The 71,586-nt window shown below is 42.4% G+C and overlaps 1 protein-coding gene and 1 pseudogene across 3 annotated transcripts; both read left to right on the forward strand.

The window, feature by feature from the left end:
• The first annotated feature begins 19,975 nt into the window (after nt 1-19,975).
• Nucleotides 19,976-21,204, forward strand: LOC101048492 (heterogeneous nuclear ribonucleoproteins C1/C2 pseudogene; annotated as a pseudogene).
• Nucleotides 21,205-23,877: 2,673 nt separating this feature from the next.
• Nucleotides 23,878-56,775, forward strand: RAB4A (RAB4A, member RAS oncogene family). 3 transcript variants are annotated; one of them, XM_003940763.4, is made up of 8 exons: nt 23,878-24,138; nt 38,904-38,984; nt 41,060-41,174; nt 47,154-47,216; nt 48,781-48,935; nt 50,300-50,395; nt 54,071-54,207; nt 55,068-56,775. In XM_003940763.4, the coding sequence occupies exons 1-7, from the start codon at nt 24,108-24,110 to the stop codon at nt 54,184-54,186; spliced, it is 657 nt and encodes a 218-aa protein (XP_003940812.1). In that variant the 5' UTR covers nt 23,878-24,107; the 3' UTR covers nt 54,187-54,207; nt 55,068-56,775. The 3 variants fall into 3 exon arrangements, with proteins under 3 accessions (XP_003940812.1, XP_010349815.1, XP_074241407.1); XM_010351513.3 differs by lacking the exons at nt 38,904-38,984; nt 41,060-41,174 and having other exon boundaries at nt 48,819-48,935; XM_074385306.1 differs by lacking the exons at nt 23,878-24,138; nt 38,904-38,984 and having other exon boundaries at nt 41,084-41,174; nt 48,819-48,935; nt 55,068-55,675.
• The last annotated feature ends 14,811 nt before the right edge of the window (nt 56,776-71,586 follow it).

A 71,586-nucleotide genomic window follows, 5' to 3' on the forward strand; every position in this document is an offset into this window, starting at 1 on the left:
ATAATCAATGAAAATAAGTTGTATTTAAGAAAAAAGTTTCTCTTGTTCCCAGTTTGTAATACATTTTACTTAATTGACGTCTACTGCCACGTTACGCAGAGGTGCAGAGATTCTGTTTCTTTTTTGTTTGTTTAAATGAAACGAGTAACTGTTCAGCAAGTGGCTAAGAATAAGCTCTCCAGGTGATGGGAAGAAGTAGGAAGCAGGGAAAGAGAGAAGAGAGGTGCTCAGGGTCAGAAGAGGCACGGACAGTACTGGGAGTGGGGTTCAGAATGCCAGGTTAGCTGCCAAGGTACAGAGAGAGAAACACAGAAACAGAGAAAAGGAGGGCGAGACAGAGAAAGCGCAGAGGGAGGGAGAGAAAAGAGCAGGTGTGAGCTTTGACCAGCAGGCCAGGATGGCTCTGTTTTCCTCTCCTCTACCTGCCCCAGCCTGTAGGATCATCTGGAGACATTGCAGGACTAGCTTAGCTCTGCCTGAATCACACCCCAACAAGTCAACTTCTACCAGCAGAGTCTCTCCGTTGGGCTAAAGAGTTGCTTTATAGATCTTGTGGTTTTTCAGTTAACAACCTCAGGATCCCCACTTCAGCTCCCACCTTCTCACCCTGGGTCAGGCCTCCCTAGTCCTGCTTCTGGCTCTGTCACCCTATTTCCTTCACTTCTTTCCTCCAGCTTTCTCCCAGATTCTTCCCCGTGTGCATCTGCACCCCGCGTGTATCTGTACCTCGGCTTCCCAGTGCTCCATGTTCACTGGGCTCATCGCTCGGGCTTCAGCAACTCTGGTTATACAGGTTGATAATTCCCTACCAGAGAGCCACTCGCCCCTGAGGAAGAAAGGATAATTGGATCCAAGGGAGAATCCAGAGGTTTCTGGAAAATGCAGGAGGCCCAGCAGGCTGGGATGGAGGCTAGAAGGCAACTGTGAACACTGAACACATCACCTGTGCAGAACTGTTCATTCTGACATGTGGCTTCATGCCAGAAATCTGGGCATTGTGATGTCATGCTGTAAAGGAAGTTGTGTGCCTCAAACAACTACTCCAGAGATGTTTTAAATGACAATGACAGAGTAGAGGAATTTTCTAATTTCTACCAAATTAGAGGGGAGTTCTTCCTTCCTTCTTTCCTCCCTTCCTGACACAAGGTCTTGCTCCATCTCCCAGGCTAGAATGCAGTGGCATAATCATGATTTACTGCAGCCTCAACCTCCTGGGCTCAAGTGATCCTCCCACTTCAGCCTCCCAAACTGCTGGGATTATAGGTGTGAACCACCATGCCCAGCCTTAGTTTCTTAATAGTGTCAGCAACTGAGAGATAGAGGAAAGGAAGCCTGTTTGGTGTATCTGCTGCCTCCCCAAAATCTTCAGCCTTTGTGGGACAGTGAATCCCACTGTGCAAAACCAGAGGATATCTTTTGTGAGCCCCAGAAGTAACTGTCTGGAATAGACATGCAGGGGCTTCTACTGTCGTCTCTTATGTAACTGAGCTTCCTAAAAACTGTGGTGTTTATCTCTTCCATTGCTCAGCACTGCTGGGACTGGGGCTGCCAAAAAAGAGCACCCAGGTTTACTGCCCTTCAGAGACTGTCTGCTCGAGGAGATAAGCATATACATGACAGAATTGATAAGATATTAAGCAGAATGTGATCAGAATTATAGGAGTATATACAAAAGATGTGAACACTGATAGAGGTGACTACAACCACCTGCTTGGTAGAGGAGATGACTTTTAGCCTGGGCTTTGAAGGATGAGTAGGAGTTGGCCAGGAATGGGGAAGGGGAATAAAACCATGGGGAAGTATACAGGTATGGCATATTTAGAGCAAGGGAACCAGAATATACTGGAGCTTGCTAGTAGAGGAGATTGGAAAGGAAAGGGCCAGATTATGAAAGGATTTATGTATTATGCAAATAAGTTTACATTTGACCCTTGTTTTTTGGACAATCTGGCATTTAGCTTTATCATAAAGATCTCTCAGTGCTTCACTTAGAAACTTCATCTGATCTCTTAAGAATAAAAAAATGACTTTCGGGGCTTTCTTTCTTTCTTCTTTCTTTTTTTCTTTCTTCCTTTCTTTCTTCCTTTCTTTCTCTGTTTTTAATATCTCGCGTATACTTTAACCACCATAAATTCAAGTTTTCTCTTACTCTGACCTAAGTTGCTTAACAATGGAATAATTCATTTCTTTCTTTCACAACATTGCCCTTTTGAAAGTTTTAGGTTTTCTAAAACTCTGAATACTTTTGGCTATCATTATCCAGGGAACACTGAAGACACTCCAAAGCACAAGGACAAAAGAGACGCTGTCAGATCTCATTAAGTGCTCCAGCACCGGGGGAACAGGGAGCAAGAGAAAAATACAGTCGGAAACTGAGCTGAATGCTACACTGGTACCAAGTGAGGCCTGCTTCACTGGGGACTGCGGCAGGGGGGCCTTCATCTGGCTCTAAGGTCTGCAAAATACCTCCCACAATGCTAAGTGGAGACCTACTCAATAAAAATTATGCAATGCAGCTGGGCGTGGAGGCTCACGCCTCTAAACCTACCACTTCGGGAGGCCGAGGCAGGTGGATTGCCTGAGCTCCGGAGTTTGAGACCAGCCTTGGCAACATGGTGAAACCTCATCTCTACTAAAATACAAAAAATTAGCTGTGCATGGTGGCAGGCACCTGTAATCGCAGCTACTGGGGAGGCTGAGACAGGAGAATCACTTGAATCCAGGAGGCAGAGGTTGTAGTGAGCCAAGATGGCGCTGTTGCATTCCAGCCTGGGTGACAGTAGGAGACTCAGTCTCAAAAAAAAAAAAAAAAAAAAAAAAAAAAAAAAAAAAATGCAATGCTTAATAAACGCGGTCTTCTCCTGATCCTCGTTCCTCTCCTCCTCCTACCACCAAGACATCTCTCCTCATTCCAGGTAGCTCTAAATACCATCCGTGTAATAAAGCCTCCTACATTGATTTCTCCAACCTTGGCCTCTATTGACTCATGCATTTGCCTGCCTACTCAACATCCCTGTGTGATCATTAACAAGCAGCTCACACTCTACAAATCTTGATTTCTGCGTCCTTTATGTGGCAGACTACATTGACCAGAGATGGGCACAATACCTCCCATCCCACGTGTCCTTCTACAATGTGACATCAACACCCTCCCATCCAGGGCCAGGGTCCATGTCCCCTCCCTTTGAACTCGGACCAATCTTTGTGACTCCTTTAAGCAGTGAAGGACAGCAGAAATGAGACCATGGGACTTCTGAGGCAACGGTATGAATACATCACGTGCTTCATCCCTTGTTTCCTTGGGAGTCCACTTTTGGAGCCCAGCTGCCACACCGTGAAGGAGTAAACCCCAACATGAGGAGGTGCAGGAGTTCTGGCTGACATCGAAGCTGGGGGCCCAGCTGACAGCCTGCATCCACAGCCAGACCTGTGAGTGACAAGCTTCAGATGGCTCCAGCCAGCCTCTGGGCTGCCCTAACTAATGCCACCTGCAGCTGTCCCCACTGAGCCCCGCCCAGACTGCAATTGGTGAGCAAATCAAATGATTGCTGATGTTTCATGCCACTAGGTGCAGGATGGTTGGTTACTCAGCAGTAGATAACTGAAAACATCCACCGAAATCTGCTCTGGTAATAGGACCATTATCTACCCCATTGCTCAGGAAAAGCCCCACTCTTCATCGCTCAGCAAATCCAGTGAATTCTGCCTTCAGTTATATCCAGAATCCAGCCATTTCCTGTAGCCTCCCTCCCCATCCCCCACAAGCCTCTATCTTCTCTCGGGATGGGCAGCAGCCCCTAACAGCTCCCTTTGTGCCCTGTGGCCTGGTCTCCATGAGTCTTTAGCATCCTAGTGCCTCTTGTGAGTCATTTTCTTGTGCCTTGTCCCTTAATCACATCAGATCTCACTCAGAATTTAAAAAAAGAGAAAATGCTTTCAGTGGCCGACAAGCCCTGTGCTCTGCTCTTCACAGCCTGGCTCACCCCACGTGCTGTGATTTCCCTGCCCCGCCTGCTGTCCCTGCAGGCCCCCCCAAGTATGCTCCCATCTCAGGGTCTTGGTTTTCTAGAGTGCTCTTCCCCCGGATACCACAGCCTTTGCCCCCCATTCTCCCCTTTGGTCTCAGTACAAATGAGTCCTTATGGAAGAATCGTACATGCACCCTACTGAAAGCTGTACTCGGCTTCCCCTGCCCTGCCAGCAGGCCCGACCCCCTTACCATTCATCTTTTCACTGTACTTATCACCCCTGATGTGCTATATATTTATTTCTTTGCCACATCTGTCACCTCCCACATGCAAGTATTGCTCCACGAGGTCAGGAAATCTGAGTTTTTACTGCTGCATCCCCAGGAACCAATACAGCACCTGGAATTAATGAGCATGCAATGAGTACTTGCTGAGCATACGTGAATGAATTACTTTGAAACTGACGCCAAAGGGTACAGTCAACACAGAGCTGAGTGAGTCAGAATAGTCCCACCTTTGTTCCTGCTCCTTTAGGATAGCGTCTCTTTACTTGACTTATTTAAAAGTAAATCCATCAACAAGTTAATAACAAGGAAAATACTGAGGGATTTTCCTCACTGCTGGACACTTAGAAAATACTCTGCATCTTTCTCCTGCCTCTAGGCTTCCTGACATTCCTTGATGGTGTTAGATCTAAACAAGCACCCGAGACTTCATGAACTAAATGCTGGTGAATATAATCTTGAAGAAGCTGCCTTCGAGGTAGAATTGTATACCTCAAAGTTACAGAGACTTTCTGCTACTCTAGAAACCACTTCCTGTGTTAAGTGCAAAATACGCATGATTTTATCTGTGTTCAGAAAGAAAAGCCAGAAAATTAAATTACAGTGACAGTTTATCTTATGCACTAATGCACAGGGCGTCTTTCTTTTAACAACTAGAAGACTTTAAAAATCAAATATAAAATTTATATACCGTATAGAAAAATTTTAAAACGTACATTGAAAAGTAAATAAAAATAATTTAAAATCCCAGATGCTGGGTACAATGGCTCACGCCTGTAATCCCAACACTTTGGGAGGCCGAGGCAGGAGCTTGGGGCCAGGAGTTCAAGACCAACCTGGCCAACATGGTGAAACCCCATCTCTACAAAAAATACAAAAATTAGCCAGGTGTGGTGGTGTGCACCTGCAATCCCTGCTACTGGGGAGGCTGAGGCCGGAGAAAGCCTTGAACCCAGGAAGTGGCCTCGGGAACAGAGTGAGACTCCATCAAAAAAAAAAAAAAAAAAGATTTCAAAGATAGGTAGAACTTTACAAGTCTTCAACACTGTATGTAGGGAGAAGATCTCAACACACACCTCAGGACATCCAGCTCCTCGTCCCTATTCAGTACAACATTAAATGACAAGACCTTGGATAGAAACACTTTCACTCTCAGAGTCTCAATTTCCCTACCTGTTAAAATGAAACAGATAACTACAAAAGCTAGGCACGGATAAACTCTGTGGCTTCTCCCCTGGGGTGCCAACATGTTAAAGGCTAGAAAACAGCAGAATATTTTCAGGTGTGGCATTACACTGCCACCCCTAGGTTCATTAGAGATGTCCTATAAAGACTGAAGCCTCAGCCCTAGATCCTAGCTACATTTATTCAAAAGCTGGATAGTTTACTTGCTAGGGGGCATTCTTACAGAAAATGCCATTCATTCATTCATTCATTCACTCACTCAACAAATATTCAGTGAACACCCATCCTGTGAAGAGCTAGATTTAAAAAAAGGCTTAGAAAGGCATGACTGATATTTGCCTTCAAGAAATGGTCTAGGGGTAGTAAGTATATAGGCAAGTACATGAGAAATTATGACAGGGCCTGGTGGTTGGCATGGAATATGTAAAGGACCACTGGAAAGTCACAGTGGGGCTGCCCTGTGACCCCATGAAAAGCTCATGGAAGAAATGACACCCTGAGTCTTGAAGAAGGAGTAGGACATCAGAGCACAATGATGAGAGAAGGTTGAAGAAGGAGGACAAGATGGGAAGAAGGGACCTTTAAAGTAGAAAAACTTCCTGTACAAAACCCGCAGCACAGCTGGAAATGATGAGTGGTTCTGAAGTAGCAGAGCAGGAGTGTGCCTGGCAGTAGCCAAGAAGGGGCGGAGTGGGATGGCCAGGCCTGGAGGCTCACCAGCTTCAGAGTTAAAAGAACCCAGGCTCCCCTAAACTCAACCATCCACTTGGGGGCGGGATGAGGCAGGTGCTGAATCAGCCAGATTTCAGTTCTAAGCTTCTCTTTATCTCTAAAATGGAATCATAAAACCCACCCCTTGCAGGGTTCTTCTAAAAATTAGAAAGAGTGTGAAAAGTGTCTGCCAGGTAGAAGACATTTCATGTGATGATAAGGTTATTGTTATTAGAAGTAAGTTTGGGGTCAGATCACAGCGTGCTAAAGAGGTTTTTTTATCCTATGGGCAGTAGGGGTCATGGCAGGAGCGCTCTGTGGACCCGATTGGTACTTAATCTTGGAGCCCCCTGAAATTCTATCTAGAATATTCTGTGTAAATGCCTATGTGTACTTTATTCAGGGAGAGTCCCTAGTTTTCATCAGGTCACAGGCTCACTGGTTGAGCCATACAGGTTGAGAATCACTGACAAGAGGAAGAACATGTTGGGCATGGTGGGGTGAGGAGGAGGGGGGATGGAAAGAATGAGGAGATGCCATACTGTAAAAATACTCAAGCGGACCTGTGGAGAGGACCACATGGGGAGGAATGGCAGCCTCCTGCCAACAGCCACTTGGGTGAGCCAACCGGGAAGTGGGTCCTCCAGCCCCAGTCTAAACCACAGGTGACTGCAGTCTCACAAGAGACTCCAAGTGAGAAGCACCCAATTAAGTTGCTCTAGATTCCTGATCCACAGAAACTGTGTGAAAGAATAAGTGTTCATCATTTGAAGCCACTAAGTTTGGGAGTTTATTCTAAAACAATAGATGACTGATATATCCCTTTGAGTTACCACAAGTCCGTTCCTGGGCAACACTGCCTTTGGCTCATTTGAGAGTCAAGTTTTCATGAGAAGCTTCTTTGTAACATTTCTACTCACAGATCCTGGCAAACTGACTTGAGAGTCTAATTTTTTTGTTTGCTTTTTGTTTTTTTGAGATGGATTCTTGCTCTGTTGCCTGGGCTAGAGTGCAGTGGCATGATCTCATCTCACTGTAACCTCTGCCTCTCGGGTTCAAGTGATTCTCCTGCTTCAGCCACCTGAGAAGGTAGGATTACAGGTGCCCACCACCAAGCCCTGCTAATTTTTCTTTTTTCTTTCTTTCTTTTTTTTTTTTTTTGTATTTCTAGTAGAGATGGGGTTTCACCATGTTGGCCAGGCTGGTCTCAAACTCCTGACCTCAAGAGATCCACCCATCTCAGCCTCCCAAACTGCTGGGATTATAGGCATGAGCCACGGTGCCCAGCCAGAGCCTAGCTGTTAATCACTCCACTCTACTACCTCCCACCTTCCTTTATGTAATAAGATCACAGTATACAGTGCTGTACAATAAACAAAATGCTTTTCTATACATAGTCACACTTCACCCTCACAGGAACCCTGAGGCCGGAGAACAGTTAATTTTGTACTTCTCCATTTTGCAGTTTATAAAACTGAGGCTCGGAAAAATGGAAATTCTTTGCTCAGGGTCATACAGGTACTAAGTGGTAGCTGAGACTAAAGCAGTTCTTCTGACTCAAATCCTGGGTTTTTTCTATAACCGTCTGCTTGGGCGGCCGTCACAAAGTAGCACAAACTGGGAGGCTTAAACAACAAAATGTCTTGTCTCACAGCTCTGGGAGCTGGAAGTCCAAGATCAAGGCATCAGCAGGGTTAGAACCTTCTGAGGGCATTCTGGGAGAGTCTATTCAATGTCCAGCTCCCGGCTTCTGGGGCATCCACATCCGGCTCCCGGCTTCTGGGGGTTGCTGGCAATCCTTGTGCATGCCTCAGTCTGCAGATGCGTCACTCCAACGTGTGTCTCCACTGTCACATGGCATTCTCTCCTTGTGTGTCTCTCTCTTCCTCTTTTTTAAATTTTGTTTTGTTTTTTTTTTTTTTGAGTCAGGGTCTCCCTTGTTGCCCAGGCTGGAGTGCAATGATGTGAGCATAGCTCACTGCAACCTCAGACTCCTGGGCTCAAGCCATCCTCCCACCTAGCCTTCCAAGTAGCTGAGGGTACAGATGCATGCCACCATGCCTGGCTAATTTTTAAATTTCTAGTAGAGATGGGGTCTCAATATGTTGCCCAGGCTAGTCTCAAACTCCTGGGCTCAAGCCATCCTCCCACCTCAGCCTCCCAAATCGCCGGGATTACAGGTGTGAGCCACTGCACCCGGCCTCTCCTCCTCCTATAAGAACACCAGTCATACTGGATTAAGGGTTTACCCTAATGACCTCACCTTAACTTACTTCATAATTACATCTGCAGGGACCCTTTTTCCAAATCAGTTTGCATTCACAGGTACTGGGGCTCAGGGCTTCAGCGTATCTTCTGGTGGGGGATACATGCAACCCACAGCATTTTCCTAACTCATATTTTCCCTTAGTGGACAATCTCTAGAGCATCGTTGGACTGGGCCTGGACTGAAATTCTTGGAATCACCTGCTGGTGCCGGCGTTGTCACAAAGCACAGCCTGGGAAACGAGTGTTCCAGAAGAGTGTATCAGTCAACCCACCAGGGGGCACTATGTGACCAGAAAATAACCCGCAAACACAGGCAGTTTCATTAAATTCCATCCTGTTAATGAATTTTGTTTCCTAACCTCATTTCTGAAATTAACTCACACCTGTAATCCTAGCACTTTGGGAGGCCGAGGCAGGCGGATTGCCTGAGCTCAGGAGTTTGAGACCAGGCTGAGCAACACGGTGAAACCCCATCTCTATGAAACTACAAAGGAAAAAAAATTAGTTGGGCGTGGCAGTGTGCACCTGTAGTCCCAGCTACTCAAGAGGCTGAGGCAGGAGGATTGTTTGAACCCAGGAGGGGGAGGCTGCAGTGAGCCAAGATCACACCACTGCACTCCAACCTGGGCGACAGAGCAAGACTCCGTCTCTGGGAAAAAAAAAAAAAGAAAAGAAAAGAAAAGGAAAGAAAAGAAAAAAAGAAAGAAAAAAAAAGAAAATTGGCATCTTCACATTTGATGAGAGTCAGAGATTTCCTGATGTTTGAATCACAGATTTCCCAGCAGCTTTAAAACTCACTGTTCCCCCATATGTAGCAGTGGGTGGCTAGTAGCCCTACCAGATCCTTGAATCTCTCTGAAATGCCAGGTGGAGCTAAATTGAGGGGTCAGGAACTCCTCATTGGATCTGAGATTCAAGCGAGATCACACATCTAAAAATAAGTTGAAGAGCAAGATAGCCAACCTCTGCAGGGCTGGGGTCAATCTGTCTCTGGGAGGTAATGTTCAACTCTAAGCAAAGCTGCACGAAAAGAGAGAAGAGAAATCTGCATTCAGCTGCTGCTTCCTGGCTGGCCCCACCACTCCCCGCTTCCTTCCTGTTCAGACACACAGCCCACAAACTTGCCCCCAAACCCTACTGCCTACCAGGTCCCAAAGAGGCCCCAAGTTCCAAAGCCACTTCCCCCTCAAGCACCATTTCCAATTTCCTTAAAGTCAGCAGTAGGGAAAGGCCTCTCTCTAACTGAAACAAAACGTGAAATTCTTTTGGGCGAATCAAGAAGGGACCTGGAAGGAAAACCCACAGGGAGCCCCAGTATCAGCAGTCCCTTAGTCCTGCCCCTGTGTGGCAAATCTGTTCCTTGGGATGATGGCATTTCACCAGACTGCACTCATCTGGGCTGATTAAAAGGCTTGGCATATTCCCTCCATGGTCATCCTTGCTGTGTGCTTATAGGTGGTGCCAACACTCATTTATTCATTTCACAGATGTTTTGTTGGGCACTTAAAATGTGCCTGACACTGGGGCAGATGCTACAGGATAAAAAAAAAAAAAAAAAAAAAAAAAAAAAAAAAAAAAAAAAAAAAACCCAGAAAAAAAACAGAAAGAAAAGAAAAACAAAGCTCAAGTCTCTCCCCTCACAGATTTTACGTTCTCCGCTCAGAGGGTCCAAACTCCTTGCCCAGCCAATACTGAACAATTCCTGCAGAATAGGGCAGGGCAGGGGGAATAGATTTTTTTAAACCAATGGAACAGATCATGCTTTAAGGAGGAAATCAACCATCTCAACAGGGAGGATCAAGGAGAAGTCCTGAGTTGAGATCCTCCCTAAGAAAGGAGGGAGAATGCAGGAAGGAGTGTCACAGAGCAGGGGGAGTTGAAACCACCTTTCCACCAGTTCTCAGGGGCAGCTGAATTTGGGCCACTTCCTCTGGGTAGAAAGCCCTGGTTGGCTGAAGGAATACATAGATGACTCCTATAGGGAAAGGGAGTGACCTGCAAAAAAAAAAAAAAAAAAAAAAAAAAAAAAAAAAAGCATAGCTTAAAATTTAGCCCACAGTATATTTCTAACATAGATATTTCTAACAGAGAAATAACAGAGAAACATCTCCGGGCAACATGTCCTCACTGCTCAGACATAAGGATTTTCTCACTCACTGCATTTAATGCTCTATTCAATCTCTGCTGTTTGCTGTTCCATTTTTGACAAGGGGCAGTGCCTGTGTCCTTTAAGAACAAAACCATTCCTGAGCCCACAGCAGGATTTCTCTAAATGTGGGACCACCTGCATTAGAAATAGCTGGGGTCGGCCACGCAAGGCAGCTCATGCCTGTAATCCTAGAACTTTGGGAGGCCAAGGCAGGTGGATCACCTGAGGTCAGGAGTTCAAGACCAGCCTGACCACCATGGCGAAACCCTGTCTCCACTAAAAACACAAAAATTAGCTGGGCATGGAGGCTACTTGGGAGGCTGAGGCAGGAGAATCGCTTGAACCTGTGAGGCAGAGGTTGCAGTGAGCGGAGATTGCACCATTGCACTCCAGCCTGGGTGCCAAGAGTGAAACTCCATCTCAAGAAGAAGGAGAAGGAGAAGGAGAAGGAGAAGAAGAAATACCTGAATACCTGGGGTGCTTATTAAAAACTGTGGGTCCCCAAGCTTTAACGGAGATGGGGTGAAATCAGAACCTCTGAGATGGGATACATGAATTTGCATTTCTAACAGTCCCCCAGGTGATTTGCATGTGGTCTGCAGTTTGTGAATCTGTGTTAGTTTGCCCTCATCTCTGGCCACAGCTTATACAAAGTGCAAGGCATTCTTGTGCACTTTTATGATTTTGAATCTATTGGTGATGGAAAGTCTTATAGCCTGAGTTGTGTTCCCCTCAAAATGTACATGCTAGAGTCCTAACCCTCAGTGTCTCTGAATATAACCTGGTTTAGAAATAGGGTCGTTCCAGTTTTAGTTAGTTAAGATGAAGTCATTAGGGTGAACTCTAATCCAATATTACTGATATCCTTACAAAGAGGGAAAATGTGGACACAGACACGCGAGTAGAGAGAATGCCACCTGAAAATGAAGGCAGAGATACGAGCGATGCTTGCTGGGAACACAAAAGATGGCCAGCAAAGAACCAGAAGCCAGGAGAGAGGCCTGGAACAGATCCTCCCTCAGCTCTCGGGGGGAGCAACCCTGCGGACACCTTGACCTCAGACTTCTGGCCTCCAGAACTGTGAGACAACAAATTTCTGTTGTCCCAGCCACTTGGTCTGCGGTACTTTGTTACAGTGGCCCTAGTAACCTAATACAGGAAGGTGACGTGGTGCACCACTGCAGTGTCTGACTGCATGCCTGCCGGCCTGGCTGCTAGTCCACACAATTTCAGGGAAAGGAAGAGAAAGTCTAATGACTCTGACCTAAATCTCTCCCTCCTGTAAAGTCACAGGGAACATCAATAAACCCAGGAAGCTTTTTCTATGAGGTCTCATTAGTCTTCCATTAAAAGGCACATTGCACCAAGCTGATGGAAGGAAATGGTATTGGCTACTGTCTGGGCCCAAGCAAGAAGCCGGTGGAAACCCACAAATGAAGATGTCTGAAAGGGCAAGGACAGGCTGCTAAGAAGTATGGAGGTGGAGGGGATGGTGGGTGGGCTATACAGTGGGGAAATTCCCACCCTAATTTCCTGGAGGAGATTACATTTTCCTATGTAAAAGCCTATAATTCTGTACCAAAACTTCTCAAAATCAGCCCAAAAAGGGCTGCAAAAAGGCATAAAAGAACTCTTGAGGGTGACAGAAAAGTTCCATATTGGGATGAGGTTGAAGTTGTTGCATGACCACGTACATTTGTCAAAACTCATTGTACACTTAAAGTTGGGGAATTTTGTTGTATGTAAATTATACCCCAGTAAAGCTGACTAAAATGTTAAAATCAACCCATAAAAGAAAATTTCAGTTGATGGTATTCAGGAAGAATTTCTTTTTAAAGGCAGTTGTTTTATAAACTACCTTTGAAATAAGAAACCAGGCTGAAAACAGGCTGTTTAATTTGAAACACCGTATTGAAAATAAATAAGTAAAAAAAAAGATAGTTCTATGGTATTTTTTTCAGAACATGGGGGAAACATATAAACATAATTAAAAAGAAAAGAGGAACAAGAAAATCCTCTTTTTTTCTGAATATAAAACAAGAATTTAAATGACTCCGGTGAGTAATCTCTGGGCATCAGTGCTGTTAAATGCAGAAACAGGCCGAGAGGCATCCCCATTAGAACTGATGGAAGATTAGAAGGTGAAGATAGGGAATTATATTACTGAACTCAAGAACTCTATCCACAACTGTAGCCTTGGTTTATTTTTGTAGACTGTTACGTCAAGCATTTTTAGCATATTCCTGTTAGATAAACAAAATCTATATGCTGGGGGATGACAAACTCAACCTGAGTTTAACATTAGAGAACTGGATGTTAACTTCAGGACTATTTTCTATCTTAAAGCTAACCTGAGCTTATGCTGAATTTATAGAAATGCTCTGGGGATGTTTCCTACCGTAAACACTTTCTTATCTGTGTTTCCATACTTACTTGGCATCGCAGTGCAATAAAGAACCCTGGTTTGGATGTCCCCTTGACTGTAATATGAAGATAAGAAAAGCAACCTTGTCAGGTGCTGTAAGGATCAAGGGAAGTGACATAAAGCACCCAGAACAGGGCCTGGCTCAATAGAGCACTGATTTCCTTTGGTTCCCTTACATTAAATAATTCAATGCCTTTTGAGATCCAGCTCTGTGTGTTGGGCATTTTATACTGCATTTTTAAAAGGAGACGTGTCCGTTTGGTTTGGCTTGAGAGAGAAATTCCAACATTGATACATACTAGCTATGAAAACTGGGGCAAAATATGTAACCCCTTCGGGCTTCTGTTTCTTCATCTGTAAAATGGGATAATACCTCCCTAACTGTTGTAAGAATTAGGTTTTATAGTACATGTAAAGCACTTAGCACTATACCTAGTGTTTATCAAGTCCTCAGTAAACTATAATAGTATTAGATGATACTTTAAATAGTTTTATTATAGCCTTCCCACAATCATGTGGTGACATATAAGAGATCCTTTTTTTGTTTGTTTTTTTGAGATGGAATCTCACTCTGTCACCCAAGCTAGAGTACAGTGGCATGGTCTTGGCTCACTGCAGCCTCTACCTCCTGGGGTCAAGAAATTCTCCTGCCTCAGTCTCCTAAGTAGTTGGGATTCCACCGCATCCAGCTAATTTTTGTAGTTTTAGTAGAAACAGGGTTTCACTATGTTGGCCAGGCTGGTCTTGAATTCCTAACCTCAAGTGATCCACCTGCCTCTCCCAAAGTGTTGAGATTACAGGCCTCAGCCACCAAGCCCAGCCAGAGATCCACTTAGAAATTTCCCATAAATCAACATATTTACAATTAAGTTCATTACATTAAATTAAATCCATAGAAAGCTGCTGAGTTTTATTTCATTCCTTCACTTATTCAACATCTTCTGAGCAATTGAGGGTTCACTATGTGTCAGGTACTATTTTAGGCATGGGGACAGAGCAGCGAACAAGGCCAGTGCATTGCCTGCCCTTACAGAGCTTATAGTCTAGAAAGGGTGCACACAATAAACTAATAAAAGATTGTATGTTACGTGGTGTTAAATGCTATGGAGTGGGCCATAGAACAAAGTAGGGGGCACATGAAGTGCTGGGGGAGATGAAATGCAGAGGGGTTGCTATTTCATATAAGAAAAGAAAAGTGTCGGGGCACAGTGGCTCATGCCTGTAATCCTAGCAAGGGTGGATCACGAAGTCAAGAGATCGAGACCATCCTGGCCAACATGGTGAAACCCTATCTCTACTAAAATACAAAATAAAAATACAAATACAAAAATTAGCTGGGCATGGTGGCGCATGCCTGTAGTCCCAGCTACTCAGGAGGCTGGGGCAGGAGAGTCGCTTGAACTGGGAGGCAGTGGCCAAGATTGTGCCACTGCATTCCAGCCTGGCAACAGAACAAGACTGCGTCAGAAAAGAAAAGAAAAAGAAAAGCCTCCCTGATGAGGTGCCCTGTGAACAGAACACATGAGGGCTGTGAGAGCCATGTAGACATCTAGGACAAGAGCATTCCAGGAAGAGGAAAAAAGCATATGCAAAAGTCCTGAGGCCAAAGGCTGCTTGATGTGTACAGGAACCAGCAAGAAGGCCTGTATGATCAGAGTCAGGAGAATGAGGGGTGTGGGGAAGCAGACCATGGATGACTTTATAGGCCATGTGAGTGACATGAGGCTTTTGGGCAGAGAGGGGTCTAATGGGACATATAGTCCCCTCCTCCTCCCAACACTGGCTGTTTTAAAGGAGAATTGTTCTTTATTTTTGGTTTTGTTTATTTACATTTTAATAGGATTGCTCTAGCAGCTGTGTTGAGAAAGACAACATAGGGAGACAAGCATAGAAGCAGGAAGGGGAGGTAGCTGCAAAAGGCAGGGGAGAGGGAGGCGGGCTGGTGCAGGAAGTGGGGGACAGGTGGCAGGAGTAGCGAAAGCAGATTCAGGATGCTCTGACAGTAGAGCCTGCAGGCCTTGCTGATGGATCAAATGTGGGTGTGAGAAGTCAGGCGGGACCCCAAGGTTTGGCCTTGGAGTGGTGGTTAATACTGTCAACGATTGGATTGAAGGATTCACAGTATTGTTCCTAGGTGTGTTTGTGAGGGTATTGCCAAAGGAGATTAACATTTGAGTCTGTGGATTGGGAGAGGCAGACCCACCTCAATCTGGGTGGGCACGACCTACTCAGCTACCAGAGTGGCCAGAATAAAGCAGACTGGCTGAGTCTTCTGGCCTTCATCTTTCTCCCGTGCTGGATGCTTCCTGCCCTCTAACACCAGCCTCTAAGTTCTTCAGCTTTCAGACTCTTGAATGCACACCAGGGCCTGGGGTGCCAGGGCCTTTCAGGCCTTCACCCACAGATGGAAGGCTGCACTGCCGGCTTCAGATTTGGGGAATCAGACTGATCCACCGCTGGCTTCCTTGCTCCTCACCTTGCAGACAGCCTATCATGGAACTTTACCCTGTGATCGTGTGAGTTAATTCTCCTTAATAAACTCCCTTTCATATACACATTTATCCTGTTAGTTCCGTCTCTCTGGAGAACCCTGGCCCTGACTAATGCACCTGGCAAACTGCCATTTACTGAGATAGGAAAGATTGAAGGCACTGCTTTGGTCAAGAAATCTGGATGTTTGGTTTTTACTTTGTTAGTATTAAGAAACCTAATAGGCATTCCTCCAAGTGGAAGTATCAAGTAAGTAATTATACATAGAAGCCCAGGCAAGCTAGGAATTTAGGAATCATCAGCTTTAGATCATATTGAAAGCCTTAAGACTGGATGAAATGAATGGAAGAGTAAGTGACTGCAGATGAATAATGAGCTCTGGAGTCAGACTGGAGGAGGAAGCAGCACTCCTGAGCTGGGGCTTGTGCAGTCATGCAGAGAGAGAGAGAGAGAGAGAGAGAGAGAGAGAGAGAGCGCCAGAGGTTTGCAGAGGGGTCCCTTCAAGTCTTCTACTGAGCAGTGCAGGTAAGTCAAGAAATACCTGCATCTCTCCTACTGTGGTAGGCGCTCCTACCCCGTGCCAGATAAAGAATCACCTGCGAATATTAGAGAAGACAATCCCCAGCACTCATGCACGGCCCAGAGAAACTCCTAATTCTGCCAATCATGGTGAAAACCTTCATAACTCAAGGGTTTATTGAGTAGAATGCTACAAAGGGACCATCCCACAAAAAAAGTGTAAAAGCAAGACCTGAAGCATCAAGCTCTTTCCAAGGAACTTATCTGCACCCCAGAACAAAGCTCAAAAATATTTATAAAAATAAACATTTTATGTATCTCAAAGTAAACTTCTCAATGTCTGGCATTCAATACAAAATTATCTGCCTTGTAAAGTAGGAAAATATTACTTACAATGAGGAGAAAAGCCAGTCAACATAAACAATCTCAGAAATTACTTAGATGATCAAGTTAGTAGAGATGACATGAAAACCATGAGTAGAGCATGTTCCATATGCTCAAGAAGCTGGAGGAGGGCCTGAGAGCATGAGTAATAAACACAGAAGTCAGAGGACCCAGATGCAGGTGCAGACACCGAATGGAACCACTGCAGATGAAACGGTGGTGCCTGAGAGGAAAAATATGCCGGATGGAATTGACAGTGGATTAGAAACTACAGGGAAGATGAGTGAATTTAAAGACATAGCAATGGAAATTACACAAAAATGAAAAACAGAAAAAGACTAACAAAAAATGAACAAAGCCTGAGTTAGCTGTGAGACAAAATCAAGTAACCTAATATTTGTGTAGCAGAATTGCCAAAGGAAAGGAGAAGTAGGGGGCAGAAAATATATTCGAAGAAATGATGGGTGAAAAAACTCCAAATGTGATAGCAACTATAAAATCAAAGACCAGAGAAGTTCGGTGAAACTCCAGGACAAGAATGTCAAAGAAAATCCACAACTAGGCACATCATAATCAAACTGCTTCAGACCAGTGATACAGATGAAACCGTAAAACCAAACAGACATAAGAGGCACGTTGCATAAAAGACATAAAGATAAGAATGGCAGTTGACTACTTATCAGAAACAAAATAAGCCAGAAAACAGTGAAACAATATCTTCACATTAGAAAAAAAAAAATTGAAAAACCTAAAAACTGAAATTGAGCAAAAATAGCTTCAAACAGAGAAGTAAAATAAAGACTTTTTTGGATATATAAAAGCTGAATTAGTCACCAGCAGATCTGCGCTTCCAGATCTGTTAAGGAAAGCCCTTCATTTGAAAGGGAAATGACATCAAGGAAATTTCATCTACACAAGAAAATAAGGAGTCCTAGATATGGTAACTACATGAGTAAATAGAAAATACTTTTTTTCTTGTTGTTTATTAAAAATAATTGGCTGAAAATGCAGTACATGCATACAAAGTATTAAATATTATTCAGTCTTAAACAGAATGGAAAATCGGACACATTCTACAATGTTACAGATGAAACTTGAAGGCATTATACTAAGTGAAATACGACAGCCAGGAAAAGACAAATATTGTATAACCCCATTTATATGAGGTATTTTGTCTACAGAAATCAATTCATAGAGACAGGAAGTAGAATGGCAGTTGCCAGGAACTGTGGGGAGAAGTGAATGGGGAGTTGTTGAGCAGGTATAGAGTTTCAGTTTTGCAAGATGAAGAGTTCTGGAGATGGATGGTGGTGATGGCTGCACAACAATGAAAATGTACCTAATGCCACTGAACTGTACGTTTAAAGATGGTTGAGATGGCACATTTTATGTGTATTTTACCACAGTTAAAAGGAAAAGAGAGAAGTAGCAGCTTAAGTAAAAACAGTAACAACGTATGTGTGTGTACAACATATGTATAAGTACAACATCCTCCGCACAGATGCTACGGGAGGATGGAGGTAAACGGTTGTGAGTTTCTTATACTTTGTGTAAAGTAGTTTCTTATAAAGTTTCTTATACTCTATATAAATTTGGCTCCTTCTCAAGGTAACACCCAGGGATTGCTGAGTTCCCTAGTGCTCAGACACAAGTCCACTCATGTTTTTCAATTCTATTATCTCTTGGAGGTGGACTGTGATAAGTTAAAGACCTATACTATAAACCCCCAAACCACCACAAAAGTAACCTCACAAGAAGTTATTCTAACTAAGTAACAATAGCAGTCCCCCTGGAGCAGCAAGCACAAGTGTACACATATGTCAAAAATTATCAAAATGTACACTTTCAATATGTGAGGCCAGGGTGGTGGCTCATACCTGTAATCCCAGCACTTCTGGAGGCCGAGACAGGTGGATCACCTGAGGTCAAGAGTTTGAGACCAGAGTGGCCAACATGGCGAAACCCCATCTCTACTAAAAATACAAAAATTAGCTGGGTATGGTGGTGTGTGACTGTAATCCCAGCTACTCGGAAGGCTGAAGCAGGAGAATTGCTTGAACCTGGGAGGCAGGGGTTGTAGTGAGCTGAGATCATGCCACTGTACTCCAGCCTGAGCAACAGAGCAAGACTCCATCTCAATCAATCAATCAATCAATCAATGCAGTTATGCCTATTATACTTCAATAAAGTTGTTTCAAATAAAAGCACAACGAGCTCCCTGGACAGATGAAAATTCCAGTGGTAGTCATAATGCCTTTCCACATACTTTTTCTTCTTTCTTTCAGGTGCATAATAATATTGCATTTCCTGTCCTCTTTGAAATTAGGTGTTGCCTTATGACTTGCTTTGGCCTATGAAATGTAAATACAAGTTTTCCTAGCAATTAATTCCTGGTAAGTGCTTCTCTAGCTAATACACAATCGGTCCTAACGCATAGCCACTCCTACCTGAGTGATGGTGGAGATGGGGTTAGATAAAACACATTTGGTCAGCCTGGGTCTATGAGGGCCCATGATGAGCGGGTCTCTGCTAGTGGGAGTGGACAGGTAGTCTGAGTGAGGAACATTGCTGTGTAAATCACAAATGGGTTGAGAGATCTTCATTACTGTTGTTAATCTAGCCTATTCTGACTGAATATTCCCTAGCAACAGAGGTATCTGATTACAGACATCGATTTCTTTGACAGTGGAAAGTAAACTGGCCCAGTCTGAGGTCTCTACTTTCTTGAAGATGTGAGTTCTATGTCATAGTCTCCACCAGCCTGGGTGTGGGATTGAGCTTCCATTTTCAAGTCCCCACTTGTATGTCCAGAATTTGGTTCCTTCTCAAGGTAACACCCAGGGATTGCTGAGTTCCCTAGTGCTCAGACACAAGTCCACTCACGTTTTTCAATTCTAGTTACCAAAGAAAGTCACCATTCCACTGAGGTTGTGCCCATGCCCTCCACCAAGCCTAGCTCCAAGAATCCCATGCATCAAGCCCCAGGTGCCTCACATTGGGCATTAGATGTAGGGTTCTGCCAGATCCTTCAGCATTGCCAGGGAGCAGGAAGGAAAGTATCAGATACTTGAAGGATCCACCAACCTGGAAAAAAGTGGGATGTCCTTTCAGGTCAAAAAAATCCTTCTCCATAATTATATTTCCCTTAGACAAATCTCCAACATGCCTAGGCTTTTGTATATCTGTTTTCACTCTGTCACAAACCTCTCCCAAAGAGAAAGGAGATGATATCTGGAGAAAACCATAAATTAATTTTGCAATAATTTTTTCTTCCATACAATCAGTAGTGCCTCAAAATCAAAGCAGTCTCTAAGAATAGTTTGAAGAAATTTATTTTCTTTCAAAGATCCAAAGTTACTGAGATGCAAAGAATCTTCCACAGTATCATTCAAGGACACTGAATGGCTCCTTCAAACCTCACCCTTGCGTATTTCTTCTTCCAGTTGTGATACTGCTGTTACATGTGCAAACTAAATGATCTCTTTGGTTTTTGGTTTTTCAAAAATAAATAGTCTTTCCCAAAAGCTTACCTAAGTCTTCATTTTCCCCAAAGTAGAAAACTACCCACAGCTGATTTTGTAAAGAGACGAAGACTGAGTGGTTGTGTCCGCATTGCCGACCTGGAGTAGCAGTCGGTTTCTGCACGTAGAACCCGGGAGTAGGAGACTCAGAATCGAATCTCTTCTCCCTCCTCCCTCCTGGTTACAAAACACTTGAAATACATAAGTTAGTAGAACTTTGCTTGAGTGAGACTTTTTTTGATCTTCAGCTACATTTTCGGCTTTGTGAGAAACCTTGTCATCAAACACAATGGCCAGCAACGTTACCAACAAGACGGATCCTCGCTCCAAAAACTCCCGTGTATTCATTGGGAATCTCAACACTCTTGTGGTCAAGAAATCTGATGTGGAGGCAATCTTTTCGAAGTATGGCAAAATTGTGGCCTGCTCTGTTCATAAGGGTTTTGCCTTCGTTCAATATGTTAATGAGAGAAATGCCCGCGCTGCTGTAGCAGGAGAGGATGGCAGAATGATTGCTGGCCAGGTTTTAGATACTAACCTGGCTGCAGAGCCAAAAGTGAACCGAGGAAAAGCTGGTGTGAAACGATCTGCAGCGGAGATGTACGGTTCCTCTTTTGACTTGGACTTTGATTTTCAATGGGATTATTACGATAGGACGTACAGTTACCCAGCACGTGTACCTCCTCCTCCTCCTGTTACTCAGGCTGTAGCGCCCTCGAAACATGAGCGTGTATCAGGAAACACCTCATGAAGGGGCAAAAGTGGCTTCCATTCTAAGAGTGGACAGCGGGGATCTTCCAAGTCTGGAAAGTTGAAAGGAGATGACCTTCAGGCCATTAAGAAGGAGCTGACCCGGATAAAATAAAAAGTGGATTCTCTCCTGGAAAACCTGGAAAAAATTGAAAAGGAACAGAGCAAGCAAGCAGTAGAGATGAAGAATGGTAAGTCAGAAGAGGAGCAGAGCAGCAGCTCCATGAAGAAAGATGAGACTAGTGTGAAGATGGAGTCTGAGGGGATGCAGATGACTCTGCTGAGGAGGGGGACCTACTGGATGATGATGATAATGAAGATCGGGGGGATGACCAGCTGGAGTTGATCAAGGATGATGAAAAAGAGGCTGAGGAAGGAGAGGATGACAGAGACAGCACCAATGGCGAGGATGACTCTTAAGCACATAGTGGAGTTTAGAAATCTTATCCCATTATTTCTTTACCTAGGCGCTTGTCTAAGATCAAATTTTTCACCAGATCCTCTCCCCTAGTGTCTTCAGCACATGCTCACCGCTCTCCCCATCCTTGTCCTTCCCATGTTCATTAATTCCTATTTCCCTGTGCCTAGTCCCATTTTAACTTCCTTTGACGCTCCTAGTAGTTTTTGTTAAGTCTTACCCTGTAATTTTTGCTTTTAATTTTGATACCTCTTTATGACTTAACAATAAAAAGGATGTATGGTTGTTTTTTGTTTTTTGTGGTTTTTTTTGAGACGGAGTTTCGCTCTTGTTACCCAGGCTGGAGTGCAATGGTGCTGTCTCGGCTCACCGCAACCTCCGCCTCCTGGGTTCAGGCAATTCTCCTGCCTCAGCCTCCTGAGTAGCTGGGATTACAGGCGTGCGCCACCATCCCCAGCTAATTTTTTTTTTTTTTTTTTTTTTTTTTTTTTTTTGTATTTTTAGTAGAGGCAGGGTTTCACCATGTTGACCAGGATAGTCTCGATCTCTTGACCTCGTGATCCATCCGCCTTGGCCTCCCAAAGTGCTGGGATTACAGGCGTGAGCCACCGCGCCCGGCCACATGTATGGTTTTTATCAACTGTCTCCAAAATAATCTCTTGTTATGAAGGGAGTACAGTTCTTTCCATTCATACATATGTTCAGTATTTGCTTCCCTAACTGCAAAGGCAATCTCATTTAGTTGAGTAGCTCCTGAAAGCAGCTTTGAGTTAGAAGTATGTGTGTTACACTCCAACATTAGTGTGCTGTGTGGGGCAGTTCAACACAAATGTAACAATGTATTTTTGTGAATGAGAGTTGGCATGCCAAATGCATCCTCTAGAAAAATAGTGTTATAGTCTTAAGATTTGTTTTCTAAAGTTGATATTGTGGGTTATTTTTGTGAACAGCCTGATGTTTGGGACCTTTTTTCTTCAAAATAAACAAGTCCTTATTAAACCAGGAAAAAAAAAAAAAAAGAAAAGAAAAGAAAAGAAAACTACCCACAGCTTGGAAAGAGCAGCATAATTTGTATTTCTACCACCTTGTCCAGGTTTCGGGGATCTCCAGTCCAGTTTCAGTCAATGATGCTAACTATCACTGCAGCTCAGTGATTTCTTTCTTGTCCATAGCAGTTTTTGGCAGAAAAAAAAAAAAAAAACAACAAATCTAACAAATGGGAATGACTTCAGGTAATGCTATTTTCTTCCCACTTCCTGGGATCACTGTCTTTCCTCTGAAATGGTTTTAATCAGAACCAATCTATTGTACTCAGAAGCCTAAATCAAACCTGACATGCAGAGAGCCAAGAGAGAAAGCAACAAAAGATCTGAGCCATTGAACAGGGAATATATACTAAACAATTTTAGGAAATTACAGCTCTCACAACTTTTCAGCATGAGGCCTTCTCTGTAATTTAGAAAAAAAAGTGCATTTATTTGTTATTAGGATAGGAGAGAAGAGAAAAATACCCACCCAAATAGCCACTAGGGAAGAGGGAAGCTCTGATGACAATTTATGTGGAGGATGGAGCCAAATTGACTCAGAAAAAAAAAAAAAGAAAAGTATGTACTGGCATTTTCCACACAATCCAGGTCACTTGGGAACTTAGCCAAGGATATTTTGAGCATTAGACTACCTATTGTGAACAAGGTCGGGAACGATGAGGCGCTACGTGGCCCTGATCAAGCTCAGATGAGCCAAATTAACAAGCAAAATTCTGTTTCCCATAAATGTTTAACTCCACATTTCCCACAGAAGGGGGTTCAAACTCAGTTTTACTTCTGAAACCAAACTATCCAAAGCCAAGTGAGATGACTCATGCCTGTAATCCCAGCAATTTGGGAGGCCAAGGAGAGAGGATGCTTGAACTCAGCAGTTCAAGACCAACCTGGGTAACGTAGCGAGATCCAGTCTCTACAAAAAATTTAAAAATTAGCACAGTGTGGTGGTGTGTTCCCCTAACCCTAGCTACTCAGGAGGCTGAGGCAGAATCGGCTGGGCTGGGCTGACAGAGCCAGACCCTGTTAAAAAATAAAAATAAAAAATACTAAATTTGGAAACATCCCCAACTGAGGGCCAAGAGATACGTCTCACCCGTAACCCAGAATCCTGTAAAACGGGATGTGGAGAGGTTACTGTCTGTAGACTTGTGATGACCCCTCAGGACCTGGGCATCTTGCGCTTCTGTCGATCTGCCGGCATCCGCTCAGCTCCACCCAAGAGGGCCGGGCAGCTGGGAGTGAAAGCTTAGCTTCCCAACAGGTGAATGGTGAATGAACCTGCCTCCCACTCACAGGGCGGCCTCTGGCCGGACACCTGAGGCCTGCTGCCTCCTCGTTACACATTAACCAAGTTCTGGCCTCGATAGTAACAGCGTCAGGGAAGTTTCTTCCTGGCTGACAGCCACAGATGATGAAGGTGGACAACGTCTTAACTGAAACGGGCCAATGTGGCAAATGGACTGCTTTCCTCTCCAGTGCTGGCACCTTCCTCCTCTGTCCGGCAGCTGGACCCCACTGTCCTCAGCCCTCTGGTCACCCCAAACCTGCCCGCCGCCCGCCTCTCCCGCTCAACCCCCAGATCCCCCAGCCGCAGCTCTGCCAGCCCGGGCGCACACCGCCAGGGGGCCCAGCCCTTGCACGTGCTTGCGCCGCGCGCCGAGGTCCCCGTGCGCCCCGCCCCGGCTCCCCCGTGCGCAGGCGCAAACGGAGGCCCGGGCTGCCGGGGAGGGGGCGGGCCTCGCGGAGCCCATCTCCTCCTCCTCCTCCTCCTCCTCCCGGTCGCGGCCGGACCGAGGGCGGAGGGCCCTGCGCCTGCGCGGAGCCGGAGTCCGGCTGGGCTGCCGCCGCTGGGAGGCCGGCGGTTGCCGTGGGGACCGGTCGGGCCCCTCCCTCCTCCGGTCCCCCTCCCCAGATCCTTCCCCAACGCGACGCGCCGGCGGACCGCGGGTGAGAGCAGCCGGTGACCCTGCGAGAGGCGGCGCCGCTCCCAAGATGTCGCAGACGGCCATGTCCGAAACCTACGGTACGAGGCCCGGGCTGGCCGGGCGCGCGGGTCGTGCCTCGGGGGGCGTCGGCGGCGCTGGGCCGGGCCTGGGCTGTGGGGGTCTTGAGGGTGACTGTGGCACCGGCCGGAGCCGGGGGACGGATCTCCAGGTGTCGGCGCTTGGGACGGGGATGGGGGCGCGGGCCGCGGGGGGCTCGGGGTGGGGTAGCGGGTGCGCGGGGCGCGGGCGGGGCTGTGCACAGCGCATTGGCGTGATTCGCCTTTTCAAGTTTCCTCCTGCTCTTTCTCCGCTCTTGCACTCAGCGTTTTCCCTTCAGTCTAATGTAAATAACTGAAGGTTTGGAAAGCCAGCTTGATGTTCCGTTTCAGCTGCGATATTATCTCCAGCGAGCGGTGTGAAGGGCTTGGGGCGACGCCTGTGCTCCTCAAATACTCCGGTTTGACCTTTCCTGGATTGGAATTCCTTGCTTTACATTGGGATTACAGTGAGGAGTTATTGATAGACTAATTCAGCTCTTCCTCCGGAGACCTCTTGCTCCGTTTATTTCTTCCTCTCTCTCAGTGGTTTTTAGGCTTTTCTGGGTTGCATTTTGGCTATTTATAAACATGTCTTGTCTCTTGTATCCTTAAGACCGTAAGCGCCTTGGAAGCAAAGCCCTGGCTGTTTAATCTTTGTTCCCTTGCAGCACCCAGACCTGGAGGTGCTTGACAAATATTGTTTTGAATAATCGAAAGCTTTCCCAATGCGTATACTGTGTTTCCTTTCTCTCTCTCTCTCTCTCTCTCTCTCTCTCTCTCTCTCTTTTTATCTTTTTTTCTTTGGCCTTGCGTGGCAAGAATAAACAACTTGTACTTTGTATCAGGGTTGAATATTAATAGACACTTACCGGTCCCTAATCACTCTTTCAGATGTTAGTTTTCTCAGATTAAGACTTTGATTTGGAGTTTTACAATCCCAGAAAGAGGCTCAAGTTCAAAATTACATACCTCAAGCCAAATTAGTCCTGTCTCCATCTGTCCTGGCGTGCTGCTTTCCTTCCCTGCAACAAATACTGTGGAATGACATTAGGGAAGCAGGCACCACGCTGGGAGGGCTGTAAGTACTGCAGAAACACTGCAGACACAGCTCTGCTCTCATGGAGCGTACAGTCTGTTGAGGGAATGCAGTATTAATCCAATTGTGATACTAATGAGTGAATAATTTAAAGCCGGGCAAGAGTTCTGAAGAAATGTGGTCTGCGAAAGTGTGTTAGAAACAAAGTTGACCCAGACAGGGGTGTCAGGGAGGCATTAACCAGGCCGCACACACAACATCTCAGGCCTGTGGGAAGGGCAATTCAAGAAGGGTGTGTTTTGAGCACCACGCTGGGAAGATGGATGAGGAGGCAGAGAGAAGAGGGCCTTGAGGAAGGCGTCAGTCTGTCTCCTAAGAAAAAGAATGAGAACTTTTGGAAGGGTTTCCATGCTGGGGTCACAGTGCATTTGGTCTACCTTAAGTGAGTGATTCATGTGACTGGTACTGCCCTGCTCTTGGTGACACAGAGGCATGACATCTGTTCCTAGAAGGCTTAGGATATCCTCTAGTAAGTCGATGCCTTCATCAGGACAAGTGTTTGCAAATGCTTCTGCAAATGATAGTGGTCTGGTCTTCGTGTAGAGAACCACAGTCAGAAATGTAAGGAAAACATACTCTTTAGCAATTTGTGGTTACAACTTTGCACTTCTTTCAAGTGCTCTTTAGCCCACACTTAGCCTGAGTAAGGAGCAGGGAACACTCGGGAAGGGTGGAATGTCCAAATGAGAAAAGCAAATGGGGGTCATGAGTCAGTAAGAAAGAACTGGAAGAGTTCAGGAGATAGAGCTTTTAATGTTTCATTTTTTGTAGACACAGTGATAACAGCTGATAAAATACAGCGTATCTTTGGCATCTCCACTTCAGACACGGTTAACTGAACTTCTGCGCATCACAGATTGACTGATTAAATTCTCATCATAAGGCTTTGACCATTAGTATTCTTATTTCATGGTAACTTTCAAATATATTTTTACTTTCCAACTCTGAATTGAATATTTTCTTCTAATAGAGGAAATTAATAAAAAAAACCAGTAGAAACTAATAAATAGAAAATGAGGCCGGACATGATAGCTCACGCCTGTAATTCCAGCACTTTGGGAGGCCGAGGTGGGCAGATCAGTTAAGCTCAGGAGTTTGATACCAGCCTGGCCAGCATGTTGAAACCCCATCTCTATTAAAAATACAAAAAATTAGCAGGATGTGGTGGCACACTTGTAATCCCAGCTACTCAAGAGGCTGAGGCATGAGAATTGCTTAAACCCAGGAGGCAGAGGTTGCAGTGAGCCAAGATTGTGCCACTGTACTCCAACCTGGGCAACAGAGTGACTCTGTCTCCAAAAAAGAAAATGAGTTTTAGAGAGAGCAAGCAGGACAGTTGAAGTTTGCCAAGCTAAAGTAAAAGTCACCTAGAACCAAGTCCTCGGCTGTCACTTTCACTTATCATTTGGCCATATTTATACAGCATTGTTTCTTAAAAGTGAAACAGTCAGGCTCCCTTCTGGACTTTTGCCTCTGAGCTGGTGAAAGAATGTTTGCCTAACCTTTAAACTCCTTTGTAGTCTGTGCTCATTTTCTCTTCTGTAAAAGGAGACTCTGTGTAGCTTGACAGAGAGATGAGGAAAAATCAAGAGCCAGTGCATGAAATGAACTGGTTTGGTTTGGTTTGGTTTTGAAACAGGATCTCACTCTGTCACCTAGGCTGGAGTGCAGTGGCACAATCATAGCTCACTGCAGCCTCCACCTCCCCAGCTCAAATTATCCTCCCACCTCAGCCTCCTGAGGAGCTGGGACCAAGGTGCATGCCACCACACCTGGCTCATTTAAAAAAAATTTTTTTTTTATGTTGCTGTGTTGCTCAGCCTCGTCTTAAACTCCTGGGCTCACGTGATCCTCATGCCTCCACCTCCAGAAGTGTTGAGATCACTGAGATCACAGTCATGAGCCACTGTGCCCTGCTGAAATGTACTGTTAATTAGCTACCTCTCATTAATATGCTCACTTAACTTAATAAGTTAATAAGCCTTTAACATATTAAAGCAATATTTAATAAGATATTAATAACACTTAATAAGCCTTTAACATATTAAAGCAATATTTCACCTTCCATATACTGAGTAGCATTCAACATTTTTGTGGCTTTGAGGTCGCTAACCACATGAAGACTGTACTTTATGTAATATCGTGAAACAAATTGAAATCACATATAGATTCCAAATGAAACCATAATCTGAATATTAGAAGCAAGATTCTCCCAAATGTCATCAGATACACAACATTCTTAAAGCTCTGGCCAGTTAGTATGGCTTGGGACTGCCCAAGGAACTCTGCTTCAGCCATCTGAGACCTCGGCGATTACAAATTGGTTGAAAGTAATTTTGATACCAAGCAGCGATGTTCAGAAAGGAGCTAAAAAGTATATGTAGTGGGAAAATGCCAGAAATTTCTTTCAAAATTTAAGTGCTGGGGCAGTTTGAGAGTGAGAAAAAATCTAGTACAAAGTCTCTACATATTAGAATTTATGCCGTCTACAATGGGAATAATTTATGAAACAGAAGACTATAACTCAAATTGCTGGTTCTATGCTCATTTTTATAAAATATACTCTTAAAGTTTTTATTTTGTGCTTCATTTTGAAAACAGCACAGTATTAAAATATTTACCAAATAATTTTGGGAATTATCAGAATAGTTTCCTTGAAAAATATAGCGTTGTAAGCTATTTGGGTTGAATTGTGTTCCCCAAAATATCTGTTAAGGTCCTAACCCTAGTACCTGTGAATGTGACCTCATTTGGAAATGGGATCTTTGCAGATGTAATCAAGTTAAGATGAGGTAATACTGAATTGTGGTGGGCCCTAATTCAGTGACTGGCGTCCTTATGAGATGAGGGAAACTTAGACACAAATGCATTCAGAGAGAATGAGACGTGATGATGGAGGCCCGGATTGGAGGGATGCATTTACCAGCCAAGCAGTGCCAAGGGAGGCTGGCACCCACCAGAAGCTAGAGAGACACCAGGAGGGATCCTTCCCTCTAGCCTTCAGAGAGAGCTTCACCCTTCCAGCTCTTTGAATTTCAACACCTGGCCTCCAGAACTGTGAGACAAGGAACATCCTTTGTTTCAAGCTTCCCAGTTTGTGGTTCTCTGTGATGACAGAAGAAACTAATACATAGGCTTGGCTCATCAAAATAAGATTGATGGAGAAATTTATGGATGACAAGGCAAGATGGATTGAGGAAGATATCCTTGGTGAAGGAAATAGCATTTCAAAATCACCCGGTTCCAATAAAGTGTGAAATAACTTGCTGTTAGGGAAATCACCCCAGTTGCACTTTACCTTAATTTCATGAAAGATAGGACAGGTAAGCTCATCAGCAAAGGAATTCTGCAACACCAAAACAAAGGACATTTCTTCAAGTTGAATAAATATATGGTTGTAACTCTTTGTCATTTTCTTTTTCTCTTTCACTGAAAGCTGGTGAACATTTCAGGTACCAAAGCATGGGAAACCTTGCACCAATGCTTATCAAACTCATGTGCACAGAGTCCCCTGGTGTGTTAAAATGTAGATCCTGACTTGGGGGGTCAGGGGATCTGCATGTAACCGGCTCCGGGGTCTGCAGTTGCTGTTGCTCCAGGGAGGCATGTAATGACTCCATGCTCAAGAACTTTGAAAACACGTTTTTTTGGAAAAAAAAAAAAAGTTTATTATTCTTTCTCATGGTCATTTGAACTGTAAAGTATTCCAATCCATGCCTGTGACTTGACTGCTGATGCTCTGATGACTGTAACATCTATATTTCTGGCCATGTCCTTCACTCAAACTGAAGACCTTATTTACAGCTCCTACCTAACTACACTTGGGTGGCCTACAGGCATCTGAATGCAATATGTCCTAAACCCAACAAGTTACTCATGCCTATACCTCTGTCTTCTATTTTTCCTGCGTCTGCCTAAAAGAGAGCGTTAGAGCCCATTTTTAATTCTTTCCCATCCTTACCTCCTGGGTCTATTTGGTTTCAAAGTCTTTTGAGCTGCCTTCTTAACATGGTTTAAGTTGCTGTTTACCCTAAAAGATGCAAAGGAAAGTTAAATTAGGGCCAGTTTGCAGGATTAAAAGATAAGAAAATTGAGTTTCATTCCAAAGTTATTTGTTGCAGTGACTTGAGCCACTGTGTTAACTATTTTGCAGCTGGCCACACAGTATCTGCAACCACTGCCCGTAGGCAGCTTCCACAGCACTTGGGACCGGCGTTCATGAGGATGCGAGAGCCTCCTGGGCCAGGATAGGGGTAGTTTTCTGCTTTAGAAGAACAATTATATATATATATATAAAATATATATATATTTATTATTATTACATCAGGGAAAGTAACAAAGAATTGGCCTGCTAAGTAACTGGCTTCTCCACATCAGCCTCCTCAGTGCATGTGATCCCAACGAATGGGTCAGGAAAATCAAAGACCCAGTCACCAACCTGGAGGAATTGTTGGGGAGTCTGTGCTGCAAATGTTAAATTTACAAGAGTCGTGGTTGTGCCGATGTTTAATTCAGTCTTAGGTAAACCGCACTCCCGTGGCACGCTGCAGAGTACCGTGATTAGCTTTCACTGCCTGTTCCACTTCCTTTACTTCCTGCTCCTCCACAGGTCACGTGCTCTTCCACTGCCCAAACCTTCCACCTCTCCTAACCAGCATTTCATCAAGGTTTCCACGGTTCACTTCCTCCCTGACCGTTGTACCAAAACTTTTTGTCCATTGAAGTACATGTCATCTGTCCTCTGCCAGCTCCTCATTGCTGTTATCTGATAACCCTGGGGATAGTCCTTATTCAACAAAGTCATCTGTCATATGGTCATGCTCTTTGCTCCAACTTTTGACTGATCCTGGGTGACTGCAGTGTCCTTGCAGAGGTCAGTCAACAACTCAACTCCACAGTTCTTTACTTTATCTCTAGTCAAGATGAAGTCGGGTCTATTTTGCTGCCTCTTCAGATACTTCCCTGGCTGCTCCCTGGACTTTGTCACCTGTCCCATTCTGGCCACTCCAACTTCATCCAATCTTCACTTTAAGAGCTTCAGGTTCCTGGTCCATCTCCTCCCTTTCTTCTTCTTCTTTCTCTTTCCTTTCCTTTCTTTCTTTCTTTTTTTTTCTTTTTTTTTTTTTCAGACAGAGTCTCACTCTGTTGCCCAGGCTAGAGTGCAATGGTGCGATCTCAGTTCGCTGCAACCTCCACCTCCCAGGTCCAAGTGATTCTCGTGCCTCAGCCTCCGGAGGCACTGGGATTACAAGCATGCACTAGTATGTCTAGCTAATTTTTGTATTTTTAGTAGAGACAGGGTTTCGCCATGTTGGCCAGGCTGGTCTCAAATCTTCCAACTTCAGGTGATCAGCCCACCTCAGCCTCCCAAAGTGCTGGGATTACAGATGTGAGCCACCGCACTTGGCCCCTTTTGTCTTTTCAGGCAATGAGCTTCTCCCTCTTCAGATAGGACCGCCATGGCTTTTCCTTCCACCTCATCATCCTTCTTTGTCTTTCAACTACACACTCTTTGCACAGCTCCAGTCCTGGCTACCCACCCATCTGCCTTGCCTGCTGCGCAGACAGAGCTCCTTTTAGATTGAGATCATTGCAGATGTATGGGATCTGCTTCCAGCTGGGTGCTCAGTAATACTTAGCAATCATTTTTCTTATCCTGACCATCTCTCCCTTTCTCCACACCAGCTATTTTAGACCTTCACGTATCTCAAGTCCATTCTCACTCCCAATAGATGACCAACCAACAGTAGATGTCAGGAAAAGATGCCATGTCTGCAAACTTGCTTACCTCGTCCTTAACCCTTTCCATGTCATCTCAGAAGAAGGAAAGTCTCTCTTGTTTAAAACTCACCCCAGCCTTCTACTTTGGACTCCATCTCTAAAGCTTCAGGTTCCCACTTCACCCGTCATGTCTGTTCTCCATCCCCTTTCCACTGGTAGCTTCCTGGCTTTGTGCCTTCCTCCTTTAACTACCTCTGTCTCTCCTTTCCTTCACAGCTAAGCTGCTTATTATAAGATCTGTCAGTACTTTTTGTCAACAGTGTCTTCCTTCATTCTTCAACTGACCGTAATTAGGATTTTGCCCCCGCCTGAAGTTATGTTGATTTCACCAGGAATGCTGATGATCAGTGGAGACTTGGCAGCCTTTATCGTAGCTTCTCTTTGCATACTCAGCCCTTATAAGAACTGCTTCCCAAAATCTCCACTGTGTTGGCTTACAGGTGTTTTCAACTTAATCTCTGAGTTTGCAACTCATTCTTTTGCCTAAAGTTGTTCCTCCTCAGAATCTTCAACATCTCTTATCTCAATTTTCATAATCACGAACCCTAAGCCTTTAATTCCTAAAGAAGGAATCTTTCTTTAAATGACTCCATTCTACCCAAATTCTAATGCTGTATCACAGCACTTAGCCTCTTCTGCAAGGAAGTAAGACACATTAAATGGATCATACAGTCAGAGGCCATACATTCGTGATTTTTTTTCCTGATATTTGGAAATCTTAAAAGCAAGACCACTGCTTGGGGAAGAAATGAGGAAGGCAGAGGTCACCTTGTCTGCTGAATATGGCTTAATTTTCTTGAACACTCAAGGTCATCATTGACTATCGACTGCTGAACAGAATGTACTGTGCTATTATGGTCACTTTCTAGCTCATCCCCTGCTGTCCCCGGTTCACAGTCCTGTAGCTCACAGTCCTACTTTAGTATATACTTTTGATCTGCTGCGCTTTGGGGTGTTAGGTAATAGAGGTTGCTTGAAGTGAATGTAAAACAAGTCGGTCAATTCCAAATGAGGTGTCTCCTGTAGAGTTAATCTCCTTTGGCTTTATGTTTGCTGTTTCAGTGGCTTGGAGGCCATTTTTTTCTGGCCTTTATTTTGTCTGTGTTCCTGAATGGCTGACATTGGCCCAAGACTGAGTTCTAATTATTTGATACCTTTCCTATTACCTCATTTAACATTTCTCATATGAAAAGTTAAAAGTACATGAGTAGGATGTATCTGTTTTAGACTTTCTATTTTGGGGTGTGGTCTTTCCCTTCAAGTTTAGTTCATTCTGCAGGAAACCCTTATCAAGTGAACGTGATTATCATAAACTGAGAATTTTTTGTGATTTTGAGCCCTCAAGTTAACATTCACTATAATAAACACCAAATCTAATTGAAGTAGGCGCAATTATTTAACCAGTTCACATTTAGTTATCTTATATAAACTACCTAGGCATTTTCCTTTCATTAATTAACTCTGTAATATGGCTCTTCACCTGTCCCTGGTAAGCCTTTTTGTAGTTGTTAAGCACTGTACACAACATATAAGACATACCACATGATATGTTGTATGTATGTCGTCCACTGTTAAGGAAAAAGAAAACCACAGATTATAAATGCAAAATAAGCCCATAAAACTAGTACAGATTCTACCATATTCTGATATGGAATCATGGCAAGTGAGATCATCATTGCTGCAAACCAGCAATGATTTGCAGACATTGAACACTCTGAGAGAACATGGTGCCATACATTCCTGCCACAATGATTTCTGTGAAATCTAGGTAATTCAGCACTAACTGAAACTCATGAAGTTAGTTGGATTTCGTCATCTACCAAGGAATAATTCATTGTCCTTTGTGATGCTTAGTTTTATCTATGTTATCCAAATACGTATTATCACCACACAGAAAAAGAACTAATGGACAGCTTGGCTGCTTATCTGCTGCTCCTTCCTTCTGGTATTGTTTCCTTCTTGAATCCTTTGCTAGTTCTTCCTTTCTGGGGACTGTGCATAGTAAACTTAGAGAGTCATTGTCTGATAATATCACCTTTTTTTTTCAGTTAAGCCTTCTGTTTTGAGATCATTGTAGATTAATATACAGTTTTAAGAAAAATATACAGCGCTCTCATGCACCCTTTTCCTAGTTATTCCCCATGTGAAAAGCTTGCAAAACTATTGCAGAATATCACAACTGGAATATTGATGTTGACACAGATACAGGACACTTCCATCACTACAAAGATCTCTCCTGTTGCCCTTTTGTACGCACAGACTTCCTTCCTGTCGCCACACCTTCCTTAGCCTTTGGCAACCACGAAATCTGTTCTCTATTTCTATAATTTTGTCATTTTAAGAATGTTATATAAATGGAATCTTGCAGTTACAATTTTTTTAGGGTTGCCTTTTTCAGTTAGTATAATTCTCTGGAGATACATCCAGGTTATTGCATGTATTAGCAGTTTAATCCTTGTTATTGCTGAGTAGCATTCCTTGGTATGAGAGTACCAAAGATTGTCTAACAGTTTACCTGTTAAAGAACATCTGGGTTGTTTCCAGTTCGGGGCTATTACCAATAAAACTGCCATAAACACTCATATACAGGGTTTTGCATGACTCTAAATCTTCATTTCTCTGAGATGAGTATCTAGGAGTGTAGTTGCTGAGTCATGTGGTGTGTTAAATGTTTAGTTTTATAAGAAACTGCCAACCATACAGTTAACATTTTACTTACATTAATATCATCAGCTATAATGGTGGGTTTGTCTGTTTGTCCTTTTAATTCTGTTAATTTTTGATTGACATATTTTACAGCTGTTTGGTGTGTATGCATTCGAGATAGCTATATCTTATTGGTAGGTTTACTCTTATGTATTAATAGTTATGTAATGGCCCTTTCTGTCTCTGCTTATTTTCTTTGTTCTGAAGCCTATTTTATCTGGTATTAATACAGCTGGCCCTGTTTTTCTTTGATTAATGTTTGCATGATATATCCTTTTCCATTCTTTCGGCAGCCCGTATCATTATAATTGAAGTGAGTTTATTGTAGACAGTGTATGCTTAGGTCATGCTTTTCAAGTCAGCCTTCCAGTCTTTGTCATTTAATTGGTGTATTCATTTACATTTAATGCAATTATTGGTATTATATGACTCAGGTTTGCTATTTTATTTCTCTGGTTTCTTTTCCAGCCTGCCTTCACTGGCCATTTTTAAAGAATTCTGTTTGATTTACCAAGAGTGTTTTTGAATATATCTCTGCTTATAGCATTTTCAGTGGTTAGTCTATGTCTTATATATACATAACTTATCATAGTTATATATATCATAGTTTACTATTGTCATCTTTTAATCCTTTCTTGTTTTAATTGTCTTAAGTAATTCCCTTACATATTTAGAATCGTATAGATAATACTATTTTTCTTAAACAGTTAAAAAGAATGAAGAAAACCCAAGATAAGAAGGAAAGCCTATTGTATTTGCCTATACTTTTGCTTTCCATGTTCTTTCTTCCTCTCTGATGTTCCAAGATTCCTTCTTTTATTATTTCCTTCATGTTTAGAGTAATTCCTTTAGCTTTTCTTTTGCAGGTAGATTTCTTGGTGATAAATTCTGTTAATTTTTTTTTTAAATCAGAGACTGTCTTGATTTACCCTTTATTCCAGAAGAATATTTTCACTGGATATAGAATTCTGGGTTGAGAGGCTTTCTTTCTTTCTTTGAGCACTTGAAAAATACTGTCACTGGCCTCTGGCCTCTGTCGTTTCAGATGAGAAATTTGCTGTTGAATTGTGTTTCCCTTATATAAATGGTATCATTTTTCTCTGGCTACTTTTAAGATTTTTTATTTGTCTTCAGTTTTCAGAAGTTTAATTATGATGTATCTTGTCATGGGCTTCTTTGCGTTTCTCCTGTTTGGATTCATTCAGCTTTTCAAATCTGTAGATTTACGTCTGTCACCAAATTTAAGTTTTCAGTGTTATTTCTTTGGAGTGCTTTTTTCTTTTTCTTTTTTTTTTTTTTTTGAGACGGAGTTCCGCTCTTATTACCCAGGCTGGAGTGCAATGGTGCAATCTCGGCTCACCGCAACCTCCGCCTCCTGGGTTCAGGCAATTCTCCTGCCTCATCCTCCTGAGTAGCTGGGATTACAGGCATGTGCCACCATGCCCAGCTAATTTTTTTGTATTGCTAGTAGAGACGGGTTTCACCATGTTGACCAGGATGGTCTCGATCTCTTGGACCTCGTGATCCACCCACCTCAGCCTCCCAAAGTGCTGGGATTACAGGCTTGAGCCACCGCACCCGGCTGGAGTGCTTTTTTCAACCACTTTCTCTCTCTCCTCTCCTTCCGGGACTCCAGTGACATGAATATTAGATCTTTTTATTGTCCCCAGGTCCTTGAGGCTCTGTTAATTTCAGTCTTTTATTCTTTGATGTTCAGATTGGATACTTTATCATTTTGTAATCTAGTTCACTGATTCTTTCCTGTCACTTCTATTCCTCTGTCAAGCTCATCTACTGAACTTTTTATTTTGGTAGTTTTATTTTTCAGTTTTGAAATTTCTGTTTGCTTCTTCTGCATATCTTCTAGTTCTTTGCTGAGACTTTCTAGTTCTTTGCTGACGACTTCTAATTTTTTCATTTGTTTCAAGCATGTTGGTGTTACTTGTTGAAACATTTTTATAATGGCTGCCTTAAAATCTTTATCAGCTCATTCTAACATTTGTCATCTTGACATAGGGATACGTCTGTTATCTTTTTTCTTTCAGTTCAATGTCCTCCTGATTCTTGGTATGATGAGACATTTTCAACTGAAATGTGGACATTTTTATATTATGTTTTGGGACCTTAGATCTTTATTTAAATCTTTTAATTGGCTTCCTCCCTTGGACACTACCTTATCACTGCCATCATGTCTAGATTTTGGAATCTAGAAGTTCAGATTCCCCACTTGTTCCGATTGACACATGAGAACAATTCATCTCATTACTGCTGGATAAGGATTAGAATGTTCTGGTCCCCCTTTCCCTGGTGACCTCCACTGACACTGTGGCAGGGGCACAAAAATGCTCATTATCCAGCCAACAGAGATAAAAGCCCTAGCTCCTTACTTGGTCTTTCTGACACCCTCTTTGTGGGGATATTGATATACTTATTTATAGCCTTGCAAAGTAGAAGTTTAGGCTCCCCATTTGGCCTTTGCTGGCATAGGTACAGGTTGGACCATAGTTTTTGCTGTGGTGCTTGGCTAGAATCGAGTCATTATGGTGTAAGTTTTTCTCTCTCTTGCCGTGCTGCCCTTTTTTTGGTCCTGTGGCTAGAAAGAGCAAGCTTTCACTAGGACTTTTTTGTCTGCACTCATTGGCATTTCTGGGTTGCCACCTTGTTCTGTTCCAAGCCTAGGATGTAAGAGGCAAGAAGAACCCAGGGAACTTTGTTTCAAATCATTCCTTGGGCCCTGAAATCCCTGCTACACTGTCCTTCTTTCACTCCACCCTTTCAGAGTTTTTTATATTTGTTTTCTAGGATTTTTTTTTTTTTTTTGAGATGGAGTTTTGCTCTGTCACCCAAGGAGTGCAGTGGCACAATCTTAGCCCACTGCAACTTACACCTCCTGGGTTCTAGCAATTCTCCTGCCTCAGCCTCCTGTGTAGTTGGAATTATAGGTACCCACTACCATGCCTGGCTAATTTTTGTATCTTTAGTAGAGATGGGGTTTCACCGTGTTGGCCAGGCTGGGTCTCAAACTCCTGACCTCAGGTGATCCGCCCGCCTTGGCCTCCCAAAGTGCTGGGATTACAAGGATGAGCCACCACGCCCAGACTTTTTTAGGGTTTTTTGTTGTTTCTTAGTGAGAAAAATTGGAAAAAGTACTTCTACTCCATTGTCCTGGAAGTGGAAATCCACCTGGGCTTTAAGGGTAATTGTTTTGCACATCATATGTGACAGTGATGGGTCGTGTTGTCCCTCTTCTCAGCCCTGTGAGGATAGTGCCCCATTGCCGTTTAACGTTTGGAATCAAGACACCTAGTTTCTTTATAAGTCTTTTTTCCTTTCTTTCTTAATGCTTTTACAATCTTCATGTTTATTCTGCAGTTTCATAATTGTGTATTTACATGTAGGTTTATACTTATTCTTCTCATGATTCAGTTATTTTTTTATTTGAACAATCCTTTAATCCGTTAATTTTAATTCTATAAAATTCTCAGCCATTATTTCTTTTAATATGGGCTCTCTACCCCCATTCTCTTATTTTTTTTTAATTCTAAAATTCCTGTTAGACCCATGTTAGATCTTTTCCTTCAGTCCTCCATGTCTCTTAAATTCTTTTATGTGTTCTGTCCTCAGCTCTCTGTAATGCCTACTGGTAATCTTCAGATTCTGTTCTGATTCACTAATTCTGTCCTCAGTTTTGTCCATTTTGCTCTTTAACCTATCCATTGAATAACTAGTTCAGAGACAGTGCTCTGTCACCCAAGCTGGGGTGTAGTGGTACAATCCTAACTCGTTGCAACCTTGAACTCCTGGACTCAGGTGATCTACCCCCCTCAGCCTCAGAAGTAGCTGGGATTACAGCTGTGTGCCACCACACCCAGCTAAGTTTTTTATTTTTATTTTTCTTAGGAACAGAATTTTGCTGTGTTGCCTAGGCTGGTCTTGAACTCCTGGGCTCAAGCAATCCTCCCTCCTTAACCTTCCAAAGTGCTGATATTACAGATATGAGCCAATGCGCCCAGCCTGGAATTTTTTAATGCTAACAAAATTCTAATAGCATTATTTTTAGTTTAATTGCCTATAACCATGCAAATATTATGAGAAGTTGAATAGGCTTCATCTCTCAGTGGTGATTAACATAGTTCTTAAGAAACAGGTGACAGAGCTAGGCCAAGCACCAGTAAAGGAACATACTATTGGAGCTTAATTTGAGGAGGTAAGGTAGCTATGATTAGGGAGTGCTTGGTCTGATCTGGAAAAGAGTGTGGAGGTGACATTTTCAAAGGTGTAAACAGGGGAGCCAGGAATACAGAGCAGAGCCTTTGAGGCCACAGAAGGAGTCAGGCAGCAGTGGGGATTAACAGTGGTGGGTCAGGAGCAAGGGTGAGGAGTGGACTCAGCAGCTGAGTGAAAGAGGGAGACAGTTGGTGTTCTGGTACTCCTGGGCTCCTAAGCTATGCAGAACTATAGTTCTTTGCTAACCGAAAAAACGAAGTGAATTACTACGGGTAATATGAAGTTACTGATACTACATCATGCTAATTAACACTTTCCAGGATTTGGAAATCCTTTATTTCTACTTCATAAAAAACAATATCCCAAATTAAATATATTACTATGTAAAGAAGAAATTATTCAGTTTGTCATTGAATCAGGGAAATTTCACACTTGAAGTGCTGACTCAAACTTGGCTTGAGCTGTTACAAATTACAGATGAGGGAATAGAAGAAAGACCACGTAAATCTGCAAGTGCAGACAAAACTTTTACCTGTATTTAAACAGAAGAAAGAAGTAGACTCTTCAGAGTCAGGCTTATCCTTTTGTACGGAAAACACTTGAAATTTCTAAACTAAGTTTGCTTGCAACTGAATACGCATATTTCTTTGGATAGTGGCTAGCAAAAGGATAAATTTTATTCATTCCAAGAGTAGTTTTCAAATTCGAGCTTGAAAAGTAATTATTCAAAGAGCACAGTTTGGAAAACCACTGAATTAACATGTCACCCAAATACCTAAAATCCTTTAATGTGAAAAGGTAAGTCAGCATGTGTATTGCCATTTTACAAGATACTCAGTTACCTCTTTTTCCTGTTATATTAACAACTAAGATACTAACTTTTATGTTCGTGATCTAAGAAGAAATTCATAGCACCATTTTGAGGTTATTTTCACAGTCTCTTTTTATCTTTCAGATTTTTTGTTTAAGTTCTTGGTTATTGGAAATGCAGGAACTGGCAAATCTTGCTTACTCCATCAGTTTATTGAAAAAAAATGTAAGTGACATCAAACGGTCATTCTGTGCATGTCTCCTGAGAGTCCTCTCTTACTCAGATTTGTTTACAGTAAAACTTACAGCTTTTTTTTTCCATGGAAAAAAGTAATAGTTTAAAAGTATTTTAAAGGGTTTTGTTATTAAACTTTAATAATGTGATTTTTTTTATTAAGTTAGCATTTCAATTTAACAATGGTTCAATATATGGTTACTTATACTGTACATTTTCCAGATGCTAAGAGATCATATAGTGATGTTGAAGATAGCAGAGGCATTCTCTGGCAGGAATCCCATTTCCTGACAGTGGCCAGAGAAGCTCTAGGCATACATTTTGGATAAAATAACAACATTTGATCCTTATAGTGGCCTTCTATTGTAGTTAAGGCAGCTGCTATCATCAGTTCTGTTTTATAGGCCAGGAATAGAGCTCTTGACCACACATCCCATCTTTTACCATCGACCCTCACTGTTTTGGTAAGGGAGGTTGAATTTTTTATTTCAAACTATGTGAGACCTTGGGAAGCTGTAGAAGACTGTAGGTTTGAAAGGCCCTTAAAATTTAAAAAATGCTTTTATAATAATAAAAAAAAATTGTGGAGAAAGACCTGTCTTGCCTAGTTAGTTTCAGGTGGGCAAAGGCTCAAAAACAGAGTGTTTTATTTAGTTAAGTGCATCTTAAGGAAGTATATGTCAGACACTGTAGGTGGGTAAAAAGGAGAAAGAGCCAGTATAGGGTGTCTTGGCATAAAGCTTTGAAGAAGAATAGAATTATAGGAATTTACTCTGCTACTTCGATTTTCATCAACCAAGAGCTTGTTGGAGCCTGTGATTAGTGACATGGACCCAGTGTTGTTTAGTCACAGAACCAGTCCTTACTGAAATTAACAAGTGTTCATTCACTGGATAGTTTATTTACAAGTTGCCAAGACTTAGAAAAGAATAACCAGAGGGTACCAGGCCAAGTACCCAGTTTATATAATCATTCTCTCCTCCTCAGAGGACTCTCCTGCAGGGTCCTCCCCGCAACTCCTCACAACAGTGATGAAGGGAAGTTCTCTCATTATAACCAGGATGCCCCTGGCCTTTAGTTACTGTCTTTTGAAAGATTTTACTCTGCATTTTGCCTGTTATTTTACTCCTAATGGAATTTCCATACTAGTTCTATACTGTCTGGGCATGAAACAGACTGGCATAGTCACTATAACCATTTACCCTCTGCCCTGTAAATAATAAAGCCAGTTGCCAAGTAGCATCCCTGATTTCTGGAACAATTAAATTTTGTTCTGCCGTTACAAAATGTAAACTAGTCAGGGGACTGAATAGCTGTGATATTCGATTTTAGCTTATCTGTTCATCATCACAGAAATGTTCTTTCACAGGCAGTGTATTCCCACTAGGTTTAGCAAAATACTTTTTACCTGTCTCCTGCCCGTTCAAACAGTACTAATTTCTCCAACAAATTCATCCGAAATCATTACCATAGAACGTACAATGAATGAAAACTCGGACACACTTGTAGATTGCATAGGGCTTGGGGGTGTGTTTGAGGGTGTTTTGTTTTGGGTTGTTTGAGGGTGTTTTTTCTTTGGTTCAGTTTTTTTTCTGCCTTTTCCCTACTTTTCCTTCCTTTCAGTGTTATTTCTTTAGAATATTTAACCATTCAAATGCAGTAGTTGGAAGTGCCTCCACCTCGTTACTTACTGAGTTGCAGACCTGTCACTGAACATTATGCCCTGAATGGTACCCTGGTATGTCAATAGTCCCATCTGTGAGATCTTAACAGTGCACAGTTGGATGCAATTCAGATATGGCAGGGGTACCTTCAGGCATAGGTTTTTAAATGTATGATTTGTTTAGGGGTTTTGAGAAAAAATCTTTATGTCTCTTTGAGAGTAGGGGCTATGTGTATTGTCTTTAACTAAATGCATCTTCTCAGTGGAATGCTGGAGAAATGAATGGCTGGAGTAATGTCTGCTCTACATTGATGTAACTCTTGGTTTTAGTGTCATTCATTTAAATCTATAAGCCTGTTAATGTTCTAAAATTAAATGTGCTGTTCTTGTTTTTCTTTTTTAGTCAAAGATGACTCAAATCATACAATAGGAGTGGAATTTGGTTCAAAGATAATAAATGTTGGTGGTAAATATGTAAAGTTACAAATATGGGATACAGCAGGACAAGAACGATTCAGGTAGCTTTTCTAACTTAAAAAATATTTGAAAATTGGATTTAAAATAATTGATGATTTTCTCTCAATATATAATGTCTCACCCCCTCCCCAACACACCCCTTCCTTGTCCTAATCTCAGAAACTTCATTTTTGGAAATTTTGATTGACAAGACAGCTAAAATTCAGGTTAGCTCTCTACAGCATGGATTTACTAAAGAATACAGTAGGATCTCAGAGCAACTGCATCATAATTTGGAGGCTGACCCCTTCTCAGGAGGATGTGGCACTGTGTATTGTACAGTATGTTTCTAGATTAAAATCAAAGCAAGAGCTTGTTTTTCTGTGTTTCTTTTTTAAAGAAGAATTGTTTAAAACCTCTTGTGAGGTTGTGTTTTGTTTTACATTAACTAGAGCATGTTCTGGTGTTTGATACACACTCCACAAAATATTCTCTCCACACTTTTATTACAATAGTGTCATAATTGAGGCTCAGAATGACACTGCAAATGGGGTTGCATGTTTAGTATTCTGTAACTACAAAAGCAAGAAAATAGATTAATATTTAGTTTTGTGTTTTGCACAGATGCACAAAGTCAGAACAGATAGTCATAGTTTTATAATTCAGTGAAATAAAATCCACCCCATTTGTAAACATTTCACTTAAAGTTGAGTATATATCATCTATTAAATAATTGAAGTTCGGCTGGGCACAGTGGCTCATACCTGTAATCCTAGCACTTTGGGAGGCCAAGGCAGGTGGATCACCTGAGGTCAGGAGTTTGAGACCAGCCTGGCCAACGTGGTGAAACCCCGTCTCTACTAAAATACAAAATTAGCTGGTTGTGGTGGCAAGTGCTTGTAATCCCAGCTACTCTGGAGGCTGAGGCAGGAGAATCGTTTGAACCTGGGAAGTGGAGGTTGCAGTGAGCTGAGATCACGCCATTGCGCACTAGCCTGGGCAACAAGAGTGAAACTCCGTCTCAAAAATTAATTAAATAATTGAAATTTAATAATTCTTTCAAAAATACCATAACCACCTTTAATTACCATTGCTTTTCTGGAAGCAGTGATTAAACATGATGGATTCAATTAGACATTTATGTCTTTTCCCTCTCAGAACCCCACTGACATAACTATTAAGTAACTGAAATTGCATTAACTCAAAAAGGCCAAGATTGGGAGCGTACGTAATTATGATTGAGAGATTGAAAAAAAAAATCTTAAAGATAGGAAGTAGATGGTGCTCTGATAGCAGAAAGAGCTCCACCCTAAGTGCTGTAATGGGGAACGCCGTTTCTTCCTCCTGGGTCCCAGAAAAGGTCAGGATTTGGAAGCATCAGGTTCTACGGGAGGTAGAGGTTACAGAGGTTCATGTTTACACAAGAAATAAGAGGGTCCGTCTTTTAAGTTGAAATGGGGCATAGACTCAGGGTCATAAGACCCACCTGAGGGCATGGGGTCAGGCCTGAAAAGAGGGAAATTAGGTGAAAGTGAAAGCCTCTGGTCCCCAACCCACCTCCCCCACCTCTTCCCTGGTCGCTGGCAGCCAGGTATGTGTGTCCCAGATAGGAGAAATGAGTAGTCAGCAAGGAAAGGCTTGAAGGTACCAACATTTTGCTCTCCCAGTGAAACAGCCCAATCTCTATCCAGTCATCTGACAGCAAAACCCTCCAAACCTACCTGCTCCACCTACACATAAAGAGCTTTTTTAGACTTCATTCCTTGCTCTTGATGATCAGGCAGCAGTTTGAAGAAAGTTTCTATAGTAAAAGAGAGAGCCCAAAGTAAAAAAGCTAGAACTTTCAGGGAATACAAAAAAAAACACACTAAAACCACAGTATCCTCAGAAAGAAGAGCAGAGATTGCGTTGAAGTATGTCATAAAAACAGTCACACTTAAAAAGAGTAATCAGAATAATATGTTAAGTAAACTCGTGAAAAATGGGAGAGATGACACAAAGAATCATCCAGAATTAATCCAGAAGATGCAATGCCTGACTAGTAGGAGTTCCACAAGAGAGAAAGCAGAGGGAACAATAGGAGAAAATGTTTCACTGAAGGAATGAGATGCCAGGTTAATTGGCCCACCTAAAATCAAACGTAGTAAGGAAAAAGTCCACACCAGAGCATGTCATGTGAAATTTCAGAACACCAGAGATGAAGTAAAGAAGATCCAGAAAGATTCCAAGAGGCAAAAAGCAGCCACATATAAAGTGTGAAAATGGAATTGCTTTGGACCCTTCCACTGCAACATTGGAAGCTAAAAGAAATGGAAGCATTGCCTTCAAAACTCCAGGTGAAATAATTCGTCAACCTAAAATACTAAACTTAGCCAAACTCGTAAGTATGTGAGTAAAGGCTGAATACCATCAGATATGCAAGAATGAGGAGGAACCCAAGATTATCCTTCTTAGAAACTTCTTACAAATGCACTTTCTTAGAAAGTTCAGGAGGATATACTTCACCAGGACAAGGACGTGAACCCAGAAAGAGGAAGATGAAGCCAGCAGGGAGATCCAGCTCAGAATGGCGGAAGTCTAGAGGGATGGTAAGGGAAGACCAAGACAGCAGTCAGTATGTGATGGCACTGCCCTCCCGGGAGGACCAGTGGAACAAGTGAGGGGCTCTGAAAGTGGGCTCACGACGCTGTCAGAGCGGTGAAGAAACAGCTCTGAGATTCACAGCTTCCTAAGCCTTTTGTAGAAATGAGAAGAAAGAAGCTGTAAGATCCTTGAGTGTAAGGGTTTTTGAGTTTTCTGGTTTTTTCCCCGGTGCCCAGAATAGTGCCTAGCACATGGGGTGCAATACGTGCTCTTTTAATGACTTAATTAAAGGAAACCTAGTTACTGGAAGGAGAGAACTCGCCTTGCCCGTGAGTAGGGCTCCCAGAGAGGAGTGAGGCAGGAGATGGCTGTGTTTAATTTCCAGACTTTTAGTAACATTTCACTTTAAAACTATACACAAGTATTATGTTGGTTAAAATTACTTTTGCAAGAAAATTTAACGTCTCAAAGTAGTACTCTCAAATGTGTAAATTTGTACACTTGAATAATTTGTATAAGAAACCATTTGTCAAAAGACAGTGCTGTAAAATAAATTTGAAAGTAAAATTGTAAGAAGTAGATGTGATATAGCTTATCTTGAAGAGAACTCTTCAAGGTTTGAGAATTCGTTAGAATGATTCACACACCTCAGGAAAAACATTTTTACTGGCGTTTGTCGGTTTGTTAGATAGGCATCAATTCAGGCACAGCCCAGTGGAGGAGGGTGAGGTACGGGGATAGGCTACCCTCCCAGCACCTCCATGCCGCCACCAGCCCAAGAGCTCTCTGAACCTCGTCCTTTTAGGTTTTTTTGTGGAGGTTTTATTACATAAGCATGATTTATTAAAGCATTGTCCACTGATGATCAACTCAATCTCCAGCTCCTCTTTCCTCCCCAGAGGGCTGAGGTGCGCTCTCGTCACATGGCGAAGGCTCCCACGGCCACAGCCCCTGTCCCAAGGCTCTCTAGCCTGCTCCTCTTCCCGCAGTTACCTCCTTGGTTTACAAAAGACACCTTTATCACTAAGGAAATCACAGGGGCTTGGAGCTCTGTGCCAGGAACCTGGGACAAAGACCACATATATCTATATTTTTAATTAGGCCACAGTTAAGTTCTGGGAATGTCTCGCTAGCAGAGGTCCAGGCCTTGTGCTGGGCACCGGGATCCTCTGGTGAGTGACACAGCAGAGCCCTGCTTCGTGGACAGGAGGCAGGCAGCCAACACAGAGACAGACAAAGAGCATCCCACTGAGTGGGATGGTGCCACCCAGGAGACAGCACGCTGTGATAGACAGGGGGTCCACTAGGTGGGGGTGCTTGGGGAATGTTGCTGAGGAGATAGTGTTGAATGAAACCTGAAGGACAAGGAAAGCCAGCGGTGTGACAAGCCCGGATGGGAGTGGCAGGTGCTGGGAGCAGGGAAGAGAATGGGGCCCAAGGGCCAGGTACAGTGAGGGGGTGTCTTGGCATGGATCTTGATGAGTTGGGCTGCTCTGAAGAATGGACTGTGGCCCTACACTCAAGGACAGTGGTGTGGACAGACACAGCATTTGTTTGGTGTAGGAGACTGGACTAGGCTGGCGGAGTGAATGTGAAGATGGACAGAAGGGCGTTGGGGATGGACGTGGAGCTGATTGGCTTTAGAAACAGGGTGGGTGGTGATGCCCCTTCCTAGGCCAAGACGAGCCCGGAGGGTGGCGCCAAAAAGAGTTCTGTTGTGCATTTGTTAAATTTAATGTGTTTATTGGGCAGTCTCATGGAGATTCAGAGGCAGCACTTGGATCTGAGCTGGAGAAAAAATTTGAGTTGAATGTTAATAGAAAAGAGAGCCCAGGACTCAGCTCTGGGGAATTGCAATCCCAGCAGGACAGATACAGAATGACAAGAGCCAGAGAAGTGGCTGGTGACCAGGAGGAAGAGTAGCAGGGTGCAGGGTGCAGAGACTGCAGGAGTGAGGACAGAGAAATGCTCACCATCTTTGGGTGCACAGAGGGTGGGGACCTTGACTGGCTTTTGGGGAGTAGCAGAGACGGACACCAGGTTGGGGGTGAAGAAGCGGAAGCCAAAGGTAAAGACAGCTCTTTCAGAAAGTTGGATGTGGGGCCAGGCATGGTGGCTCATGCCTGTAATCCCAGGACTTTGGGAGGCTGAGGTGGATGGATCACCTGAGGTCAGGAGTTCGAGACCACCTGGCCAATGTGGTGAAACCTCATCTCTACTAAAAATACAAAAATTAGCTGGGCATGGTGGCAGGCTCCTATAATCCCAGCTACTCAGGGGGCTGAGGCAAGAGAATCGCTTGAACCTGGGAGGCAGAGGTTGCAGTGAGCTGAGATTGCGCCATCGCACTCCAGCCTGGGGAGCAAGAGTGAAACTCCATCTCAAAAAAAGTTGGATGAAGAGCAGACTGTGGGACAGTAGCTGAGAGGATTGTGCAGCATATTTCTGTTTTGTGTTTTTAAAATGGGCGGTACTAGAGCCAATTTATTTTATTTTGCTAATGGGAAAAATCCTGACCTCCTGCCCCCCCCCCCACCTTTTTTTTTTTGAGATAGGGTCTTGTTCTGTTGCTGGGACTGGAGTGCAGTGGCGTGATTATAGCTCACCATCACCTCAAACTCATGGGCTGAAGCAGTCTTCCTGCCTCAGCCTCCTGAGTAGCTGGGATTCCAGGTGTGAACTGCCACACCTGGCTAATCTTTTGTAGAACTAGGGTCTGTCTCTCTCTGTTACCCAGGCTGGTCTCAAACTCCTGGTTTTAAGCAGTCCTCCCTCCTGGGCCTCCTAAAGTGCTGGGATTGCAGGTGTCTGGCCACTAGTGGGAAAAATATAACAAAGAGGAAGAGATTGCCAATGCAAGGGAGAACACATATGACTGAAAGGCGTCTTCCTGAATGTGAGAGTGGGTATGACATGCTGGGACACTCAATTTCCCCTATAATAATGGGGCAAGGACGCAGATGAGTGCAGGGCCGTGGTGACTATGGATTCCTGGCTAGGAGATAAGACTGTTTCCATCAGGGCACTTCCCTTTCTGCCACCCCAAGAGATGGAGAGAACTGGAAGAGATGGAGAGAATTGTGATAAGGGTGGCTAAGGGTTTGGGGTGGAAGAAGAGAAGCGAGTGGACTGCTGAGCCCCTTAGTATCCATCTAGGGGTGGTGCTGGCTGCCTTCCGCCTGCAGACAGCTCGCCCGGCCAGGAATTCTTGAAGGAGGCATCCATCAGAGAGCTGCATCCATTGCGAGGGAATCTCCTACTTGTCTCAGTGATGTGATTTCAGGCAGAATAACTCCTCACATGTGTGTTCAGATATCTTTGAGTCATTTCTCTGTTAAACCAATGTCTGTCCCTGTGTTGTGGTTTCCAAAGCAAGCATGAGTATTTTTTTCATGGGAGGATGGGATACAGTAAAGGGTCTCAATTGGTTGAAAGTAAAACCAGTGTAATTCTTCCAGGTCCGTGACGAGAAGTTATTACCGAGGCGCGGCTGGGGCTCTCCTTGTCTATGATATCACCAGGTAATGCCAGCTCCCCATGGTGAAGGAGGCTGCTCAATGCTCTGCAGCCCAAAAGCTGGTCTTGGTGAGGTGCCCTCCGTGCAGTGTGTGCTTTGTGTGTCCGGAGACCATGGTGTGACTGGCATCCAGGAAGCCCCTTAGCCCTTCCATCTGGGATCTCAGAGGTCTTCGAACAAGCCCCTACCACTGCTTTCCTATGTAGATAAATGTGTTTGTAAGGTTTCAGATAGATGAAGCACTCCATTCTGTTGCATTACATTTCTTCACCTGAGGCTTGGACACTTTCCTTAAGGTTCACAAAGCTTTATGTGTGGAATTTATTAGAAATGAGTTGAGACAGGGTGAGGACCTGGGCTCTGGGCTGAGACTGCTTGGTTCAAATCCCAGTTGCAGTCACTAGCTGGGTGGCGCTCTCAGGCCAGGTGCTTCAGCTGCCTTGGCCTTAGTTTCCTTGTCTGTAAGATGGAGTTAGTAGTAATCACATGATCCTCATGAGGTTATTGGGAGGCTTAAATTAGTTCATGTAAAGCACTTAGATAGGAGCTATTAGTGACATATGGCAATTTAACTGAAATAAAATTTAAAATTCTGTTCCACGATTGCACTGGCCACATTTCAAGTCCTCAGTAACTACATGTGGCTGGTGACTACCAGCACAGATTATAGAACATTCTTATCCATGAGGAAATCCCATCCAGCAGCACTGATCTCAGTAGCACCATCTTAGAAATGTGTCATGTAAATGGCATCATCTGGGGGCCCTATCTGGGTAGGAACCTGTCCGGTGAGAGGATGTCACTCAGCCTGTTCCCCCCGTCGAATCTGTGTCCCTGGAGCCAGGTGTTCTGAGAGGAGGCAGGCAGCTTCCAACTCAGCCCTTCCTGCACTTGCCCAGGCAGTGAAAGGCTCAGCCTGCTGAAGTGTGAAGTCATTAATCAGGCTAACAAAATGCCATGAGAAGAACTCTGTCCTTAGACACGTGAGGGCCAAAACAGTAAGTCTGAGAGTTGGTTCTGGAGTCAGACAGACTTGGTCAAGGCCTGGTTTTGCCACTGGCTGCTGTGTGACCTAGAGCAACTTAGTCTCTCTGGGCCTTGGATTTCTTATGGGAAAGGGGAGTAATGGCAGTCTGTGTCATGGAGTCCTTGTAATCAATATTATGAAGTTCTTTAAAAGAAAGTGCTAGCACATTGCAGGGATTCATTAAGCAGCAGCATTTAGCTACAAAGTCTCGCTTACCAGAGTCTAGTACCTTGCACATGCTAAGAGCTCAATAGATATTTGTAAAATGAATGGAGGAACATCTGTTTCCTTTTGCCCTGTGACTGGGCAAACAAAAAATGACAAAATGTCTGACTTAATGTCTCATTTTACTGGAAACAAAATGAAACAGACTCTGTGGGTATGGTATATACTTGGTGCATTCTTGATGTCTGAGTTACTTAAAAGTGTTGGTGCCGTTACCCTGAAATGTTGAAAAGCGGTATGAGTAGTGAGAATGACTGGAAAGAGTTGCTAGTTTTATAAAATACATGTATTATTTTCACAATCTTATATTACGCAGCCGAGAAACCTACAATGCGCTTACTAATTGGTTAACAGATGCCCGAATGCTAGCGAGTCAGAACATTGTGATCATCCTCTGTGGAAACAAGAAGGACCTGGATGCAGATCGTGAAGTCACTTTCTTAGAAGCCTCCAGATTTGCTCAAGAAAATGGCAAGTGACCTTTTACTTCTGACTATTTTTCAAATGGCATATTTGAGGATAATAGCATTTCTTCGAATTAGAATTGGAATTTCGAGATTAAACTAGATTTAGGAAATGTGGAATTTCCCATTGTTTTGACTATAAATTAGATCAAGTTAGCATATTTTTAGTATATTGCATTCTGCCTGCAGAGTTGCTATGATGATAAAAGCGAGGGTAGTAACATTATGTAATGACTTTTCAGTCTAGGGTCTTTGAATGTTAGAGATCTTGGGCTAAGGTGAAACTTATAACAATAATATTTAAAGGCACTAACCAAATGATGTCATTATTTTTTTTAATGTATTTTGAAGGAAAGTTGGTGAAATATTAGCCCTAAATAGAAAGGGAAGCACAGGAGGAAATACTTGGCTCGTTGGCTTTATTTTACTCTTGCTAAATTTAAGTCATTTGGTTATAGGTGGTGACTTTCAAGCTTTTTTGAATTTCCATATAGGATACATGAAAATGCCACATAAAATTAATGGTTGCTTAATTAATGGATAAGAGAATGATGCTAAAATTCAGACATTTTAAATAACTAATTTTTAGAACCAAAGACTAGAATATTCTAATATTTGATTGGACTGTAGGATTACGAAATTGTATTGTAACTTGACTAGTTTCTTGCTAAGAAAATAAACATGAGAGAAATCCATATGCCATCATGACAGTGTCTAAAAAGCTGTTTAGAAATCAGAAGTTTAGAATGTCAACAGAGATAAAAAGGAATTTAGATGTCATCTAAATGACTCATTTTTACAAGTGAGGATGCAAAAGGCTAGAGAGGCCATGGTTTGCTGAGAGAACAAGCAGAACAGGCCTTTCTGCTGAGATGAACAAACCACTCTGGTGGGTAAAAAGAGTATTAATGCCTATAATATCTCTTCATGGGCTGTATGACAAATTGCAATGTAGTCCCCTAAAAGGTGTAAGCACTTGTTGATCATATTTGTGGTGACACTCAGATCATTTGAAGAAGGACATTGTGACTTTCCCTGAAATCAGTGGCAGGGCCATTTTGGCAAGCTGGCTGCTTCCTGATGGGCTGTCATTCAGCTGGGGAAGCCTGGCTGCTTGCTCCGCCCCTGCCCCAGGTTAAGTGCTAGCACAGGAGAGCAGTTACTTTTCAGAAAAGGCTAGAATTAGAACTTCTAACCTTTAAAAAACACATCATGATATATATTGATTTTAGACTTACAGAAATATATAGTTATAGGTTATAAATTTCATTTTATCTGCTCTTCTAAGAGAATGCTACACAGGCTTTTAGTAAGTGAAAATTATGAACGTCTTCTAAATACGACTTTATATTTTGTTGATGTCCATTTTAGAGCTGATGTTTTTGGAAACAAGTGCGCTAACAGGGGAGAATGTAGAAGAGGCTTTTGTACAGTGTGCAAGAAAAATACTTAACAAAATTGAATCAGGTAAAAGCGTTTCCGTTCATCAACTTTTCTTCTGCATATTTTATACTCTAGCTCAGTAAATCACCTTTTAATATTTTCAGGAGTGATTTAGTAAAGAATATTCTCTCTGTACCTGCCAACCTAAAATCACCACATAGGGGTTCAAAGGTCATGTTCTCCTGGCTGAGGTGAAAGCACCCTCCTTATCTGGATGGTTTCCATGGTGATGAAAGCAATGGGCACAGCAGCTCAGCTGAAGGGCAGTCAAGGTTTTCAGGGAGTGTCTGCATTTAGAACCATAGTCTTTTTTGGGTCCTTCACTAAAAGGAGGAAGAATAGGCCTTTGTCTACTCTGTCAACAGCACACTAATTCTGTTGGGCCAGTGGTCAAGTGTAAGGGAGTTACAGGTACATCGTGTAGTGTTGGTAGTTGCAGATTGGGCATCATGGAACTATGCAGTCTAGGGTAACTTTATTTCTGAAGCTCACTGAGCATGCCTCAATTATAAAATGCCTCATTTTTTTATTTGTTGCTTCAGTAAAAATAATTTAAAATAATCCTAATGTAGGCAGCTGAGGAAAGACTATGGAGTTGTCATTTACTAAAATATGTGGGCATCACCTTTTAATTGATTCAGTCAAACATCTGAATGCCTATTCTTTGTCAGATGCTGGAATACAAAAATGAATAAATCACACCTTTTGCCCACCCAAGAAACTGTCTTTCATGGGAGACAGTCAAAGGATAATTATAATGTCATGAGGCTGATATAGTAATTCAGACATGCACAGGCTTAGGGTAACATGAAGAAGGACCTACCCCAGCCAGAGGATGGAGGAGGTGTCAGGGAGGGCTTCCAGGAGAAGGTGTTAGATGAGCTCAATCTTTCAGAATATAGGGAAGAGTGACCTAGCCAGGGGAGTGAGGAGGAGGGAATAGCAGGAGAAAAGGTTGAAGAAAGGCAGGAGCCAGCCAGTCCTCATTCGGGATCTAGAACTTTATCTTGTAGCTTACCAATGCTCAACCCTGGGTGAGCATTAGACTCACTGGGATGCATTAAAAGTTCTAATTCCAGGCCCCACCTCTGGAGACACTAAACTAATTGGGCTGAAGTATGGTGGAGGCATCAGAGTTTTTAAATGTTGACTTGTGCGATTCTAATGTTCATCTAAGATTGAACACCACTTCTGCAGGTGGTGGGTCATCAGCAGGTTTGTGATGTGATCAGGTTGTAACTTGAGATAAATCATGTTTGCAGGGGTTATGCTGAAAACAGATTGAAGGGAGGACAGGGCTAGGGGCCAAGATACCAATTATAAGGCATTTTTTAGTAATCCTAGTAAGAGATGACTGATTAATGCTTTAACAAGGATGTGGAAGCAGAGATGGAGAGAGAGATAGACCTAAGATATATTTAGGCAGTAGCCTGTTATGACTCATATGCCCACTAGTGGGACAGGACAACTGATTCTTAGGTGGGAGAGGGTGAGGATGAGGGGCCAGCCGGGGAGGAAGAACCAAGGATGATGCAGTCACACTGGGGTTTCTAGACAGAGACGCGATGCAACCAGAGGAGAAGCTGGGAGTGTGAGGGAATGAAGATGGCTCTGTCGCGAACATGCAGCCTTGGCAGTAACACTGGGACACACACATGGAGTTATCTAGTAAGCTTGGGGAAGAGTTCCTGGCTGGCAATGTACATTTAGGAACTATCAATATATAGGAACAGCTAAAACTGTGGAAGGAATGTGATCATCCAGAGAACAGTCTGTTTAAGGAGAGCAGTGATCAACAGAACCCTGGAGATGAAGGATGAGCAGAGGAAGAGGAATCTCCAAAAAGATGAAAAAGGAAATGGTTGGAAATGTGTGAAGAAAATCAAGGGAATGTGGGTGTCACTTAAACCCTAATTATAAGCAAGTCAAAAGAGTGTTCGTTATGTAATGTAATAGTAACAGAGGGAAGTCTCATAAACTAAGAACAGAGCTGAAAAACACACATTGGGATGGGGAATAGAAAGTTAGTGATCCTCTTGATCAAGAACAATTTTAGCAGAATGATGAAGGTAGAAGATGGCTGGCTGTCCATAAGGAAGAAGTAGAGGGTCAGGAAGCAGAGTGTCTACTCCTCTCCTGAGGAAGCCCACGCTGGCACTGTAAGGTGCAAAGGGTTAAAGTCGGGGATGTGGGTGATGGGACAGATTCTAGCATGTTTAAATGCTAAGGGGGAAGGAGAGAAGAATGGGCGAAGAGAGGGCAGGGAAGAGGGAGGGTGCTGGGTGAAGTAGGAGGGAGGAGAATCGGGCCCAGGGGGAAGAGTTGGGTGTCAACAGAAGTGGACACCACATCCTTTTGTATTTTTTTTAATCAGAAAGAAAAGAAAATTACTAAGCTTGGTACAAAAACCGAAACTGTAACATAAATCATTACAGTTGGCTTGCTGTTGAGTATTATTAAGCTCAACACATGCGCGGTTGTATTTACATGACCTTGCTGTTTTAATCTTGTATCCCTTGAATGCATCAGAATAACAACTCATAACATTTTCAAGATGTGTTTTTTCTAAGATCATCAAAATCATAAGTATCTCTAGGTGAAAACAAATAAGGGTATAAATTAGGATTCTTCAACCATACTTTTCGTTTTTTAAAAATGGGTAATACATTTAAAAAACATTCTTTTCTTCCCCTTTTTTATGTAAAATTTACCATATGATAGACCACGCCTTGCTTTTGTACTTACTATTATAAAATCCTTCATTACAAATCAGCATGTAGTTTCTATATATACATATAATACATAATGTACACATATATAATACATAATATGTATAATGTGTGTGTGTGTTGTGTAAAATGGGTTGAGTATCCCTAATCCAAAATATTCCAAAATCTGAAACGTTTTAATTGCCAACATCGCCACTGAAAGGAAAAACTCATTGGAGCATTTCAAATTTCAGATTAGGGATACTGAACTGTTAAGTATTAATGTAAATATTTCAAAATCTGAAAAAATCCAAAATACTTCTTGTTTCACATATTTTGGATAAGGATCGCTCAACCTATATTTCACATATGTGTTACCATAATTTATACCAGTCTACTTTGGATATTTGGGTTGTTCCCAGTATTTTGCAATTATAAGTAATGTTAGAGTAAATAATTTTATATATATGTATTTTTACATGTGCCCAGAAGTGGAATTGCTGGGTCAAAGAACATAAGCATTCGGGCTGTTGGTATAGAGGCCATCACAGTTTCTCCTAGTGATGGACTTATTTCACTAAAGCCATGTCCACAGCATGTATTATCCATACTTGGACTTTTGGACAGTCCAGTAAGTGAAAAATGGTATCTTTGTAATTTAGTTTTAAATTAATTTATTTTATATAAATAATATATTCACATAATTTGAAATTCAAGAAGTATGAAAGAGTATGCAGTGAAAAGTTCCCATGTTACCACCCCCTCCTGTCCCTGGCCATCCAGAACGCCGCCCCTGAATCAGCCGTTCCTTATGTATCCTGCTAGAGATATTTTGTGCCTGTGCAAGCAAACATATATGGCTTTTTTTCCTCTGTTATTCAGAATGGTTGGATATATACACAGTGTTCTGTACTTTGCTTTTTTTTAAATCTATTTTTGGGATCACAGAAACATAAAACCTTTTTTAAAAGAATACTTGCTTGGTCCTCAGGTGAGCTGGACCCAGAAAGAATGGGCTCAGGTATTCAGTACGGAGATGCTGCCTTGAGACAGCTGAGGTCACCGCGGCGCGCACAGGCCCCGAACGCTCAGGAGTGTGGTTGTTAGGAGCCGTGGGAGAGCACACAGGTGGGTGTGGATACCTCCCTGCCCTGAGTTCCTGGCAAGCTGAAGTGCAGAGGCCTGTTAAAGCTTTGGGAAGCTGCAGTGTGAAAAAGAGAGGATCCCAGCCAGGTGCAGTGGCTCTAGTTCCAGCACTTTGGGAGGCCAAGGTCGGCAGATCACTTTAGCTCAGAAGTTTGAGACCAGTCTATCACCAGTATCATGGTGAAACACCATCTCTGCAAAAGAGAAAAAGTTAGCCAGGTGGTGGTGGCATGCACCTGTAGTCCCAGCTACTCGTGAACCTAAGACAGAAGAATCGCTTGAGCCTGGGAGTTAGAGGTTGTAGTAAGCCAAGGTCACACCACTGCACTCCAGCCTGGGCAATAAAGTGAGACTCTGTCTCAAAAAAAAAAAAAAAAAAAAAGAAAGAAAGAAAGAAAAAAGAAAAAGAGGAGAATGAATATTCCATAAGTTAATGTTGGATGTTCTAACTGAAAGAATTTACACTCTATAGGAAATTCTCATGCTCTTATTCAGAAAGAAAGGAAAGGCAGGCGGTGGTTGACGGGCGAGGGTGAGATATCCTCATGCCTTACATCAGTGAGGAGCCTTTCCTGGATTGATTGAGGTCTAAATGAATGTGCCTTTTCTAAAACAGGAGGCCCATTTACAAAATTGACAAATGTCTCCTTTTAACTTTTTAAAGCTTCCTCTTTTTCCCCATTTACCACAGTGGACATTTTATTTATAGTCAACATCATATAGTAGGCACAGGCAGATATTAAAAGATGAGATATTCCCGAATTCTCTTTTAGGCTTTAAGCTATGTTTACTTTTGCATTTATAATTATGCAGATTTCTAAATTGTTCTTAATATTTTTTAGGTGTTCATACAGTGGCATTTGGGACACAATCGTTGGAACCTGAAAAATCTGAAGTTTTTTATCACCATCCTTTTCTACTCTGTATGGAAGTAGATCTTTATGGGGGAAAGAGAATTTGGGGTGTTCTGCAAGCTGGTCAAAGTGGCACAGCAAATCATATAAATCGAATTAAATGGACAGCACCGTTAGATGTGTACGTGTATGTAAAAATTTTCTGTTCCATATTTTCCTTTCTCTTTGAGTTTAAAACATGCTCTGTGCGGTATGTTCTGTAGCCCAGCACAGCTCCACAGCATGGATCTGATGTATGATATGATACAATGTGGCACTAAACGCAGTTTCAGATTTTATTTTTTTTAATCCTGTGAACTAAAATTCTCGATTGTGAGGTGTGCTTTTCTCATCGTGTTGGTTATATTGCATAATTGGTTATATTTATGACCTGACATTCAAAGACTCTGGCATTGATAGCCAGCGTGTTTCTTATTTAATTCTGTTTACTACATTCTACATGGTGTTTACGTGACCCACACTCAAAGTACTAGAATAGTAGACATTCACTAACATACCAAAATAAAATGAAAAATGGAGTTTTTCCATGAACTTTATACTGTCCAGCTCTGTTGATTTTAAGTCATCTTCATCCAGGTCAGCTGAGGAAGTATATCTGGAGTACCTGCTCTGTTTTAGGCTAAGAAACTAGCACTAAGGATGCTGGTACCTTTACCCGACCTACTGAGCTACTAATTCTCTCAGCCGTTGATAAAATACAATAGACCATGTAAGCCGGGGCTGCCCATCCATTTCCGGTTTGCTGGTCTGTCTGGTCTCCCTTCTAGAAAACACATTGTTTGTACTGTGCTTTTTCTGGAATTCAGTATAATGGCACGACTGCCTATTTTTCACATCTTTTGTTTCCTGTTCATTTTAAGGAAACCTAACTAAATCCAGTTACTACTAAAAGGACACCACTCATTAAGAAATTTCTTTATGGCCTCTGCTGACTACTTAAATGCCTTACTACAGTTATCAAGTTGACATGTTTTTAATTCATATAAGGTATATTGGGTATATTGAAGTATATATTGTATTACAAAGACTTGTTCTTATATTTTAAAATGTCAATGCAAAAAATATATGGTGGAACCTTTCTTTAAAGTTGAAATGCAGTATTAAAATTAAGTTTGAAAGTTTAAAAAGCTTTCTTCACCTTATATATGTTCTTCCACTGTGACTTTTTAGTTGAAGACTAGTAAATTAACTTTTAGTTAGAAGATGCCTACTGCTTTTGTTGTTTATTTTAATCAGCAGAGCAGAGACACATAAAAACTCTGGGAAGTGACTAGGGTAAAAATATCAGTATGTATCTGTTTTAGATATTTTGAGTTTTGCTTTTTTTATGCCTTGAATATTTTATTTCAAAAAGTATCTGAAGCAAATTCTCAGACTGAACTACTTCTTAGACCTCACTGTAAGAATGTTTTATTCAATGTCTCATTTATGTTAGATTTGCAAGCTGCTCATTTTTGAACAGCTTTTTGCATGGGATAGGAGCATGTCTATTCTAACACATCAGCTTATTCAAAAGCCAGAATTTTAAAAATAAGATAAATGTAAAGTTGTTTTATAAACGATCCTGTTAATTAAACCACAGACACCATATATCCTTATGCATCCTTTGACCAATAAAAGTTGCTGGAGAACCAAACCATGGCGGTTCTTAATAAGGCTTTGCCTTTAGGGAGAATGAGAAGGGGAGATAATTTGGTATTGTCCCAGGCTAGTAATAAATGTTATGTTTCTATTTCCCACAACTCATTAAGTTTTCAGGAAGCTCTTAATTTAGATTTCTAGGAAAGTAATTATTCAGTCTTCTATAAAAGATTATGAAGACCATTTAAACTGGAGATTGTAATTTATTCTTTTACAATCCAGGATTTAAGTGAAAATGAGAACATCACAATTTGGGAATCTGTAATGGTTTTGTTGAAAACATTACTTGTGGCTTGTTATAAGAGTTGCTGAATTCAAGAACATTGATTCCTAACAGATCAATAATAGTATTTAAGGAATCTGATGCTAAAATTAGAAACCTAATTGATTTGTAAGTTGTACTGTGACATAGCAGATGATGTTTCTTTATTTTCTGTCATCTTTTTATGTTTTTGGAGAGGCAAATTAGAGGTGCTTTTAAAAACCCTGTGAATTTTTAATATTTTGTGGTGCCGTTTGTGAAGCATCTCTTTCCTGATCCATCTAACTACTCATGTACATAAAATCTGAGTCTGTCCTACTTGGTGACTTGGTTACTTCCCGATTGCATTTATTTTTTAAAGGGTCATTTTAGATTTTTAGAGGAATTTATCTGAGAACACAAGAACTACCATTTTCAGGAGGACAAGTGATCAAGTTGTTGGCCCCGACCATTACAGGTCAGAAAACACTACCTACTGATAGAAAATAATGTGGTTAGGGAATCTGTTTTTTCTTTTAAAAGAGCATTTATGTACTTTTTTTCCCTTCATATATCCCCCTAATTTTTTTTCTCTTTTATTTTTAATTTTTTCATTTTTTGTAGAGACACGGTCTGACTATGTTGTCTAGGCTGGTCTCAAACTCCTGGCCTCAAGGAATCCTTCCATCTCAGCCTTCCAAAGTGCTGGGATTACAACAGGAATGAGCCACCATGCCTAGCCCACCCAGATTCACCCTTTATATACCTATAAATTTATTATAATGGAGATTTTCAAATATACACAAATATAAAGAAAAATTACCTTATGAGCCACTATATCAGCCAGCTTTAACAATTGCCTACATTATGCCATCTTGTTTTCTTTATCTTTACCCAACCTTTTCATGCTATAGTAGTTGAAAATATTCAAGGCATCTGTCATTTCACCCAAGAATAGGTCGGGACCGGGCACAGTGGCTCACACCTGTAATCCCAGCACTTGGGAGGCCAAAGTGGGTGGATCACTTGAAGTCAGGAGTTTGAGACCAGCCTAGCCAACATGGTATAACCCTGTCTCTACTAAAAACACAAAAATTAGCCGGCTGTGGTGGTGGATGCCTGTAGTCCAGCTACCCATGAGGCTGAGGCAGAATTGCTTGAACCTGGGAGGCAGAGGTTGTAGTGAGCCGAGATTACGCCACTGCTCTCCAGCCTGGGCCACAGAACAAGGCTACATCTCAAAACAATATATTAAAAATTAAAAATAAAAAGATCAGTATGCATCTCTGACAATAGCATTTTTTTAAAATTTTACGAAATTTCTGTACCATTGGGAACTTAGAAAGCCAAGGCTATTTATGTTTTTCGTATCTCGCAGTCATATAAAGTTGGTTTTCTGGTATGTACTAAAACAGCAAAATGTGTCTCTCATGAAGCATTGGAGGCAGTGACTTCCCAGCATGTGTCCAGTTGTACCAGAAGTGCTGTTCCCTAACCCACAGGCAGTTGTACCTTTAGCAGGGACACCAGGATCATCAGCCTGCTATACGTAGCCAGCATGGCTTTGGAGGGCTGGTACCCCTTGTTGTACTGGTTTTAAAACACTCCTACTGATGTAGTAACATGAGGTATATTTACTTTAAATCATCTCTACAAATTTGAAGATCTCATCTTCAAAATGCTCTATTTTGAAGAAGTATTTTTCTGTAAAGGAAACATTTAACTTTGATGCATGCTTGTCAGGACCATCTGTAACTGTATATAAGGTGGGTTGAGCCCTTCCTTTTTTTCTTTTTTGCTGTTGTTTGTTTTGTTTAGTTTTGTTTTCAGAGACGCAGTCTTGCTGTCACCCAGGCTGCAGTGCGGTGGCACAATCATGCCTCAGCACAGCCTCAGCCTCCTAGGCTCAAGCAGTTCTCCCACCTCAGCCTCCGGAGTAGCTGGGACTACAGGCATGCACCACTGCACCTGGCTAATTTTTTTTTTTTTCTGTTTTGTCTCCATATTTCCTAGGCTGGTGTCAAACTTCTGGCCTAAAGCATTGCTCCCAACTTGGCCTCCCAAAGCCTTGGGATTATAGGTGTGACCCATCACACCTCGCTCTCCGTGTCTTAAACTTGCAGTAATCTCGGTGCGCGCCTTCGTGCTGAAGGGCTTTGTCAGGATCCTTCTGTGGAAAACTCAGTGAAAACTGGATAAGGCTGTGCTCTCAAAACTCCTCTTCTAACGTCTTGATGCAATGTATAAACTTCATTTTAAAGAAAACTAGAGTGAAGAAAATAAAGTCCTTCATTTTTGAGTATTTTACATTCTAAAATGTCATGAAAATAATTGTTTACTAAATATTTAAGGACCAAGTAATGACATTTGATGGTAAAAATGCTAATTTCTGTATGTTTGGTGGGGAGCCCTCAAATAATTTTAAATTGAATAGGAAATTGTATAATATGATTGATTTTAGGTGAATCTACCACATTATTACCTTTTACAGAAAAGTCATCAGATTGGTTTGTGTAGCTGTAAAGGTACTACCATGCCCTTATACTGCTCTCACTTCCTGGGGAAAATCGTGCTTTTATAGGACACTCGTGCACATCTCTGAATGCCTCTGGCTTTCTCACAGTCTCTGTGGGGACTCTTGGGTTCCTCACCTGGAATGCTCCTCAACCAGCCCTCCAAGTCTGTCGAGCTGAAGGCATGCTGTTCTTTGGGGTGCAGTGCAAAATTTCTCTGCCATGGTGCTTTCTCTGACCTCAGCATATGCAGACACCCAGCTCCCGTGATTCTCTGTCTAGACCTCCTTTCTTGGTATTGATCTCATTGATGGTTCCTTGTCCTTGTTTGTCTTCTCTACTGGGCTAAGACCTCCCTGGGACAGGGCTGCTTTGGTGTGCCTGATGCCTGGCACGCAGGAAGGACTCCAGTGCTTATGGAAAAGATAAGTGATCACAGAGCCGGCTGTGTCCCTGCGTCTTTCCAGGTTATCTGGGTATCGCAGGCGCCGTCTATCCACTGCAAGGTCCCACTCTGCAAAATTTCCAGACAGACAGTTAGAACCCTTTCTGCTCACTTTGTTTTTGAATATTGACTACAGTACATGTTGTACCTTCCAGGATTGATACCTTACTAGATTTGAGCTTTATGTTTTGTTGTTAGGATTAGTATTTCTTGGGGATTCTGTCTGTGCACTCTTAGCTGGCTCTTGGCACATCTCCCAGCACAGCCTGTGAACAAGCAGTTATGCCTGCTGTGTTCTCCATTTTAGCAGGATTTGATATTGTAAGAATGGGGAGCTTAGGCTCGAGAGTTGTCAGATGCATCTGAGGATATAATTGTCCATAAACCTCTGATCTAAGGCCTAGCCATGATCAGCTGTTGTAGTATTTTATGATGCCTCATAAATGGTTAGGGGTGAAATGTGTTGACTCTCTCACTTCTGTTAATTACACACTTTCAGTTACAGTTGACAAGTCCCCATGTTGAAGCAGAGGCCGGAGCTATAATTAGATCCTGGAAACTTAGTTACTCTGCCGCCTTTTCAAAGAAATAGAGGAATGGCAAATAGTTTTCCTACCCTGATTTTAAGACTCACTCCTTCACCTGACACTTAAATTCTGAATTCTACGTAGGCTGTTTATATGTGTTTCTGATTTTCCAAATTGCAGCCCTACCTGAACTAGAAGAACTTGACTCCTGCACTTGGAGGGCTTCCACTGTCAGAATCTGCGGTTGCCGAGGGCTCCTTTCACTGCATCTCCCATCCCTTGTCAAAGTATAGGACTCAGTGCCCACCTTTCTTTTCTTCTTTAAAAAGCATAGTGTGTCAGAGAAACACTGGATAATATTTAGTTTAACAATAACCTATTTATAATACTATCCATTGAAATGTCTTATATAATAGTAAAACCTTGAAAGGGCATAGCGTATTTTACAACCAGAGGGTATTCTTATATTTAGCGTTGAATTTACCCTTCAGAATGACCCATTGCAGTGGTTATAGCAGATATTAGGCCCATCTCACAGATGAGGGAGCCGAACTGCCCAGGCAGGGGGCTGGCCCAAGGCCATACTTCGGGAGCAGACAGCAGCCCTGGGTGCAGGTCCCTCTGCCCGGCACAGTGGATGAGGAACATTTTATTATGAAAATTTCAAATATGCATTTGTTTTTAAAACTAAACAGTTCTGATTTTAATGGGTATAGGAGTATTTTCCATTTAAAAAACAATTTTTTTTTTTTGAGACAGGGTCTCAGTGTGTCACCCAGGCAGGAGTACAATGGTGCAGCCATAGCTCACTGCAACCTCAAACTCCTGACCTCAAGCTGTCCTACCACCTCAGCCTCTCAAGTAGCTGGGACTACAGGAGCATACCACCACCCCCAGCTAATTTTTTTTTTTTTTTTTTTTTTTTTTAGAGATAGGCTCTCACTGTTTTGCCCAGGCCGGTCTCAAACTCCTGGGCTCAAATGATCCTCCTGCCTCAGCCTCCTAAAGTGCTGGGATTACAGGCATATGCCACAGCACCCAGCTAGTACTAAATAATCTAGAGTGAGGGGTAAGCTTATATCATCATTGTGAAACCATGTTTTGATTTTTAAAATCTTGCAAGTTTGGTAGCTTGCTTTTTTTGACCCTGCTTCCAGCAAATTGAATTCAGTACAAGTATTACAGATGAGAATTGCATGACTGAAAACGCATGCCAATTGGTTTTCAGAATGCCTGTCACAGTCTACCTGTCCTCAGCAGTTAAAGCAGTCTGGTACTGATATATTGTTGGGTAGATCTTCCTGTCATCAAGCTGAGAAGGCGCCTGTGAGGTCTTGGCAGGGAGGTGGCTCTCCACCCTATATGACTGAATCTGCCTTTCTAGCCACAGCAGTTAGTGTTTATTCTGGTGGCGTTTCTGTCCTGTCTGCCAATAAACTATTGACCCACGCTAGCCCTCACCCATGCTACTCATCTCTATTTTTTGGTTTTTTTTTTTTTTTTTTTTTTTTAGATAGAGTCTTGCTCTGTCACCCAGGCTGGAGAGCAATGGCCCAATCTCAGCTCACTGCAGCCTTCACCTCCCACGTTCAAGTGATTCTCCTGCATTGGCCTCCTGAGTAGCTGGGATTACAGGTACCCGTCACCACACCCAGCTAATTTTTGTATTTTTAGTAGAGATGGGTTTCACCATGTTGGTCAGGCTGGTCTTGAACTCGTGACCTTGTAATCTGCCTGCCTCGGCCTCCCAGAGTGCTGGCATTACAGGCGTGAGCCACCGCGCTCAGCCCTCTATTTATTTAACTTAGTCGTTGAGCAAGAGTAGAAGAAAAACCTCATTATTCGCTCATGAATTTAATCTGTAACTATGCCATTATTCTGCTACTGGCCATCCTCTTTCCCTCTTTTTTATTTCCAGGAAGAATTTTGGCTTTAAATGTGAGCCTGTTGCTCCAGACTTCTACCATCTGTATTATGTTTTAGGAAGCGTCTAGTGGCCTGAAGTTTAGGCACGGAGTCTGGTATTTGTTCACAGGAACCTTCTGTGGGGATGATACTCTACTCTGGTTTGTTCCATGACTAGGTGACATGCAGGTTTGTTTCATGCCCAGGTGACATTACACAGCAAAGGAATACTTGAGCGGGGCTTCAAGGAAACATTTAGCTATGTGGTCATTGTAGAAAGCACAGATGACAAACGGGCTGAGTCTAAGTATCCACAAGTGAGGGCGGATCGGGGCCTGAGGGCGATGTGGAGGCAGGCCGGGTTGCCGTGCATTGTCCGTGGAGCAGCATGGGAGGCTGTCCTAGGAGGCCGTCCTAGGAGGCTATGGCAGCAAGTATGTGCTTGGTCCACACTTCCCAGGTTCTCCTCAAACACAAGACAGCAACCCGGACACAGACGAACTCCCCAGTTCTTCTGAAATCCTGAAGCTCTAAAATAATGAAACAGAAATGGATGCAGCAGTTGTCACAGGTATTAGTCAATACCTAACACTTAGGTATTGACTAATAGTCTTTTTTTTTTTTTTTTTTTTGAGACAACGTTTCTCTCTTGGTGCACAGGCTGGAGTGCAATGGCATGATCTTGGCTCACTACAACCTCCACTTCCCGGGTTCAAACGATTTTCCTGCCTCAGCCTCCTGAGTACAGGCGCTCACCATTACACCCAGCTAATTTTTGTATTTTTAGTGGAGACGGGGTTTCACCATGTTGGCCAGGCTGATCTTGAACTTCTGACCTCAAGTGATCCACCCACATCGGCCTCCCCGAGTGCTGGATTACAGGCGCGAGCCACCGCACCCAGCCAAACTGGTTTGGACCATCCATCATTAGTAAAATCAAAAGCATATGTGCACAGTAAAATTCCTGCAGGCTCACCTCCCACAGCCAGCCCCTTAGCCCTTGAACTGCTCACGTGAGGACCTCAGACACACTTCTCTGAACACCCCTTCCCATGTGAAAAACTCGAGGCAGAGTGTCCTTCCATTTGTGGGTTGCTATTTTTGTTTTTGAGACAGGGTCTCACTGTGTCTCCCAGCCTGGAGTTCAGTGGTGCGATCACAGCTCACTGCAGCCTCAACCTCCCAGGCTCAAGCCATCCTGTTACCTCAAGCCTTCCAAGTTTCTGGGACTACAGTTGCGCATCACCATACCTGGCTAATTTTTTGGTTTTGTAGAGATGGAATTTCACTGTGCTTCCCAGGCCAATCTCGAATTCCTGGCCTCCAGCTGTCCTCCCACCTCGGCCTCCCTAAGTACTGGGATTACAGGCGTGAGCCACAGCACCTGGCCCATTTGTGTTCTTAGCATGCTCTAAGACTATTCTGCGCTTTCCTTTTTTGTGTTTCCCCCTGTCGAAGTCCAGTTTGTGACTAGAAGCAGGCAGTGTGGATGTGACACAATCCGACCGTGTCCTGCACTGGGTGAACACCCTTGTTCAGTACATCTGCACACATGGATGTATCAGAAAACTTTTAGGTGTGGGATTGCTAAATCAAAGGCATACACCTTAAACGTCAATAAAGCTAATTGCCCTCTGAAGAGCTTGCACAGTTTACACGCCTACTTACAGAGTGGGGAGCCCAACTATTTAAAATGCCCGACTTTTAAAAAGAGATTTAAGGTTTATATTTTGTCTTTATTAAATTTTAATGGCCATCAATTTTATGGTAGCCATGAAGACTGTGTCCTTTTATTCTACAAGTAGCAGTCACACAGGCTTCTCGAACACCGCATTATGGTGTACACATCGTGGGAAACCCCAGTGACATCAGTCCCTGCTGTGGAAGAAAGTGGAGCAGAACCTGGGTCCAGAACAAGGGAAAGATGAAGTCAGACCTAGGGCTTTTGGAAACGCTGGATGAGCATCAGCGGCAGTTTGAAGATGCTATACTGTGTATTTCATTATTGGTTAACAGAATCGTGTTAAAATTCTATTCCTAGAAAAGGTTCATTGTTTTGGTGAAAATCCAAGATTTATACCTTGTCATCCAAAAATTGCAGAGTTTTAAATATCATAATGTGCCTGAGTCCCATTCCAGACCATCAGGAAGTGGAGGGGCCCCGCGCTGTTCTCCTCCCTGAGGTCAGACAGTGGCATCCTGAGTAGGGGGGCTCCATGCAAGAGCCCAAAGAACATTCACTTACAGGACCCCCAGGTGGCTCAGTTATTAGTCTAGCTTAAGAATCACACGGCTGAGCATCTTCAGTGGGAGGGCATCTCTTCGAAGAGTGAGTGAGTGTATTTGTTTCTCTTGTTTTCTCTAGGATTTTTTAAATGGTGAATGCATTCTTATGGTTTAAAAATCAAAGCTGCATGAAAAGGTGAACACTGAAGGCTCCCTCCCCATCCCATCCCTCTAATTCTTCCCCTGGCCCTGCAGGTAACCACTGGTTAGTTTGTGAATCCTCCCAGAACTCTGAATGTAGATAGATATTTTTATTAGCCTTCCCTTTCTTAAATGATAATATGTGACAGACACCATTTTTTGTACACCTAAACTCTATCTTGGAGCTTTTTCCACTTCTACATTGAGAGCTTTCTCATTAAGGCTGCATAGGGTTCCATTTTGTGAAAATACTGTTTTCTTTAGCCAGTTTCTTATTGATTAACTGGGTCATACCCAGTTCTCTTCTGAGGTAATTGCAAAATAGTTTGGTTAATGACAGCATCCTTAATTTTTGTTTTCACTCATATTCTCCTCTCATCAGAAAAAGTAGTAATTTTCCTTCCTATTTAGTCTTTTCCCTACACATTGGCAGGAACCATTTAGAAAATTTGATGGAGGTGAGGAGCAAATCCAACAAGAGGTGTGCAAGACCTTTTATTCATAAAACCTTTAAATCCTGCTGAAATAAATACAGGAAGACCAACCTAAACAGAGACACACTATATTTGGGGACAAAAAGACTCAATATTAGAAAGATGTTAATCCTACAAAATTAGTCAATTCAATGCAGTTTAATAAAACTGCCAAATTGAATTTAAAAATAAAATTTGACATGCTCACTTTAAAGTTCATATTTAGAAAATAGCCAAGAAAAGAGAACAAGGTGGGCATCTGGAGACTTGGCCTCCCAGATATAAAATAAACTGTAAAGTTATAATAAAACGACACTGTGAGCTCAGGTATGGACTGATACATAGAAGAGCAGCATCTGGAAACCTTCCCATGTACCTACAGGAATTTTTTTTTAATGATGTAACACTTCTTTATCAGTAAAGACTGTTCACCAGATGCTGTTAAATCCATCTGCTACCCATTTGATTAAAAAAGGAAAGTTGGGCCAGGCAGGGTGGCTCACGCCTGAAATCCCAGTACTTTGGGAAGCCGAGGCCAGCAGGTGGCTTAAGACCAGGAATTCGAGACCAGCCCGGGCAACATGACAAAACCCCATCTCTACAAAAAATGCAAAAATTAGTCAGGCATGCTAGTGCACTCTTGTAGTCCCGGTTATGGAGAGGCTGAGGTGGGAGGATCACCTGAGCCCAGGGAGGCTGAGGCTGCAGTGAGCTGTGACTGCACCACTCCACTCCAGCTTAAGCAACAGACTGAGCTGGTCTCAAAAAAAAAAAGAAGGTTGGATTTTTACTTCATATTCACAAATAATTAACTCCAGTTGAATTAAAGAGCTAAAACCAGAAGCAAGGTTTTTCTTTTAAACCATTGGAAGACAATATTGCATTTTTTATAATCAAAGAGTAAGTCTTTCTGAAAGTCACACAAAGTCCCCCATCTGTAAAGGAAAAGTTTGAGATTTGAGTATACAAATTGATATTTTCCATAAGACAAAAGGTAGCATAAAGGAAAGCAATGGACTGTGATAAAAATATTCACAAAATACCAGAAGATTTCTATCAGATATAGAGAGACCCTAACAAGGTCAGTAAGATAAACTCACTTTTAAAAAAAGGCAGTGTGCTTTTCTATATTTTTTTCCAAAATAATTTTAAAAGATTGGCAGAGCACGTAAGCAGAACATTCATCAAAGAAGTAAAGATAACTGATTAACAGGAACAAGAAGCTAACATCACTAGTAATCAGTAAGGCCAGGCACAGTTCAAGCCTGACTTTGGGATCCCTTGAACCCCCAAGTTCGAGACCAGCCTGGGCAATATGACAAAACCCCATCTCTACAAAAAATACAAAAATTAGCTGGGTGTAGTGGCATGTACCTGTAGTCTCAGCTACTTGGGGGGCTGAGGTGGGAGGATCACTTGAGCCCAGGAGTTTGAGGCTGCAGTCAGCTGTGTTTGTACCACTGCCCTCCAGCCTGGGTGACAAAGTGAGACCCTATTTAAAAAAAAAAAAAAATCAGTAAAATGTAAATCATTGTATTCCCGATGTTGATATGTATGGCTACTTTTAAAAAAATGTTCAGTCATACTAGAGGTTTCTCAATAATTTTTTCAATGTAACAGCTCTTGGCTTCATTCATATTCCATTTTTGTTTTCAATTTCATTGATGACTGCTTTTTTTCTTCCTTCTCCTAGATGTGGGTTTATCATTCCCTGTTTACAGTGGAAGCTCAGATTATTGATCTGAAATCTTCTTTCATAATAAAAGATTTCAGATCAACAAAAAAAATTATTGCACTTGATGCAATAAATTTCCCACAGATAAAACACTGCATCATCTGTGCCTACATATTTTAATATGCCATAATTTCATTTTTCCCCTTTAAAATATTTTCTTGAGAATTAAATATTTCTCTTGAGAATTCCTTTTTGGTGGTTTATGAGTATGTTGTTTAACTTCCAGGCGATTTCAGATTCTCCTGTTATCTTTCTATTACTGAATTTTAGTTCAATTCCATTATGGCCAGAAACATACTTTGTATGATTTCAGTTATTTTACGTTAAGGTTTATTATAAGCCAGGATATGGTGTTAGAGAATGTTCTGCGTGCCCTTGGAAGAATGTATGCATTATGCTGATGTTGGGTGTAGTGCTCTATAAGTGTCCATTACAGCCATTTGATTAATGATACTCAGTTCTTTCTTGGCTGATTTTCTGTCTATTAATTAGTTCTATTACTGTTAGGACTATTGAAGTCTTCAGCTGTAATGGTGAATTTGTCTAGTTCTTCTTTCAGTTGTCAGATTTCCTTCACGTTTTGCCTCAGCACAATCTTGTCATGTTAGCCTTTTTCCAGTAATTCCCCTGTCCACCATAGCCATCTGCTTCCTGTCATAACCCTGCTTTCCTTGGGCGTACAGAGAATTCTATGTTCTATTGTTCTTGCACCATCGCATTTTTTTTAGGGATGATGCTTGCCACACTTAGGAGTCCAGCAGATTTTAGGGAGCATTACTATGCTTTTGCAGTATGGGCACAGAGGCTTATATACAGTGAAGTTCTGCTGCCAGGTGTGTATACCTTTAAACATGCTGTGTCTTCTTGGCGAATTGACTCTTTTATATAAAGACCCTCTTTATCCCTGGTAATTTCCTTTGCTCTGAAATCAATTTTGCTATTGCTTTCTTTTTTGATTAGCATTTGAATGGTCTATTTTTTTTTTTTTTAAATTTTTTGCGACAAAGTCACCCAGGCTGGAGTGCAATGGTGCAATCTCGACTCACTGCAACCTCCACCTCCCAGGTTCAACCAATTCTCATGCCTCAGCCTCCCGAGTAGCTGGGATTACAGGCATGCACCACCATACCCGGCTAATTTTTGTATTCGTTTTTGTTGTTGTAGAGATGGGATTTCACCATGTTGGCCAGGCTAGTCTTGAATTCTGGCCCCAAGTGATCTACCTGCCTCACCCTCCCAAAGTGCTGGGATTACAGGCAAGTGCTGGGATTACACGCCTGGCTTGCTTTATCTTTTTCTGTCTTTTACTATTAATGTATCTATATGGCTGCATTTAAAATGAATTTCTTACAGACGTATAGCTGAATCATGTTTTTGAAAACTCATCCTGATACTGTCTTTTAATTGGTATATTTATACTATTTACATTTAATATAATTACTGATGTGTGTGGTTTCTTTTTGTTCTGTTTTTTGTTCTTTGGCTCACTTGAACCTTTTTAAAAATTTTTTTTTTGCGACGGAGTCTTGCTCTGTCACCCAGGCTGGAGTGCAGTGGTGCGATCCCAGCTCACTGCAACCTCCGCCTCCCAGGTTCAATCTATCCTCCTGCCTCAGCCTCTGGAGTATCTGGGACTACAGGCACCTGCCACTATGCCTGGCTAATTTTTGTGTTTTTAGTAGAGACGGTTTTGCCATGTTGGCCAGGCTGGTCTTGAACACCTGACCTCAAGTAATCCACCCATCTGGGCCTCCCAAAGTCCTGGGATTATAGGCATGAGCCACCGCATCTGGCCTATTTGAACATTTTTGGTATTTCATATTGCCTATTATGATTTTGACTATATCTTTGTATAAAGTTTTGAAAGAAAAACACCAGTCTATTTAGAACCATTTTTATCACTTAAATTTAATTAGAATACAGAAACCTTTTGACCACGCAGGTCCCTTTACCTGTCCTCTTTCTATTAAAGTTGTCTTATATATTGCATCGACATACATTGAAAACCGTATCAGGCGATGTTATATTTTTTGCTTTCAACAATCAAACATATGTTATAAAAAACTCAAGAGGAGAACGGTCTATTATGTTTTACCCAGATACCTCCCATTTTTGTTGCCTTTCTTCATTCCTGAGGTTCTAAGTTTCCTTTTGGTGCTGTTTTTCTCTGAAGGACTGGCTGCCTTTGCTGTTCCCTTAGGACAGGCCAACCGCTGCCTGTCCTCCCCGTTTTCATGCATCTCAGAGTCTTTATTTCACTTTCATTCCTGAGGAATGCCTCACTGGATAAGTGTTCTGAATTGCCACTTATTTTCTTTCAGCACTTTAAGAAATGGGCCACTTCCTTCTGACTTCCACGGTTTCTGATGAAAATTCTGCTATCATTCAAATTGTTGTTTCCCTATAGGTAATGCGTCATTTTTCTCTGGCTGTTTTCAAGATGTCTTTTAGTTTTCAGCAGTTTATGATGTGTCTGGGCATTGACTTCTTTGAATTTATCCTGTTTGGGATTTACTCAGCTTCTTGAAGCTAAGATTTCAGCCATCCTGGGATTTTTTCAGCCATTAATTATACATGTTTGTCAAGCACTGCACTCCCTTATCCATCTGTGACATGACTGTGAGACCTGTCGGTATCATCCCAGAGATCCCTGAAATTCTGTTCGTTTTTCAGTGACTTTTTCTGTTCAGATTGGATGATTTTATCAGTCTGTGTCTTTCTTTTGTCATTTCCATTCCATGGAGTCTATCCAGTGAATTTTTAAAATGTTATAGTATTTTTCAGTTCTAATATTTTCCTTTGGTTCTTCTTTATATTACCTCTTTACTGATATTTTCTACTTGAATTTGTTTCAGGAGTGATTGCTTATTTGAGCTTTTTAAATATTAACTACTTAAGTCTGTAATGGCTTCTGTTGGCTTTTCCCATTAGGATTATTTTCATGGTTCTTTATATGCTGAATAATTTGGGATTGTATTGTAAACATTTTGAATGTTACATGATGAGACACGGCTTTTAAGTCCTATAGAAAATGTTGATATTTTTATTTTATTATAGCAGGATAGCAGGCAATTATCTGGTGAGGTTCAGGCCAAAAACTCCAACCTTCCTTCTGTGAGTTTTGGTCCCAATGTCACTTCAGTTTTCAAAGCCTTTGCATTGCTATTTGGATTCATCCCATATAGGCCCCATCTTGTGGTCAGTCTGAGGCCTGACAGAGCTCACCTGTAAACTCGGTTCTCAGCTGTCTTTGGTATGACTTAGTATCATCACTACCCGTAAGCACTGTGAATAGTGTGACCAGGTGAGAGTGAGTTCATAAATAACCTTGTGGAGTTACTTTCTTAAGCTCCTCCCTCTCTGCTGTCTCCCCAATACTTCCTTGTTCCCTAGGGCTCCCGTTTCTTGGTTGTCTGGCCCAAAATTGCCCACTTCTGCAATTAAGCCATATCCCTCAGAGAGGAAAAGCGCACATCAGCTCAGCTCCACGCTCACGGTGACGCAGCTCTACTCAGTGGAGATGTGCGAGGCTCTCCCTCGGGCTGCCGGCTCCTACAGGCTCCCACTGGCAGCTTCGGCATGAGAAAATGGGGAAAAGGAGAGGGAAGGGGGTCATTTCCGTCACTCTCTGAGCTTCAGCTGTTCCTTCCCCTCCTGTCTCTCAAGCCAGGCTGCTTCTGGATCTCTACACCACAGTGCCCACTTCTGTGTTTTAGCCTGTGTTAAGGCCAAATGATACATGAAGAAGAAGAAAAAAAGGAAGACTCACCACCACTTTAGTGGTACTTAGAAGTCTAGTGTACCCAATCTGTGTGTTGATACTTGCTTTTCAGAGTCCTCAAATAGCTGTGTGACACACTCCGTCCATATTTTATAGATGTCTTCAGCAAAAAGAAAGTGGGGGAAATGTGTGCTTACTCCATCTTCCTGGAACTAGAATCTTCCCTAAGATATTAAGGAACAAAAATTGGAGAATGTCTATAGCATTATCCAATATTTGTGCAAAAAAAAGTGTGGGCATGTACCACCACAGAAAAATGCATAGGAAAAAGGTCTGCAAATTTACACACAAAATTTAAAACTGGTTTATTCTAAGAAGGGGAGTAGAACTTCAACGAGAGGAGGTTGTTGTTGAAGGGAACTTTCCATTTTAACTCTTTTTTTTTTTTTTTGAGACGGAGTTTTGCTCTGTTGCCCAAGCTGGAGTACAGTGGCGTGATCTTGGCTCACTGCAACCCCCTCCTGGGTTCAAACGATTCTCCTGCCTCAGTTTCCTGAGTAGCTGGGATTACAGTTGCCCGCCACCATGCCGAGCTAATTTTTGAATTTTTGGTAGAGATGGTGTTTTACCACGTTGGCCAGGCTGGGCACGAACTCCTGACCTCAAGTGGTCTGCCCACCTGGGCTCCCAAAGTGCTGGGATTACAGGCGTGAGTCACCACGCCCGGCCAACTCTGTACTTCTGAGTTATTTCAGCCATGCACTATTACTTTCATAACTTTCAAAACAGAAGATGTGAAGGAAAAGACTAGGACAAATT

Source organism: Saimiri boliviensis, chromosome 14, assembly GCF_048565385.1.
Source record: "Saimiri boliviensis isolate mSaiBol1 chromosome 14, mSaiBol1.pri, whole genome shotgun sequence".
NCBI classification, from domain to species: Eukaryota; Metazoa; Chordata; class Mammalia; order Primates; family Cebidae; genus Saimiri; species Saimiri boliviensis.

What these genes read in the sequence shown, in the direction of transcription:
- RAB4A (XM_003940763.4), top strand. Translation starts at nt 24,108, where the DNA reads ATGTCGCAGACGGCCATGTCCGAAACCTACG. An exon ending in TCAGTTTATTGAAAAAAAAT is followed by an intron (nt 38,985 to 41,059) that starts GTAAGTGACATC and finishes TTTCTTTTTTAG; the next exon opens with TCAAAGATGACTCAAATCAT. An exon ending in CTTGTCTATGATATCACCAG is followed by an intron (nt 47,217 to 48,780) that starts GTAATGCCAGCT and finishes TATATTACGCAG; the next exon opens with CCGAGAAACCTACAATGCGC.